Raw genomic sequence first — 72,089 nt, 5'->3', positions numbered from 1 at the left:
ACTTGATCGGTCGGATCGTGAAGACGTACGACTACATCAACCGCGTTGTGATAATGCTTCCGCTGTCGGTCTACGAGGCTACGTGGACAACACTCTCCCCTCTCGTTGCTATGCATCACCATGATCTTGCGTGTGCGTAGGAAATTTTTTGAAATTACTACGTTCCCCAACACTCCTGCCTGCCTGGCCTCTCCCTCGACGCCCTGGCCGTCCCGAACGTCGCCACGGGACCGCCCCAGGCCTCTCCCACTCTCTCCCATCCTCCTCCCCGCCTCTGTCACCCTCTCCCGCGACAGCCGAAGCACTGCCGTCGCCGCAGCTCACCGCCGACGCGCTCACCGCCGTTCCCTCGCCCCTCCGTCGAGTCCACGAGATCCGCGCGGTCGCCTGCTCCCTCTCCGTCAAGCCACGAGACGCCGAACGCCCCGTGGAGCCGTCACCGCCGTCTTCTTCAACGCCGGCCGCCCGAGATCGCCATCGCCGTTCCGCCTACGTCGGACCTCCCCCGAGCTCGCTGACGCCTCCGCCGAAACCGCTGTGAGCCCCGCCATCGTTTCCCCTCTCTGTTTCATCATTCGCGCGCCGTAGCCGCACGCCACCGAACTCCGGCCGCCACCGCGAGCTCCGCTCCGGTGAGCTCCGGCCACGCCAGCTCCTCCCACCTGCCCCACTAGATGCGGGAAAGCACGGGCTACGCCCCGGTGCTCTCAGCCGCCGCCCCCTGCCCTGCAGCATGGACACCGCCACGACCAGAGGTCGCCGGCGACGACCTCGCCAGCCTGATGTGCGGGCCCGTCCTGTCAGGTGATTAGCTTAAAGCTAATCACCACCTAACTAATTACCCCCTAGTGACATTGACAGTGGGCCCCAGCGCCCTAATCTTTTAGTTAATATAAACTAACCCCCTATTAACTAACTGAGTCACTAACGTGTGGACCCCACACGTCAGGTTTCACCTGGTCAGCGCCGTTGACTTGCTGACGCAGGCATAACGTCATGCTGATGCAATTAATCATTTCCTGGATTTTATATAATCAGGAAATTCCAGAAAATTAGCAAAACTTCTAAAATTCACAGAAATTCAACCGTAGCTCAGATTGAAATAAGTTATATATGAAAAATTATCAGAAAAATTCAATCTATCCATCTAAACAAGTTTCATGCATGTCAAACCAAGTTATACCTGCTGTACATGTGAAAACACATATATGGCCTTTAAAGTGACTTAAGTTAGAGTTGCATTTGAACCTTTGGTTCAAATGGACTCCTTCCAAGTGAAATGCTAGTTGCATTAGCTCAAACAACATCACATCTTCATGCCATGTTCATGCATCATATTGTTGCATATGCTTGTGTATTGATTGTCGACACTGTTCCTTCTCGATAGGTCCTGCTCCGGAGAGTGCTCCAGAGTACCTGTCTGTGGAGCAGTGCCCCCCTGTTGGTCTATCAGGCAAGCAACCCCCTTGTTCATTCTGATACAGTCCTACTCTCTCGCTCCTGCTCTCTGTTATTGCATTAGGACAACAACGATTCAATTGCTACTTTATGTTGCGGTAGTTGAACCCATTCCTCTGCATGACCTGTCATTGCCACAGTAAATAGTTGAAACCCACTAGCATGTGTAGGAGTTGATTGAGCCATGTTGTGTTCCTACCATGCCATGCCTGCTATTGCTTAGAGTTGTGTCGGGTCTGATTCATTGGGAACGAATTGGAGTGTTATGCCATGTTTGATGCTGGGAGTTAAGTGTGTGAACACGATTTGGTAAAGGTAGGGGTGAGAGGCCATGTAGGAGTACATGGTGGGTTGTCTCATTGGAACCGTCCTTAAGCACTGAGTTCTGTGTATGTTGTCCAAGGCTAGCTACTACCACACATTGGGATCCTTAATTGACTCTCTCGACTTATTAACCGACTTGATCTATGTCCAGGAGTCGCAACTAGTTTCTGGTGTTTGTAGGTAGTGCTATTTTTCTACCGAGTGGCACCCGGCAGGGTGGACTTGGGACCGACTAGGCATAGTGGCACGGTGTACCAAGTGGTACCCGGATGGTGGGCTTGGGAACCCTGCTCACATCGTTTGGGGCCGTGAGCGAAACCCCGGCCGGATCTCCTTGCGGATGGAACCCGAATAGGCGATAAACCTGGACTAGAGTCTTATGTGGTTAGTCAGGTCATGGCCGACACCCTCGCCAGGCTTCCACTTGAAGGTTGCCGAGATACATGACGTGTACATGGCGGTAAGTGGCGAGAGCGTGTGTGAAGAAGTACACCCCTACAGGGTTAACATGATCTATTCGAATAGCCGCGTCCTCGGTTATGGATACTTGGATGCTTACGTGGTACATAGACAACTTGAAGTGGATACTCTAAAATGCTCAAGACAAGTGTGAGTGCTATGGATGGCCTTCTCGTAGGGAGACGGTAATGAATCCATAGTGGTGTATTGATGTGGTGATTAGTGGACTCATGTGCGCTTTCTTACCTCAAAGAAGTTACTCGTAGTCGTAGAATAGGTTAGCCACTGAGTCAAAGCTGGCTTGCTGCAACTGAACCCCACATTGCCTCCTCGATACTAATGCATGTATGATAGGATCTGATGTAAGTCTTGCTGAGTACCTTTGTACTCACATTGCTTAATTTATGTTTTTGCAGATGAGACTTGTGTCTCAGTAGTAGTTCTGCATGGACTTCGACGACTAGCTTGTTACCTCAGCTACGATTTTGTACCCTTGGGAGGGTCTTGTAGATAGTCAGGCTTCTCAGCCTTTTTCTTTTGTAGTTGTCTGTACTCAGACATGTAATGCTTCTGTTGCTTGTATGCTCTGAATGATGGGTCGTGAGACCCCTGTTTGTATTGAATGCTATGTGGCTCTTCTGGGCCTTTATCTATATGAGTTTGAGTTATGTTGTGATGCCATGTTGTACAGCACATACTTGCATGTTATGCGTACGTGTAATGTGTATTGCTATGTGTGGGATCCGACAACCTAGTTGTTTATCCTTGGTAGCCTCTCTTACCGGGAAATGTCTCCTAGTGCTTCCACTGAGCCATGGTAGCTTGCTACTGCTCCAGAACACTTAGGCTGGCCGGCATGTGTCCTTCTTTGTTCCTATGTCTGTCCCTTCGGGGAAATGTCACGCGGTGTCTACCGGAGTCCTGCTAGCCTGCTACGGCCTGGGTTCCCGGAGTCCTGTTAGCCCAGTTGCTACAGCCCGGATTCACTCGCTGATGACCGACACGTTCGTTGCTGGGTCATGTATGCATGTCCCTATAAGTTAGTGCCACTTTGGGTTTACGACTAGCCATGTCGGCCCGGGTTCTCTTTCATATGGATGCTAGCGACACTATCATATACGTGAGCCAAAAGACGCAAACGGTCCCGGGCCAGGTAAGGTGGCACCCGTGGGAATACCATGCGTGAGGCCACAAAGTGATATGATGTGTTACATGCGAGATCGGTGTGACTTAGGATCAGGGTCCCGACAATAATGCTCTTATGTATGATGTTTGATGTATTCATGTGGCAATTGTATGACTTTGTATGTATCCCCAATTGTGTTGTATATGGTACGATGTAATGATATCCACCTTGCAAAAGCGTCTTCAATATGCGGTTCTATCCTTGGTGAGACCTTCGAGTTCCTCTTGGATAGGATGGCATATTGGGCATGACAAGTTGGTATCAGAGCCTCAGCCGACCATAGGAGCCCCCTTGATTGATCGTAGTTTGGCCATTGTTGAGTCTAGAAGGAAATTATTTTCGGAGTCTAGTTATATCGGAGAATAGGGATTCTTTTTACTCCTTATCCCCTTCGTCGCTCTGGTGAGGAATCTTGACGTAGGTGTTTTGACTTACTCTTCTTCCCCTTCAAATTTCCTTTAGGGTCACGCAGACTTCTTTTGATCGTTGCGTTGTCAATCCTTTTCATCTGATGCACTCCTCTTCAAGCTATTCCATCCTCTTCATCCTTGCAAGATCAACTCTCATCTTCTCAACGGCGTCGTTTCCCCATCCCCAGTTATTTTCTTTTCCCACCCTCCCGCCCTTTTGTTCACAGAGTATGAATCGCTAATCGAGTATCCATTTTGTTCGTGCAAAGTCTCTTCATTCTTTCCTCAATTATTTCAACCAGTGATTTCTCGTCTAGTTCGTCATTCTCTCTCTCATTTTCTTTTTTGGTGGATTCAATTCAAGATTTTCTTTTGGATTGATCATATTCCTTTCCTCGACTCAAATGTTTCCCCTTGCTCGTTCGCCTCTCGCTATTCAATTGTTCCGGAGTGCTGAAGATATCTTAGGAGATTCGTGTTTTCGCTCAAGACTCGTTCTTTCCATTTCGAGGTTGCTACCTCATCCAAGCCATTTCAGTCAACCGGTGCATCTCTCTCTTCTAGCTATCTTTTTCAATGGTGTTTTGTTTTCAGTGGGCCCATAACCTATAGGTTTATTCCCAGGATCCTACCTGACTCTTCTAATTTTTCCGGAGTATTCGCATATTCGTTCCAAGTTTGACGTCAGAGTGAATTCTCATCAGTCAATTGTCTTCATCGGGTTTTTCCTTCAATTTCTTTTCATTTTGTTCCGTTCATCCTCCTTCCTCTTCCATCTCGTTCCTAAGATCTCGGCATGAGATCTCTTGTTTGTGGGGGAGTGTTGTGATGCCCCGAGACCGATGCTCCAGATGCCTTCCATTTATTTTAGTTGTTGCCGTGTGTTTATTCTGTTTGTTGCATTATCTAATTGTTTTGCATATTTCATTCCTATATGTTTATGCCATGATCATGATGAGTGCCATTGTCATATTTTCTTCTTGCATCATGTTCATCATTGGTTGTATTGCATTGCCATGCCTATCTCTTGTCATATTGCATTTGGTCATTCATGTTGTTGCCATGAGCATCTTATGCATTGCACTCATCCTCATGTTATGTGTTGCTTTTATGTTGTGTGTGCATCAGTCCTTGCTATCTCTCTCTCTCTCAAGCCATATCCATGTATCTTCACCTCTCCCTTCCTTCTTCTTTCATGTTTTTCCATGTGACATTATTCCCCTCCTCCATAAATGTTCATTCTTTCCCTATCAATCCTAAACCATGCCTACACCCTCTCTGCCAATTTTCGGATCTTTTGGACTTGATTTGGTTGGAATCAAAATTACCTCAAGTTTGAATTTAATTCAAACTTGCGATAATTTTCTTCCTCTAAAAATGCCCAGGGCAATTTATTCAAATACTTCATAAATCCAGGGTCTCATATATATCCTTATCTCATCCCGCTACCTTGCCAAACCCTCTAGGATTTTTCTTGTGTTTCTGACTGGAGAAATTGAATAAGAAAAAGAAAAGAGAGTAGGAGCAGCAGCTTCAGGGCCAGAGCAGCCCAGCCACACTTACATGCACCGAAGCCCACTTACCTTTCAATCCAGAAAACCCACCAGCGCTCCTACCCCTGTTCATCTCCCTCCTCCCGTAAAGCAGGGCATCCACCGGAGCCACGTAGGCCAACCCCTTAATTTGACGGCCGGAGGCTTCCCTAGGCCTCTATAAGACTGTTAGACTAGGTAGTTCTATATCGTATGCGCCTTGTATAGTATGCCATACGGTATAGCCATGATCATGCAGCAGTTGTGTGGGTAGTGCTGCATGTTCTGAGGTAGTGGCATGCCCACGATCCTGCTCGGCCGATGACGACAACCTGTACTTAACACAAGCCTTTGAGCATAATCGAGTGTGTTGAATCCCATCCTCTTTCTTCTCCTCAACATGGTATCAGATACCCCCGACCAGAACCCCTTTGCTCTGGTCGCCGATCCCGCTTCCGCCATGGACGGCAACCACGTCTTCAACCCTCGTTCCTCGGTCGATTGCGCAGCCGGTGTCCTCGACGGTGCAGCCAGCGTCCTCAACGCTGAGCCACTCCAGCACGTCGCACCTGCTGCACCGCCCGCCCCCGCTGCGCCGGTTGCGCTGACTCCATCCCTTCCCTCTGCTATCCTCCATACCGTTGACATCCGCCGACATGTCCTTGTTGTGATCGATCTCCTCGCTGGCAAAAACTCTCAATGGCGGCACCACTTCGACACGGTGATCGCCATGTTCGGTCTCCATGCACATGTCGACGCTGAGGCAGTTCCTTGCCCTAACAACCCCGAGTGGCAGATGGCGGACCACATCGTCGTCCATTGGTTGTATTCCACCATCTCGCCGGAGCTCCTCGATGCGATCATGCAGCCCGAGGACATGACTCTCACCGTGTGGCTCGCCATCAATGAGCTCTTCCGCAACAACCAACTGGCGCGTGTTGTGTACGTCGACGCTGGGTACCACGCCACCGTCCAGGGCGACATGACGGTGATGCAATACTGCACCAAGCTCAAGACCTTCGCCGACTAACTCCGTGACCTAGGCCAGTCGGTAACTGACCCACGCCAGGTTTTCCATCTCCTTCGCGGCCTCAACCGCCAGTACCACTCTGTCATCCCGCATATCACCTGCCAGAACCCTCTCCCGGTGTTACTCCAGGTGCACCCCTTCCTCCTCTTGGAGGAGCACCGCACCGAGCAGGTGGCTCGGGAGTAGTCCGCCCACGCTCTCTACACTAGGCGCGGCTCCCCCGCACCTACAGCGACCACCCCTCCGATGCCCGCAAACGACGCCGCGCGTGGCCGTGGACGCCCGCGCCATCTTGGTCGCGGGAACGGCGGCGCCCCTGCACCACCCACCGGTGCGACTCCGTGCCCACCCATCTTGTTGGGGAACGTAGTATTTCAAAAAAAAACCTATGATCACGCAAGATCTATCTAGGTGATGCATAGCAACGAGCGGGGAGAGTGTGTCCACGTACCCATGTAGACCGAAAGCGGAAGCATTTAGTAACACTGTTGATGTAGTCGAACGTCTTCGCGACCCAACCGATCAAGTACCAAACGCACGGCACCTCCGCGATCTGCACACGTTCAGCTCGGTGACGTCCCTCGAACTCTTGATCCAGCTGAGGCCGAGGGAGAGTTCTATTAGCACGATGGCGTGGTGACGGTGATGATGAAGTTACCAGCACAGGGCTTCGCCTAAGCACTACGACGATATGACCGAGGTGTAAAACTTTGGAGGGGGGCACCGCACACAGCTAAAGATCAACTGGTGTTTCTATGGGGTGCCCCCTCCCCCGTATATAAAGGAAGGGAGGAGGAGGAGGCCGGCCTAGGAGGGGCGCACCTATAGGGGGAGTCCAACTAGGATTCCCAATCCTAGTTGGAGTCCCCTTCCTTTTCCAAGAGGGGAGAGAGGGAAGGAGTAGGAGAGGGAGAAGGAAAGAGAGGGGGGCGCCCCTCCCTAGTCCAATTTGGACTTGCCATGGGGGGGGGCGCGCCCACCCCTTGAGGCCCTTCTCTCCTTTCCCGTCTGGCCCATTAAGGCCCACTACTTCCCCTGGCGAATTCCCGTAACTCTCTGGTACTCCAAAAAATACCTGAATCACTCGAAACCTTTCCGATGTCCGAATATAGCCTTCCAATATATTGATCTTTACCTCTCGACCATTTCGAGACTCCTCGTCATGTCCGTGATCTCATCCGGGACTCCGAACAAACTTCGGTCATCAAATCACATAACTCATAATACAAATCGTCATCGAACGTTAAGCGTGTGGACCCTACGGGTTCGAGAACTATGTAGACATGACCAAGACACATCTTCGGTCAATAACCAATAGCGGAACCTGGATGCTCATATTGGCTACCGCATAACAACATACATTGTTCCCTTTGTCATCGATATGTTACTTGCCCAAGATTCGATCGTCGGTATCATCATACCTAGTTCAATCTCATTACCGGCAAGTCTCTTTACTCGTTCTGTAATGCATCACCCCGTAACTAACTCATTAGTCACATTTCTTGCAAGGCTTATAGTGATGTGCAATACTGAGAGGGCCCAGTGATACCTCTCCGATACATGGAGTGACAAATCCTAATCTCGATCTATGCCAACCCAACAAACACCGTCGGAGACACCTGTAGAGCATCTTTATAATCACCCAGTTACGTTGTGACGTTTGATAGCAGACAAGGTGTTCCTCCGGTATTCGGGAGTTGCATAATCTCATAGTCAGAGGAACCTGTATAAGTCATGAAGAAAGCAATAGCAATAAACTAAACGATCATAGTGCTAAGCTAACGAATGGGTCTTGTCCATCACATCATTCTCTAATGATGTGATCCCGTTGATCAAATGACAACACATGTCTATGGCTAGGAAACTTAACCATCTTTGATTAACGAGCTAGTCAAGTAGAGGCATACTAGGGACACTCTGTTTGTCTATGTATTCACACATGTACTAAGTTTCCGGTTAATACAATTCTAGCATGAATAATAAACATTTATCATGATATAAGGAAATATAAATAACAACATTATTATTGCCTCTAGGGCATATTTCCTTCACATCTACCCCGCGCCGGCTCCTGGTGCCAACTCCTGGACGGGGCTCATCTAGGCCTGGCCCATGCCCTGGCGCGCCCCGGGCACCGGCGTTCTCGGGCCTCGCCCCGGCACGCCGCACCAGCAGGCCATTGCTACTTCTTGAGCTTGCATTGGTTTTTCCCTTGAAGAGGAAAGGGTGATGCAGCAAAGTAGAGATAAGTATTTCCCTCAGTTAGAGAACCAAGGCATCAATCCAGTAGGAGACAACGCACAAATCACCGAAAACCTGCACAAACAATCAAACAACTTGCACCCAACGCGATAAAGGGGTTGTCAATACCTTCACGGTGACTTCTGAAGGTCAGATCTGATAGAGATAGATAAACGATAAAGTAAATATTTTTGGTTTATAGATCGAAAAGTAAAAGATTGCAAAATAGTAGATCAGAAACTAATATGATGGAAAATAGACCTGGGGGCCATAGGTTTCACTAGAGGCTTCTCTCAAGATATCAAATCATACGGTGGGTGAACAAATTACTGTTGAACAATTGATAGAAAAGTGCAAAGTTATGACGATATCCAAGGCAATGGTCATAAATATAGGCATCACGTCCGTGTCAAGTAGACCGAAATGATTCTGCATCTACTACTATTACTCCATACATCGACCGCTATCCAGCATGCATCTAGAGTATTAAGTTCATAAAGAACGGAGTAACGCATTAAGTAAGATGACATGATGTAGAGGAATTAACTCAAGCAATATGATGGAAACCCCATCTTTTTATCCTCGATGGCAACAATACAATACGTGCCTTGCTGCCCCTTCTGTCACTGGGAAAGGACACCGCAAGATTGAACCCAAAGCTAAGCACTTCTCCCATTGCAAGAAAAATCAATCTAGTGGGCCAAACCAAACCTATAGTTCAAAGAGAATTACAAAGATATCAAATCATGCATAAAAGAATTCAGAGAAGATTCAAGTAATATTCATAGATAAGCTGATCATAAATCCACAATTCATCGGATCTTGGCAAACACACCGCAAAAAATTATTACATCGAATAGATCTCCAAGAACATCAACGAGAACATGGTATTGAGAATCAAAGAGAGAGAAGAAGCCATCTAGCTACTAGCTATGGACTCGTAGGTCTGTGGTAAACTAATCACGCTTCATCGGAAGGGCAATAGAGTTGATGTAGAAGCCCTCCGTGATCGAATCCCCCTCCGGCAGGGTGCCGGAAAAGGTCCCTAGATGGGATCTCACGGGTACAGAAGGTTGCGGCTGTGGAAAAGTGTTTTTGTGGATGCCTCTGGTGGTTTGGGGATATTTGGGAATATATAGCCGAAAGAATTAGGTCCGGAGGCTCACGGGGGGCCCACAAGGGTGGGGCGTACCCTACCCCCTAGGCGCGCCCTCCGTCCTTGTGGCCACCTCGTGGCTCCTCCGACTTCATCTCTAAGTCTCCTAGTTATCTTCTAGTCCAAGAAAAATCATCGCGAAGGTTTTATTCCGTTTGGTATTCCTTTTCTACGAAACTTAAAAACAGGGAAAAAACAGGAACTGGCACTGGGCTCTAGGTTAATAGGTTAGTCCCAAAAATAATATAAAATGGCATATTAATGCATATAAAACATCCAAAACAGATAATATAATAGCATGGAACAATCAAAAATTATAGATACATTGGAGACGTATCGGCCATGTTCGCCGCCCCCGCGCCGCCCGGCTATGGTGTCCCTGGCAGTCCGCCTCCTTGCTATGGCTACCCCGGCGGCCCACTCCATGGCTACGGCTCCCTAGACGCCAGCTCGTCTGTCACGCCGCCACCCTAGCCGTGGGACATGCAGTCCCTCCAGGCGGCGCTCCACAGTGCCACGGCCGGGCCCTCTTCGTCAGGCACCGCCTTGGACTGGTACCTCGACTCCGAGGCCTCTTCTCACATGTCCTCGTCGCCTGGTAATCTTCATTCTCTCCGTCCATGTCACTCCCGCTCTCATATCATTGTTGGCAGTGGTGCACATCTACCGATCACCCACGTCGGTGATGGTGCTCTCATCAAGGGCACATCCCCTGTTCAACTCTGCAACGTCCTTGTCTCCCCCTCTCTCATTACAAACTTGCTTTTTGTATGCCAAATTTGCCGTGATAACCCTCTTTCTGTCAAATTCGATGATTTTGGCTTCTCTGTAAAGGACCTTCGAACCAGGGCGGTGATCCTCCGATATGACTCCGACAGTGATCTCTACTCTGTCGGCCGCCCGATGATCCCCTCTCGTTTGGTTTTCGCCGGCCTCGCCGACTCCACCTTGTGGCATCAATGGCTCGGGCATGCATCGCTTCGCCTGGCTGCCGATCATCTTAGTTTCAGCAAGTCCTCACCACATTCATGTCATGCATGTAGTTTGGGCAAACACGCGCGTCTGCCTTTTTGCAGTTCTACCAGCACCTGCATGTTTCCCTTCCATGTATTGCATCTTGATGTATGGAAATCTCCCGTTGTAAGCATCTCTGGCTATCAATTTTATTTGGTTGTGCTAGATGACTACACCCATTACGTTTGGACGTTTTCCCTCAAACACAAATCGGAAGTACTCCCTGTTTTGCTCGATTTGTATGCCTATGTCAAAACACAGTTTCAACTCCCTGTCTTCTGGCTCCAAACTGACAATGGGCGTGAGTTCGATAGCGCTGCCATTCGCTCTCTGCTGACTCACCACGGCACCCATCTCCGCCTCTCCTGCCCATACACAAGCCAACAAAACAGGAAGGCCGAACGCATCCTACGGACGCTCAATGATAGTGCGCGCGCTCTACTCTTTCATGCATCCATGCTGGAACGTTTCTCGGTCGAAGCCCTTAACACAGCCACCTATCTCCTTAACCGCCGGCCTTGTCATGCCAGCACGCCGAGCACGCCTCATGAGCTCCTCCTAGGTATCACTCCTGACTACTCCCTTCTCCGTGTCTTCGGGTGCCTGTGCTACCCCAACCTCACCGCCACGGCTAAGCACAAGCTTGCTCCTCGCTCCACCGCGTGCGTCTTCCTTGGTTACCCATCTGACCACCGCGGCTACAGGTCCTTCGACCCTATGATGCGTCGTGTGATCACCTCCCGTCATGTACGCTTCCACAAGTCGATCTTCCCCTTCGCTACACCGCCCACCGTTACCCCCGCCGCTCCACTGCCACCTATGTTTCCTCCACCCGTTTTGCAGGTCCCTGTGCTTGAGCAGCGCATTTGCGATCACGCGCCATGTTCTTCTTCACACATGGCCTCTGGATCGTCGACGGCAAGCTCTCCCGCACGTGTCTCTCGCGCGCGCCGGGCGTTCAAACTTGCTCGCTGGATCTTCATCGGACGGCTCGGCCCTGTTCTCGCGCCTCCCCATCATGCAGTCACGTGGGAGCGCTGATCTGTCGAGCGCTGGTTCGGCCCCGAGCTTGCATCTCCCCGCCACACAGTCATGGGGGGCGTTGATCTGTCGATCGATGGCTCGACCACGAGCTCCTGCACCACCAGCGCTTCGTCTACCCCAACAGCGGGCTCTTCATCGACTCCTTCGCCCGCGCCCCCTCCTCCAGCTACATCGCCAGCAGCTCCCCAACGGATGGTCACGCGCGCCTAGACTGGCGTCTTCTGCCCCAATCCACGCTACCACGACGGCCTTGCCGGTACTACGAGCACGCCCGATCCGGTCTCGCCGGTCCCTGCATCGCTGGGCGTCGCCATCCATGATCACTACTGGCTCACTGCCATGCGCGACGAGTTCGACGCTCTTGTGCGTAACCGCACATGGGAGCTCGTGCCGCATCCGCCCATAGCCAACCTCATCACCGGCAAATGGGTCTTCAAGCACAAGTATGGCACTAACGGCTCCCTCGAGCGTTACAAGGCCTGCTGGGTCATGCTCGGCTTTCGCCAGCGCGCCGTGTCGACTACGGCGAGACCTTCTCACCGGTCGTCAAGCTCGCCACCATCCGCACCATGCTCACTCTGGCTACCTCGCGCGCCTGGCCCGTCCACCAGCTTGACGTATCCAACACGTTCCATCATGGAACGCTGGACGAGGAGGTCTTCTGTCTTCAGCCCGCCGGCTTCTTCGACACCGACCGGCCACACCACATCTGCCTCCTCTCCAACTCCCTCTACGGCTTGAAGCAGGCGCCGCGCACATGGTTCCTTTGGTTCACCGGCTTCCTCAAGTCCATCGGTTTCATCGCCATGCGCTCCGACTCCTCGCTCTTCGTTCGACGCCACGGCTGCGACACTGTGCTCCTTCTTCTCTATGTCGACGACATCGTGCTCACCAAGTCGTCTGTCGCCGCCCTCGCCCATGTCGTCGCCCAGCTCACCGCGGAATTTGCCATGAAGGATCTCGAGCCCCTCCACTTCTTTCTTGGCATCCGCATCTCGCGCATGCCGGCCGGCTTCTTCCTTTGTCAGCAGCAGTACGCCACCAACATCCTGGACCGCGCCGGCATGGACATATGTCGGCCATCACCCACACCAATTGACACGAAGAGCAAGCTGCCTACTGCCGATGGGCCTCGCGTCGCTGACCCCTCCGCCTACCGCAGCATTGCCGGCGCCCTGCAATACTTGACGATTACGCGACTAGAGATTGCCTACACCATTCAACAGATCTACTTGCATATGCATGATCCTCGCGAGTGCCATCTCGGGTTGATCAAGCATGTGTTGCGGTATGTGCGTGGCACGCCGGTGCTCGGGTTCCACCTCCGTGCGTCACGCACTCTGGACTTGCGCATGTTCACGGACCCTGACTGGGCGGGCTGCCCCGACACCCACCGCTCCACCTCCGGCTTCTGCATCTACCTCGGTGACGTGCTCGTCTCCTAGTCGTCCAAGCGTTAGGCCGTCATCTCTCACTCCAGCATCGAGGCAGAATACCGCAGCGTCGCGATTGCTCTTGTAGAGTGTGTCTGGCTCCGGCAGCTGCTCGGCGAGCTCCTCTGCCCCATCGACAAGGCCACCCTCGTCTACTGCGACAATGTGCCGGCCGTGTACCTGTCTACCAATCCTGTACATCACCGCCGCACGAAGCACGTTGAGCTGGACATCCTCTTCGTCTGTGAACGGGTGGCACTCGGCGAATTCCGTGTTCTTCACATCCCCACTAGCCAATATCATGACCAAGGGCATGTCATCGGAAATTTTCTCTGAATTCTGGTCCAGTCTTTGCATCGCTGGTACCGATGTCACGACTGGGGGGGTAGACTAGATAGTTCCATACCATATGCGCCCTGTATAGTATGCCATACGGTATAGCCATGATCGTGCAGTAGTTGTGTAGGTAGTGTTGCACGTTCTGAGGTAGTGGTATGCCCACGATCCTGCTCGGCTGAGGACGGCAACCTGTAGTTAACAACCAGCCTTTGAGCATAATCGAGTGTGTTAAATCACATCCTCTCTCTTCTCCTCAATAAACACCACCATGGTGCCCTAGACCTCCTCCTCCCTCCATTCCACCCTTCTCTTCCTCCTGCCGCCGCCAAGGTAAGCCACGCCAAATCCTCCACCACCATCGCCCGCACCATAGCCGAGGAGAACTCGAGCTCCTCCCTGGCTTGATCGGCGCTGTAGCCGCCTTCTTCGACCATGGGAGCGTCGCAACCGTCTTCCACTTCTTCCATGATCTCGCCCGCGTTGACACAGTCCCCGCAGCTCCTTCCATGATGTCCTCTTCGTCGACTTCTTCCTCGAGTCGCTCCACCACCGGCAGCCAGCGCATCTCGTCGTCGTTTCCGTCGCTGCCCGACCACTTCGTCGTCGCCTACAAACCCACGATGACGACCCACACCTCCCTTCTCTCTTGTACCGAGGTTGCATCGTCGTAGGTCCCGATCCGAGAGTGTTGTGCTTGTCCGCCATTAACGACCACGGCAACGAGCTCAAGCTCCTGCCTGGAGGGCCAGTGCACCCTCCCGTGCTCATGCAGGCCGTGCACACGCACACCTATCCGCACCCCCGTGCATGCACCGTCTCTACTTCACTTCGACGTGCCTCTCTCTTTCACCCTGCCTTGCTTGCACCACCAAGCCTCGCCATGGCCCGATGTGACGCCCCCGATTCGACCGTACACTAATCATGCACGCAAACGTGTATGATCAAGATCAGGGACTCACGGGAAGATATCACAACACAACTCTAAAACATAAATAAGTCATACAAGCATCATAATACAAGTCAGGGGCCTCGAGGGCTCGAATACAATTGCTCGATCATAGACGAGTCAGCGGAAGCAACAATATCTGAGTACAGACATAAGTTAAACAAGTTTGCCTTAAGAAGGCTAGCACAAAAGTAGCAACGATTGAAAAGGCAAGGCCTCCTGCCAGGGACCTCCTAACTACTCCTCGAAGTCGAACTCCATGTAGAATCATCCTCAGGATCTCTAGCTCCTGGACTCCAGCATCTGGTTGCGACAACCAGGTATAGAATGGGGAAAAGAGGGAGAAAAGCAACTGTGAGTACTCATCCAAAGTACTCGCAAGCAAGGAGCTACACTAAATATGCATGGGTATATGTGTAAAGGACCATATCGGTGGACTAAACTGCAGAATGCCAGAATAAGAGGGGGATAGCAAATCCTGTCGAAGACTACGCTTCTGGCCACCTCCATCTTGCAGCACGTAGAAGAGAGTAGATGGAAAGTTCACCAAGTAGCATCGCATAGAATAATCCTACCCGGCGATCCCCTCCTCGTCGCCCTGTTAGAGAGCGATCACCGGGTTGTATCTGGCACTTGGAAGGGTGTGTTTTATTAAGTATCCAGTTCTAGTTGTTATAAGGTCAAGGTACAACTCCGGGTCGTCCTTTTACCGAGGGACACGGCTATTCGAATAGATAAACTTCCCTGCAGGGGTGCACCACATAACCCAACACGCTCGATCCCATTTGGCCGGACACACTTTTCTGAGTCATGCCCGGCCGCGGAAGATCAACACGTCGCAGCCCCACCTAGGCTCAACAGAGAGGTCAACACGCCGGTCTAAATCCTATGCACGCAGGGGTCTGGGCCCATCGCCCATTGCACACATGCATGTTGCGTACACGGCCGGAAGCAGACCTAGCCTAGCAGGCGTTCCAGTCCAATCCGGCGCGCGCCGCTCCGTCGCTGACGACAAGAAGAGCTTCGGCAAATACCACGACGTCGAGTGCCCATAACTGTTCCCGCGTAGTTGGTTAGTGCGTAAGACCAAATGGCCAGACTCAGATCAAATACCAAGATCTCGTTAAGCGTGATAAGTATCCGCAAACACCGACCAGGGCCAGGCCCACCTCTCTCCTAGGTGGTTTCAACCTGCCCTGTCGCTCCGCCATAAAGTAATAGTTGGGGGCCGTCAGGAACCCAGGCCCACCTCTACCGGGATGGAGCCACCTGTCCTTTCAGCCCCCTCATCAGAATCACTTGCGGGTACTCAACGAGCCGACCCGACTTTAGTCACCACATGTGTCATGTATATAAAGTATATAGCATATACCCGTGATCACCTCCCGAAGTGATCACGGCCCAGTAGTATAGCATGGAAGACGGACAAGAGTGTAGGGCCACTGATGGAACACTAGCATCCTATACTAAGCAGTAGGATAGCAGGTACGGGTAACAACTGTAGCAACAATGACAGGCTATGCATCAGTATAGGATTAACCGAAAGTAGTAACATGCTACACTACTCTAATGCAAGCAGTATAGAGAAGAATAGGCGATATCTGGTGATCAATGGGGGGGCTTGCCTGGTTGCTCTGGCAAGTAGGAGGGGTCGTCAACTCCGTAGTCGAACTGGACAGCAACAGCGTCGGTCTCGTAGTCTACCGGAGAGAAGGGGGAAGAAACAGTAAATACAATGCAAACATAAGCATGACGATGCGTGACATGACAATGAGCGGTGCTAGGTGTGGCCTAACGCGGCAGTAGGTGGTACCGGCGAAGGGGGGGAACATCCGGGAAAGTATTCCCGATGTTTCGCGTTTTCGGACAGATGTGCCGGAGGTGAAATGTTGCAGGTTCACTGTGCTAGGGAGGTGTGGTGAGCAAACGGGCTGCGTATCCGGATTCGTTGGATTTTTCTGAGCAATTTTCATATAGAAAACATTTTCATCCGAGCTATGGTTTATTTTATATGATTTTTCTAAGTTTTAAACATTTTCTGAAATTATTTGATTTAATAGAATTATACAGAAAAAGAGAAATGACGTCAGCATGATGTGAGGACGACATCAGCAGCTAGCTGGTCGGCTGACCAGGTCAAACCTGACATGTGGGTCCAGTGGAACCCGCATGTCAGCCTCCGCTAGTATAACAGTGGATTAAACTAATCTAGTAGGGTTAATTAGGGGTGCGGGCCCCGGGTGTCAGTGAATGATTAGTTAATCTAATTAATTTGATTTATAAAACATTTGTTAGACTAATTAACAGAGGGGGGCCGGATGTCAGTGGCTGGGGGCCGCCCAGTCAGCACGCTGACCGCGGTCAACAAGTCAAGGGGGGCCCTGGGTCCACCAGTCAGTGGCCCAGGCGGTGCCACGTGGGTGCCACGTCGGTGACATCGCCGGAATCACGCCGGCGACCATTCCAGCGGCGGAAGTTCGCCGGAGTTGCTCGGATTTCCAGCACAGTGCACCATTCCGCGCGTTTTCGGTGGCGTTCGAACAAGTAGATCATCCCGCGTCGATCTAGAGTGATCCCAGGAGTGGGGGTGGCCGGAGTGGAGCTCAACGACGACCGCGGGCGGCGCCGGAATACGGGCATCTCCGAAAACCACGCTACGGGCTGCGTTCTAGCTAACAAACGACGCTAGCGGGCTCTACGGACCTCCGGCAACTCGACGGAGGCCACGGCTTGGCTCGGAGATGGACGGGGTGAGCGCAACGAGCTCGCGGACGAGGCCGCATGCGGCAATGGCGACGGCGGCACTGCGAGCCATCTACGGTGCATGAGGAGGAACCAGAGGAAGGAGGAGGCGGCGGAGGCTTACGGCGCGGCACACGGAGGCCCTCGAGTGAACGGGAGCACAGAGGGGAGGCGGGATGAATCGCGGCGGGCGGCGGCGACCGAGGTTGGGGAAAAGCTTGACCCGGCCGCTGCAGGGCACTCCAGCTCGTCCTGAAGCGCGGGGTCGACGAGGACGACGTAGAGGGAGCTCGGGGACTCGGCGGCTCGACGAACGGTGGTCGGGGCCACGCCTACGGCGAGGCTTCGGCGGCGATCTCGCTCGGGCGAGGGGGGGCAGAGAGAGAGAGCGGCCGAGATGGAGAGGGGAGTGGGTGGAGGTAGGTGGGGAGGAGGCCGAGGTGTCGAGGGGAGGGGTCAGCCTTATCCTCTCCGGGTAGTCGCCGTCGAGGCGGTCCGGCGGGGCTCGCCCCTGTTGCGACCCCGGTCGGGGGAACAGGGGGGAAGACGACCCAGGGAGGGGCTGGGCCGGACCAGCTGGAGTGGGCCGAGGCTCGGGCCAGGCACTATGCACTTGCCCCAGTGCACAGTGGCCTGTGCTTTTACACTTTTGTGTTGTTTTCTATTTTTATTTTCATTTCTGTTTTATTTATTTTAGTTAGCAAAACAGTTTTACAAAAATACAACCCCTACTCCTAAATTAGCATAATAACATAGGCCACCTACTCCAAAAAGTTTGGTGATTATATAAACTAGATTAACATTTGTTTAGTATTTAAAAGCATTTAAATAATTGTTTTGCTGCTGTTTTTACTTACTATAGTGCAGTTAAATACTTTACAAAAGTGTGGTTTCTTAACCAATATTTAATATGGACTATTTGGCTCACTCCGAACATTTTAGTTTTAATATTTGTAAACTTTTATTATTTGCTTTTATTTAAATTTTGAATTTGTTTCGGTTCTGAACTATGAAGAGTTTATCAACGGTAAACGGGGTGACATGGCATCGTTAACGTGGGATTACTGTAGCTTAATTATCCGGGCATCACAATTCTCCTCCACTACAAGGAATCTCGTCCCGAGATTTAAGAGGGGAGTAAGGGGGAAAGTTCTGCTTACGATATTCTAACGAATCCTCTCGATGAAGTTAATCCTTTGGTTGATGTCTTCAATTCTTTATTACAATGCATCATGATGAAGTCGTCGTCCTTTCTTCGGGAACTCCATCATACTTACGAAAGGATAAGGGGGCATTACGGAAAAACGGGCCACTACAATGTTTGCTTATCTAGTAGATAACATCAGGGAGGGTGGCGGGAGGTAACCCTCGAATTGAAATTTAAGACATTATCGAGAGCAAGTAAGAAGGTGCAAAATAGAAGTTTCAAGCGCATAGACAATCATTCGTTGCCTGGTACGAAACGTGACAGGGGTTCAGAGCAAATGGGAAAGTATTGCGTCTGGTACCAGAATAGATCACTAGGCAGGTGGCCCATGAATCACATACGAAGTCAAGCTCGAGGAATAACTTCGACAATAGGGTGTATAGGAGAGTCAGGTTTCGATCCTGTGGAACTGTGGGTTATGGGCCCACCATGTGGGTTAAAAGTAGGAAGGGCGGTGACATCTTGCACGATCATGATAGCAAGGCATGTCAGACGGTAGCCTGTCAGTTATATGTCAGCAACATCGTCGGTACCAAGAGCGAGGGACGAAAAGAACCATTTTCCTGCTCGTTGAAACGAGGCGGACCAATAGGCAAAGTTCTCGTCCATCGGTGGTTACCGGAAGGTCACCAACAATAGTAACAGGGTCTTACTGACAGAGTTGTACACCGAGGTGTTTGCACAAGCAGGGAATTAATACTGCTTAGATCGTAATGATCACCAGAAATGTTAAGCCAACCAATGGAAAGGAAAATATGATTATCAGAGTAAACAGAACAATGGAAAGGAAAATGTGTTTAAACACATATTTCAGGGGGTATATCCTTCCCAAGGACAATGGTTAGAAGAGAACCATTTAGGTTAGGGAAGAGGAAGTTCATGACATTACCCAAAGAACGGTGTTTGAATAATTGATAACGAAAATTTAGCATTGTGCTTCAAATGTTTTATTGAAGATCGGAGTACCACCGACATGCTTCGAGATAGCATTGACATGGTCTTCAAGCAAAGGTCAGACTTGGATACAAAAAGGATTCATCAGGAACAACATATAGAATAAGTCTTACAATTTCCTTATGGAAGAATGGGTAACATTGCTGAAGAGGATACTATAACAATAGTTCCTCCGGTCAAGTGTGCTAGGCATGACATCACCTTACCGGGTTATATAAAGACCAATGTTATAACTCCTGAAAATATGCTCCAACCATCATATCTGACCGAGATTCAGATTTGATCGGTGTTAGGATACCTCAGACTCAGGATGCCTGAGAAGAAAAGGTGCAAAACAAATTGATGAGACGACATTGTAAGATTCTCGGGAAATAAACGATGGAAGCAAGTTCCGAAACCAGAGTTCAGCATTAAACCAAGGAGAGGATGAGGAGGTGGCTGATGAACTCAGCGACAATTCAATGAGATTTCCAAAAGATGGATTTCCACAATTATGTGAATAAGGAGATAACATTAGTCAGATCAAATGATATAATGATGTATGCTCGAGGAAAACATCCACAATTAAACATTGGTTGACAGGTGCACCCGAAATATGGCTGGGTCGCACGAACAATGTTAGAATGGTGACTTAATGAACAAAAGAATTAGAATGAAACTATCGATCATTCACTTCAAAGCATTAGGGTTGCTAGAATTTTTGAATTCACACCTCAAGTTCAATTGTCGGTATTTCAATTTGAATCAACACGGGGACCAAGAAATGAACGGAGATGGCGAGAAGTAATACTATAACAAGAATCCTTAAGAGGTGGGGCATTCCCATGACATTCTCGACATAACAGATGGTAATACTCCAAGGTAGAACACAGCATAAGCTGGATGGCAAGGAACCCAAGGTGTAATACAAAACACGAACAAGTTTGTGTTGGAGAGAAGGCAAGGATGTTGTCGATGGTAACTCAAATTACCAAGGAACAAGGGTGGTACTTATCATCATGAATTCGATTGGTATCCTGGAAGGATTCAAAATGTTGATGATGACCACGACAATTTTTGTCGAGAGATTTCATGAGGATGTAATCGATCAGCGATGACATCAAGTCAAAGGGATGATGAAGCAAGAGGTCAATGGAAGCACAGGTACAACACAAACTTGAAATCAAGCTCGCTGTTCAAGGTGAAATGATATGACAAGGAAAATCCACGTAAGCTTAGCTCATCGTCGAAAATTGTGCTCCGGGAAGGACCAGGTAGTACAGTTAAAATTGGCACAATAAAGATGTAGCCGATCAGGCTAGGAATGAGTTGAAAGATTATTAAATCATAAGCAACAAAAATTACTTAGAGTTATTGAATCGGAGTGCAGAATCGATTCACTTAATGGTGTTCTCGAGTGACTAATAACTCAGAACCCGAGGGAAATTGGAATTGGCGAGAATAATAGATGATGAAGAACTCATAAGAAGTTATGTAGTTCCATGGTATTCTTAAGATACCAGAGTGTAATGCTCGACGGTAGATCAAAGGGTTGGACAGGTGCAATGATCTGCAGAAGACAAGTACTTCAACTTGTCCGAGAAATGGTATTTAAAAGGAGAACATGGCCGGAACAACGATTGCAAAATGCCAGATCCTAGATATAAGATAAACTTATACCAAGGAAATATTTATTTGAAGAGAAGCTTTAATGATACGATCTACATTGTTTCCATGGGCATGAACACAAAGTTCAAGGTCGACTCCCACTTCTCCAATGCGAGACCATTCATTCACTACTCTAATAAAAATGATTTCAGTGTGAAAACCTACCGGGTGAATTACTAGAGGAGTATGACCCGTGAAAAGTTTTTGGGTCAAACAGATTAAGGAAGGCATAAGGTTCAACCCATCGGGGTATCTTAGAAACATATACCACAAGTCCCAAGAGTAAATATCACCAGCTCGAAAGCACAGCATGGTTGGCCAAATCAGAGAATAGGATTTACTAATGGCATTATGTATCAGGGAAGAATTCACAAGGCGATTAAATATGAAGGACATTGCCAAATAATAATCCATCAAAGGATTTGACGGTCGATAGCGGAGCTGATGTGAGCATCGGCACACAACCAGTTGAAGAAAGAATGCAAGGGCATCATATTATAGAACATCTGAATGATTCGATGCTTAGATATCAAAGGAATTATGATTTCCAAATCGAAGGATTAGAAGAGGACGCTCTGATCAAAGGATGGATAAGTTGAGTAGGCTTAGGGGTACAATCGATGGCAAATTGATTGGTCGAGATCCAGCTCATGTTTAAAATGACGTCTGAGCCGGAAGGATGAATTCTAGGATCTGATTGAGGATTGCGAGCATTCGCAACAAATTGAATCAACGGACTCAAAATGATAATGACAAGAGATGCCAATAAGATTATAGACTTATGGGATTAACCATAATGCAAGCAAGTAAGAATTTCAAGAGCAATAGGCTACTCAGGATTTCGGAAGTCCAAATAGTATTTTGAAGACTTTTGTGAAATACATGAATCAACTAGGGATGAGCAAATATCCGGTGAGTGCTAGAAATTATCCATAGTGGTATTCATGTGGCAAAGAACAGCAAGGCAGTAAGCTCAAGGATTCTCGAAACAACAGAGATAATTTCGGGGTATCTTGTAATAACAAGATCAACTAGGAAACATTGTATGAATGGCGAGTATATGTGGTTATTCATAGGAGTTTATCGATGGAAGGGAATTGCAAAAGCGATGAACACAAGTTCTCGGGTTATCAGCGGAGAGTATCTTCAGGGTCTTCACGTGCAGCAGCCGATCATCAGTAATAAGGGGCTCTCCGGGTGAAAGTGATAACGAGATCCTAATGTTAGATTTAGCAAAATTCTCTTAACCCGAATAGAAGAGAGATCAGAGTCCCAGAGTATAGACAAGGAGTAAAAGATCATAATACCACCCAATGGCGACGTGGGCCCGTAAGCCACACAGCCATGTTAGTAAAAGTTTTTTCAATGACTAGATTCGACTTCGGCCAAGGAGTTGGAAAGGGGGATTCCTACAGGCAGTTGGCTCTGATACCAACTTGTGACGCCCCCGATTCGACCGTACACTAATCATGCACGCAAACGTGTACGATCAAGATCAGGGACTCACGGGAAGATATCACAACACAACTCTAAAACATAAATAAGTCATACAAGCATCATAATACAAGTCAGGGGCCTCGAGGGCTCGAATACAATTGCTCGATCATAGACGAGTCAGCGGAAGCAACAATATCTGAGTACAGACATAAGTTAAACAAGTTTGCCTTAAGAAGGCTAGCACAAAAGTAGCAACGATCGAAAAGGCAAGGCCTCCTGCCTGGGACCTCCTAACTACTCCTCGAAGTCGAACTCCATGTAGAATCATCCTCGGGATCTCTAGCTCCTGGACTCCAGCATCTGGTTGCGACAACCAGGTATAGAAAGGGGAAAAGAGGGAGAAAAGCAACCGTGAGTACTCATCCAAAGTACTCGCAAGCAAGGAGCTACACTAAATATGCATGGGTATATGTGTAAAGGACCATATCGGTGGACTGAACTGCAAAATGCTAGAATAAGAGGGGGATAGCTAATCCTGCCGAAGACTACGCTTCTGGCCACCTCCATCTTGCAGCATGTAGAAGAGAGTAGATGGTAAGTTCACCAAGTAGCATCGCATAGCATAATCCTACCCGGCGATCCCCTCCTCGTCGCCCTGTTAGAGAGCGATCACCGGGTTGTATCTGGCACTTGGAAGGGTGTGTTTTATTAAGTATCCAGTTCTAGTTGTCATAAGGTCAAGGTACAACTCCGGGTCGTCCTTTTACCGAGGGACACGGCTATTCGAATAGATAAACTTCCCTGCAGGGGTGCACCACATAACCCAACACGCTCGATCCCATTTGGCCGGACACACTTTTCTGAGTCATGCCCGGCCGCGGAAGATCAACACGTCGCAGCCCCACCTAGGCTCAACAGAGAGGTCAACACGCCGGTCTAAATCCTATGCACGCAGGGGTCTGGGCCCATCGCCCATTGCACACCTGCACGTTGCGTACGCGGCCAGAAGCAGACCTAGCCTAGCAGGCGTTCCAGTCCAATCCGGCGCGCGCTGCTCCATCGCTGACGTCAAGAAGAGCTTCGGCTGATACCACGACGTCGAGTGCCCATAACTGTTCCCGCATAGTTGGTTAGTGCGTAAGACCAAATGGCCAGACTCAGATCAAATACCAAGATCTCGTTAAGCGTGTTAAGTATCCGCGAACACCGACCAGGGCAGGGCCCACCTCTCTCCTAGGTGGTCTCAACCTGCCCTGTCGCTCCGCCATAAAGTAACAGTCGGGGGCCGTTAGGAACCCAGGCCCACCTCTACCGGGATGGAGCCACCTGTCCTTTCAGCCCCCTCATCAGAATCACTTGCGGGTACTCAACGAGCCGACCCAACTTTAGTCACCACATGTGTCATGTATATAAAGTATATAGCATATACCCGTGATCACCTCCCGAAGTGATCACGGCCCAGTAGTATAGCATGGCAGACGGACAAGAGTGTAGGGCCACTGATGGAACACTAGCATCCTATACTAAGCAGTAGGATAGCAGGTAAGGGTAACAACTGTAGCAACAATGACAGGCTATGCATCAGTATAGGATTAACCGAAAGCAGTAACATGCTACACTACTCTAATGCAAGTAGTATAGAGAAGAATAGGCGATATCTGGTGATCAAAGGGGGGGCTTGCCTGGTTGCTCTGGCAAGTAGGAGGGGTCGTCAACTCCGTAGTCGAACTGGACAGCAGCAGCGTCGGTCTCGTAGTCTACCGGAGAGAAGGGGGGAAGAAACAGTAAATACAATGCAAACATAAGCATGACGATGCGTGACATGACAATGAGCGGTGCTAGGTGTGGCCTAACGCGGCAGTTGGTGGTACCGGCGAAGGGGGGGACATCCGGGAAAGTATTCCCGATGTTTCGCGTTTTCGGACTAATGGACCGGAGGTGAAATGTTGCAGGTTCACTGTGCTAGGGACGTGTGGTGAGCAAACGGGCTGCGTATCCGGATTCGTTGGATTTTTCTGAGCAATTTTCATATAGAAAACATTTTCATCCGAGCTACGGTTTATTTTATATGATTTTTCTAAGTTTTAAACATTTTCTAAAATTATTTGATTTAATAGAATTATACAGAAAAAGAGAAATGACGTCAGCATGATGCGAGGACGACATCAGCAGCTAGCTGGTCGGCTGACCAGGTCAAACCTGACATGTGGGTCCAGTGGGACCCGCATGTCAGCCTCCGCTAGTATAACAGTGGATTAAACTAATCTAGTAGGGTTATTTAGGGGTGCGGGCCCCGGGTGTCAGTGAGTGATTAGTTAATCTAATTACTTTTATTTATAAAACATTTGTTAGACTAATTAACAGAGGGGGGCCCGCATGTCAGTGGCTGGGGGACGCCCAATCAGCACGTTGACCGCGGTCACCAAGTCAAGGGGGGCCCTGGGTCCACCAGTCAGTGGCCCAGGCGGTGCCACGCGGGTGCCACGTCGGTGACGTCGCCGGAATCACGCCGGCGAGCATTCCAGCGGCGGAAGTTCGCCAGACTTGCTCGGGTTTCCCGCACAGTGCACCATTCCGCGCGTTTTCGGTGGCGTTCGAACAAGTAGATCGTCCCGCGTCGATCTAGAGTGATCCCAGGAGCGAGGGTGGCCGGAGTGGAGCTCAACGACGACCGCGGGCGGCGCCGGAATACGGGCATCTCCGAAAACCATGCTACGGGCTGCGTTCTAGCTAACAAACGACGCTAGCGGGCTCTACGGACCTCCGGCAACTCGACGGAGGCCACGGCTTGGCTCGGAGATGGACGGGGTGAGCGCAACGAGCTCGCGGACGAGGCCGCATGCGGCAATGGCGACGGCGGCACCGCGAGCCATCTACGGTGCATGAGGAGGAACCAGAGGTAGGAGGAGGGGGCGGAGGCTTACGGCGCGGCACACGAAGGCCCTCGAGTGAACGGGAGCGCAGAGGGGAGGCGGGATGAATCGCGGCGGGCGGCGGCGACCGAGGTTGGGGAAAAGCTTGACCCGGCCGCTGCAGGGCACTCCAGCTCGTCCTGAAGCGCGGGGTCGACGAGGACGACGTAGAGGGAGCTCGGGGACTCAGCGGCTCGACGAACGGTGGTCAGGGCCACGCCTACGGAGAGGCTTCGGCGGCGATCTCGCTCGGGCGAGGGGGGCAGAGAGAGGGAGAGCGGCCGAGATGGAGAGGGGAGTGGGTGGAGGTAGGTGGGGAGGAGGCCGAGGCGTCGAGGGGAGGGGTCGGCCTTATCCTCTCCGGGTAGTCGCCGTCGAGGAGGTCCGGCGGGGCTCGCCCCTGTTGCGACCCCGGTCGGGGGAACAGGGGGGAAGACGACCCGGGGAGGGGCTGGGCCGGACCAGCTGGAGTGGGCCGAGGCTCGGGCCAGGCACTGTGCACTTGCCCCAGTGCACAGTGGCCTGTGCTTTTACACTTTTGTTTTGTTTTCTATTTTTATTTTTATTTTTCTTTTCTGTTTTATTTATTTTAGTTAGCAAAACAGTTTTACAAAAATACAACCCCTACTCCTAAATTAGCATAATAACATAGGCCACCTACTCCAAAAAGTTTGGTGATTATATAAAGTAGATTAACATTTGTTTAGTATTTAAAAGCATTTAAATAATTGTTTTGCTGCTGTTTTTACTTACTATAGTGCAGTTAAATACTTTACAAAAGTGTGGTTTCTTCACCAATATTTAATATGGACTATTTGGCTCACTCCGAACATTTTAGTTTTAATATTTGTAAACTTTTATTATTTGCTTTTATTTAAATTTTGAATTTGTTTCGGTTCTGAACTATCGAGAGTTTATTAACAGTAAACGGGGTGACGTGGCATCGTTAAGGTGGGATTACTGTAGCTTAATTATCCGGGCGTCACACCCGAGCCGAGCGCGAGCTCGTGCCCGGGCACCTCCCTGCATCCCCCTCACCGTGTAGGCGCAGGTTACACACCCCATTCCCGCACACCCACCGCCGCTCACACTCTCCCTGTTGTCGCTTCGCGTCTGTACGCATGCCACAGCCACCATGGCAGCACGGCAAGCTCGTGCATTGCCTCTGCCTGCTCTCGTCCACGTACACACGCAGCTTGCATTCCGCGAGCTCGTGCTCGAACGTTTGCTCGTGCACCCCCGCACCCGCACTCCCTTGCACATCCTGCAGGCTCGTCGCTATATTGTAGCTGCAGTCGTCGTTGCCCTGCTCGCCATCGTTGCTCGGCTCCAGCATCGGGCAACCATGGCCAAAGTCTCGGCCTTCTAGCACTGGTTCAAAAGGATCCAGGTGCCGTCCACACCACAAATTCCCCTCTAGCGCAGTGGTCAGCGTCCCTTTGTGCTACACAAGAAACCATGGACCGAATCCTAGGATCTGCATTTTGGGTTTGCATTTTTTCCTTTCAGCGTGACACTGATGATTCGGCCCCACTGTCATACACACACGCATCTAGGGCCCATCTGCCATCCCTCCTTTGTCCTTTTCTTTTATTATTCCAGCAATATTCCATTTCTGGAAAGATGCCATATTCCATTTCGAGCAAGTCCAATTCTGGACATTCCAATTATGGAAATTGCCAATTCTGCTTATTTCCTTTTTACGCAGATTTCAACTTAAGGCCTTTGTTAATATTTTCCTGTAGTAACCCATACATATTATATATGTTTTTCGGGTAGAAAAATCCCACCAATCCATCTGTGGCATCCATTTCATCATTTGGGCAAGTTTGTAAACATGTCATATATGCAGCATATGCCATTTTGTCATTTTTGTGTATTTAAATTCAAATATGCTATGTGGTAGTTTTGCACATGGTTAGGTTTAACATCATGTCTACTTGCTGCTAATTTTATTCCATGCCAGGATATGTTTTGTAGTGAGTGAAACAAGCTTGCACACATGTCTACTCAAATCTGTTCATGCCATGCCTTGTTATTTCACAAAGTCTGAAACTGCTTATATGACTTGCCATTTTGCATTGATGCTATCATCTTATCTATGTGTTTCTGGAACATGTTCATCGAGGGAGTTTTGTTAAGTGCATTTATTACATGAATGCCATGTTCTTGTTTTCCATGTTCTTGTTCTCTGAAACTGTTTCTACCATGTCCAGTATATTTTTTACCAAGTCTAAAAATATGTATCACCTGTCAGTTTGCCATGTTGTTTTCCTAATGATATAAGGAGTTTTAGAAATAGTTCAGTAAGCATGTTTTTAGTCGATGTTATGTGCTATCATGCCATATCATTTGTTCCCTTGTTTGAGTTTTGCATCATATTTAAATGTTGCATCCAAATGGCCATGTTGCTGTTATGGTCAGTTTTGCACTGCATATTGTTTTGCTCACCGGTTGGGCTCCGTGCATCCGTTTTCGATGATCTTTATATCGATTTCACCAAAATATTCCTATCTTTCAAGTGGCATGATTGGGTTACCAAGATTTTGCCCATATCCATCTTGTCCCCATCGATTCCTTCCCGTTGACGTGTCCCTCGTTCCGGTAGAACCGTAGCCCCTTTCGTAACATTCTCCATATGCATTCATGATAGAATTGTATGTAGAGCTTGTCCTTTGCCATGCCATGCTTCATTAAAATGGACATACATCATACTTGGTTGTGAATCATGCCTTGTCCATGTGCTTGTTTGTTTATTATGTTGTTTGCTTCTTTCTGGTTGTGTTTCTCTCAATAGTTCCCGGTTTCATTGCGATCGTGAGGATTCGTTCGACTACGTTGCTTCGTCCACTTCATGGACTCGATATTCTTCCAAGCGGGATTTCTGGCAAGATGACCGTTACCCTGGATACCACTACTATCTTTGCTTTGCTAGTTGTCTCGATGCTATCGCTATGTTGCGCTACCTACCACTTGTTTATCAAGCCTCCCAAATTTCCATGATAAGGCTCTAACCTTTTCCACCATCCCAGCAAACTGTTGTTTGGCTATGATGCCACTTTTCTCAGCCCCTCTTCTAGCGTTGCTAGTTGCAGGTGCAGTGCAGGTTGTTCCATGTTGGGACATGGATATCATGGGATATCACAATATCTCTTATTTAATTAATGCATCTATATACTTGGGAAAGGGTGGAAGGCTCGGCCTTTTGCCTGGTGTTTTCTTCCACTCTTGCCGCCCTAGTTTCCGTCATACCGGTGTTATGTTCTTTGATTTTGCATTCCTAACACGCTTAGGGGAATGGGACCCTCTTGGTAGTTCGCTTTGAATAACCGCTTCCAGCAAGGCCCAACATTGGTTTTAACATTTGCCCAAGATAATAAACATGGTAATAAATTTGACACATAGGGAGTTATCACTACCCGAGGATTCTTTATTCCATATAATACAGGGGGCAGTGCTGATGGTGCTGGTCCAAACTAGAGCCACTTGCGGCGCCACCTGGGGCAACTCGGGTCTTCGACTGTCGTACATAGTGTTCATCTGGTTGTGTCCTGAGAACGAGATACGCGCGGCTCCTATCAGGGTGTCGACACATCGGGAGGTCTTGCTGGACTTGTGTTACCATTGTTGAAATGTCTTGTGCAACGGGATTCCAAGGATACTTCGGGCTGACTCAAGGTTGATCGGGTTTTCTTGAGGTTGAGGTATTTCCACCGCAGCTTGTGTTGGCTTGTGATGGGCCAGGTTGGAACACCCCTGTAGGGTTTAATCTTTTCGAGAGCCATGCCCGCGGTTATGTGGCGGATTGGAATTTTTAATATTCGTTTGTAGAGAACTTGACACCAGACCCAAAATAAAATACACCAACCGCGTGTGTAACCGTGACCGTCTCTTTTCGAGTGAGTTCGAGAAGAGAACACGATGGGGTTATGTTTGACTCGTAAGTAGTTCAGGATCACTTATTGATCATTACTAGTTTGTGACCGTTATGCGTAGTAACTCTTCCTACTCTTGTACTCATAAGTTAGCCACAATACAATGCTTAGTGCTGCTACAACCTCACCACTTATTAATTCCATACCCATTAAGTTTTGCTAGTCTTGATACCCATGGTAATGGGATTGTTGAGTCCTCGTGGCTCACAGATTACTACAAAAACAGATGCAGGTACAGGTAATGCAATGATATGACGCGAGAGCGATGCTTGCTTATTTTGGAGTTATTCTTCTGCTGCTGCTTCTTCTTCGATTGAGGGATAGGTTCCCGGTTGGCAGCTGGGCTAGAAGGGTGGATGTCGTTTGTGTTTTCCTTTTGATTCCATCCCTAGTTGGATAATGCTCTTCTGTATGATGTTTCATGTATTCGTGTGGCAATTGTATGACTTTGTATGTATCCCCAATTGTGTTGTATATGGTACGATGTAATGATATCCACCTTGCAAAAGCGTCTTCAATATGCGGCTCTATCCTTGGTGGTACTTCGAGTTCCTCTCGGATAGGATCGCATATGGGGCGTGACAATGCGTTGAGTGCTTGTGCAGGAGAGGAGGAACAACTTACGGCTTGCGTCGCGGGCTTCGACTTCTTGGGAGCCATCTGTGAAGTCGCCAACGCCGGAGTTGGAGAAGGAAATGGGAAGACAAGCTCAATTGGATCTGGGGAGGTCCTTGGCGGAGGAAAGGGGGTCTGAGGCGAGGCGAGAAGGAGTAATGGTGGCCTGGCGGTGTGAGCCAGCCTTTTGTTAGTCCGGACAGTTGTCGAGGTGACATGGGGAAGCGGAGGCGTCCGTGTCCCGTCAAGCGCCACGAGTCAGCCTGGCCCGCAGGCGATTGGGGCCCGCGGCACTTCACCCTTTCCCCTTGGCTTCGACTCGAAGCCAACCCGAGCGCGCCTTGGGCCCTGGCGCTACTGTCGGTGTTCTGGGAACCAGGGTACCCAGACTTGCCTACCTGCGGCCCATGGCATGGCACCCTCGACAGCCTAGTATGGCCCATCTGCAAGACCGCCAAGACAAGACCCTCGCGAGGCGGACGACACCAAGACCTACCGAGGGAGCAGCCTCCCCAGGCGGCCTCCCGAGGAGCGGAGGTTTCTATGCAGGTACCCAGCCTCACGAGGCTGCGTTGACATGAGCCATTGATGACCCACAAGTATAGGGGATCTATCGTAGTACTTTCGATAAGTAAGAGTGTCGAACCCAACGAGGAGCAGAAGGAAATGATAAGCGGTTTTCAGCAAGGTATTCTCTGCAAGCACTGAAATTATCGGTAACAGATAGTTTTGTGATAAAGTAATTTGTAACGGGTAACAAGTAATGAAAGTAAATAAAGTGCAGCAAGATGGCCCAATCCTTTTTGTAGCAAAGGACAAGCCTGGACAAACTCTTATATGAAGGAAGCGCTCCTGAGGACACATGGGAATTATCGTCAAGCTAGTTTTCATCACGTTCATATGATTCGCGTTCGGTACTTTGATAATTTGATATGTGGGTGGACCGGTGCGTGGGTGCTGTCCTTACTTGGACAAGCATCCCACTTATGATTAACTCCTATTGCAAGCATCTGCAACTACAAAAGAAGTATTAAGGTGAACCTAACCATAGCATGAAACATATGGATCCAAATCAGCCCCTTACGAAGCAACGCATAAACTAGGGTTTAAGCTTCTGTCACTCTAGCAACCCATCATCTACTTATTACTTCCCAATGCCTTCCTCTAGGCCCAAACAATGGTGAAGTGTCATGTAGTCGACGTTCACATAACACCACTAGAGGAGAGACAACATACATCTCATCAAAATATCAAACGAATACCAAATTCACATGACTACTAATAGCAAGACTTCTCCCATGTCCTCAGGAACAAACGTAACTACTCACAAAGCATATTCATGTTCATAATCAGAGGGGTATTAATATGCATAATGGATCTGAACATATGATATTCCACCAAATAAACCAACTAGCATCAACTACAAGGAGTAATCAACACTACTAGCAACCTACAGGTACCAATCCCGGGCTATGAGACAAAGATTGGATACAAGAGATGAACTAGGGTTTTAGAGGAGATGGTGCTGGTGAAGATGTTGATGAAGATTGGCCCCCTCCCAATGAGAGGAGCGTTGGTGATGACGATGGCGATGATTTCCCCCTCCCGGAGGGAAGTGTCCCCGGCAGAATAGCTCCGCCAGAGCCCTAGATTGGTTTCGCCAAGGTTCCGCCTCGTGGCGGCGGAGTCTCGTCCCGAAAGCTTGCTTATGATTTTTCCTCGGAGGAAAGACTTCATATAGAAGAAGATGGGCACCGGAGGGCCACCAGGGGGCCCACAAGGCAGGGGGCGCGCCCAGGGGGGTAGGGTGCGCCCCCACCCTCGTGGCCAGGGTGTGGGCCCCCTTTGGTATTTTCTTCGCTCAGTATTTTTTATTATTTCCAAAAATAACTTCCGTGGAGTTTCAGGACTTTTGGAGTTGTGCAGAATAGGTCTCTAATATTTGCTCCTTTTCCAGCCCAGAATTCCAGCTGCCGGCATTCTCCCTCCTCATGTAATCCTTGTAAAATAAGAGAGAATAAGCATAACTATTGTGACAAAATGTGTAATAACAGCCCATAATGCAATAAATATCGATATAAAAGCATGATGCAAAATGGACGTATCAACTCCCCCAAGCTTAGACCTCGCTTGTCCTCAACCGGAAGCCGATAACGATAAATGTGTCCACATGTTTAGAGATAGAGGTGTCGATAAAATAAAATACGAACATGAGGGCATCATGATCATTCTTAGAACAGCAACATATATGGATATTGTCATATGATTTCTTACGATAAAGGAACAATCTATCCACAATGTCAAGTGTGAATCAGAAACTTCATTGAAAACTAACAAACTATAATCTCACTCATTGAAGCAATTGCAATTTATCATAACATTAGAAAGAGCCAATATAAGAGCTTTTCAGCAAGTCCACATACTCAACTATCATTTAGTCTTTCACAATTGCTAACACTCATGCAATACTTGTGGTTACGGAGTTTTAATCGGACACAGAGAAAGATAGGGGCTTATAGATTCGCCTCCCAACCTTTTACCTCAAGGGTAATGTCAACAATAATAGTTCATGCTAACTTACATCCAATTAGATATATATATATCAGGATCTTTCCAACACAATGTGCTTGCCAAAGGATAAAATGTAAAAAGGAAAGGTGAAGATCACCATGACTCTTGCATAAGGTAGAAGATAAAAGTAAAAGATAGGCCCTTCGCAGAGGGAAGCAGAGGTTGTCATGCGCTTTCAGGGTTGGATGCACAAAATCTTAATGCGAAAGAACGTCACTTTATATTGCCACTTGTGATACGGACCTTTATTATGCAGTCTGTCGCTTTTATTTCTTCCACATCACAAGATCGTATAAAGCTTATTTCCTCCACACTAATCAATCATACATATTTAGAGAGCAATTTTTATTGCTTGCACCGATGACAACTTACTTGAAGGATCTTACTCAATCCATAGGTAGATATGGTGGACTCTCATGGCAAAACTGGGTTTAAGGGAATTCGGAAGCACAAGTAGTATCTCTACTTGGTGCAAAGAATTTGGCTAGCATGAGGGAGAAAGGCAAGCTCAACATGTTGGATGATCCATGACAATATACTTTATTTCATATATAAGAAAACATAACCCATTAGGTTGTCTTCCTTGTCCAACATCAACTCTTTAGCATGTCATATTTTAATGAGTGCTCACAATCATAAAAGATGTCCAAGGTAGTATATCTATATGTGAAACCTCTCTTACTTTATTACTTCCTATTAATTGCAACGATGACCAAAACTATGTTTGTCAACTCTCAACAACTTTTAATCATCATACTCTTTCTATGTGAAGTCATTACTCTCCACAAGATCAATATGATCTCTTTATTTCTTATTATTCCTTTCTCTTTTCTTTTATTCCCTCAAGATCATGGCAAAATAATCAAGCCCTTGACTCAACACTAATCTTTATGAAATAACTCACGGACTCGATTACATAGAGGGATCATAAAGCAAAACTCAAAACTAGATCATACTAAAACTTTATTCTACTAGATCAAGATATTAATAAAAGGATCGAACTAAGAAAACGGTAAAGATAGAGATGTGATGGTGATACGATACCGGGGCACCTCCCCCAAGCTTGGCAGTTGCCAAGGGGAGTGCCCATACCCATGTGATTATATCTCCTTTGCTGGTGAAGAAGATGGAGGTGATGATGGATAGTCGCACATCGAGCATAAGAGGTCCTCCAACTTGCGGATAATGCCCTTGAGTGCGTTGATATGCTCCTTCAACAAAAAAAATCACGTATGAGATACTTGTTTTGTATACGAGCTAACTCAATCATCTTGAAAGCTTCGATCTCATTTGGGGTAAGAAGATTGTGATCAAGTTGAAGGATGTCTTCTACTGCCGGAGCTTGGTCCTCCGTGGCCTTCTTGATCCCTTCGTCCTTGTTGATCTCCATGGGTTCTTCCCTCTTCAACTCTATCTTCATTAGCTAAGCATCGTTGTCACCATTGTTGGAGGAGGGGGACGACATGATGCCTGGCCTTGACAACCCTGACAGAAAACAGCTCGAAACAAGACCAGAGGATAATTACGTGATACGAGAGTCAAAACCTTCGGGGGTTTATATAATGAATTTTTACCGACCGAAAGAAGTATCGTGCAAGAAAACGGAGTCCGGAGAGCACACGAGGTGCCCACGAGGCAGGGGGCGCGCCCAGGGGGGCAGGGCGCGCCCTCCACAATCGTGGAGGCCTCGTGTCCTTCCCGGACTGCTTCTTATTTTCCTATTTTTCTAAATATTCCAAAACGGAGAAAAATCGCCATTAGAACTGTTTTGGAGTCGGTTTACTTACTGTACCACATACCTATTCCTTTTCGGAGTCTGAAACGTTTTGGAAAGTGTCCCTTATGTATTCCTCCAGGGTTACGGTTTCAATAATATTAGTTTCAACATTTATGGGATTACCTGAGATATAATGTTTGATTCTTTGACCGTTCACCACCTTCGGAATTGTGCCTTCGAAGTTGTTGATTTTTATGGCACCGGAATGATAGACCTCCTCGATAACGTAAGGACCTTCCCATTTAGAGAGAAGTTTTCCTGCAAAAAATCTTAAACGAGAGTTGAATAGCAACACATAATCTCCTACATTAAACTCACGCTTTTGTATCCTTTTGTCATGCCATCTTTTAACTTTTTCTTTAAACAACTTGGCATTCTCATAGGCTTGGGTTCTCCATTCATCAAGTGAGCTAATGTCAAATAACCTCTTCTCACCGGCAAGTTTGAAATCATAATTGAGCTCTTTAATAGCCCAATATGCCTTATGTTCTAGTTCGAGAGGTAAATGACATGCTTTTCCATAAACCATTTTATACGGAGACATGCCCATAGGATTTTTATATGCAGTTCTATAGGCCCATAATGCATCATCAAGTTGCTTGGACCAATTCTTTCTAGATCTATTAACAGTCTTTTGCAAAATTAATTTGAGCTCTCTATTACTCAATTCTACGTGACCACTAGACTGTGGGTGATAAGGAATGCAATTCTATGATTAACATCATACTTAGCAAGCATTTTACGGAAAGCACCATGAATAAAATGTGAACCACCATCAGTCATCAAATATCTAGGGACTCCAAACCTCGGAAAAATAACTTCTTTAAGCATCTTAATAGAAGTGTTAAGATCAGCACTACTAGTTGGAATAGCTTCTACCCACTTAGTAACGTAATCAACAGCAACTAAAATATGTGTATACCCATTAGAGGAAGGAAAAGGTTCCATATAATCAAAGCCCCAAACGTCAAATGGTTCAATAACAAGTGAATAATTCATAGGCATTTCTTGACGTCTACTAATATTACCAATTCTTCGACATTCATCACAAGATAAGACAAACTTACGAGCATCCTTGAAGAGAGTAGGCCAATAAAAACCGGATTGCAATACCTTATGTGCAGTTCTATCTCTAGCGTGGTGTCCTCCATAAGCCTCGGAGTGACACTTGCGTAGGATCTGTTCCTGTTCATGCTCAGGTACACAACGTCTAATAACACCATCTACTCCTTCTTTATAAAGATGTGGGTCATCCCAAAAGTAATGTCTCAAATCATAGAAAAACTTTTTCTTTTGCTGATATGTGAAACTAGGTGGTATAAATTTAGCAACAATGTAATTAGCATAATCAGCATGCCATGGAGCAGTACGAGAAGCATTTATGACATTTAATTGTTCATCAGGAAAGCTATCATCAATAGGTAGTGGGTCATCAAGAACATTTTCTAACCTAGACAAGTTGTCTGCAACGGGGTTCTCAGCTCCCTTTCTATCAATAATATGTAAATCAAATTCTTGTAGCAAGAGAACCCATCTAATAAGTCTAGGTTTAGCATCTTTTTTTCATAAGATATTTAATAGCAGCATGATCAGTGTGAATAGTTTCTTTAGAATCAACAATATAAGGTCTAAACTTATCACAGGCAAATACAACTGCTAAAAATTCCTTTTCAGTAGTGGCATAATTTCTCTGGGCATTGTCTAGAGTTTTACTAGCATATTGAATAACATTTAATTTCTTATCAACTCTTTGCCCTAGAACAGCACCTACAGCATAATCGCTGGCATCACACATAATTTCAAAAGGTAAATTCCAATCAGGTGTTGAACAATAGGTGCAGAGATTAATGCTTTCTTAAGTATTTCAAATGCTTCTACACAATCATCATCAAAAACGAAAGGTATATATTTTTGTAAGAGATTAGTCAGAGGCCGAGAAATTTTTGAGAAGTCCTTAATGAACCTCCTATAAAAACCGGCATGGCCAAGGAAACTTCTTATACCTTTGATGTCCTTGGGACACGGCATCTTTTCAATAGCATCAACTTTAGCTTTATCCACTTCAATACCTCTTTCAGAAATTTTATGCCCCAAGACAATGCCTTCATTAACCATAAAGTGGCACTTCTCCCAATTCAAGACAAGATTAGTTTCTTCACATCTCTACAAAACTCGATCAAGGTTGCTCAAGCAATCATCAAAAGAGGAGCCATAAACGGAGAAATTGTCCATGAAAACCTCACATATCTTTTCACAAAAATGAGAGAATATAGCCATCATGCATCTTTGAAAGGTAGTAGGTGCATTACATAAACCAAAAGGCATACATCTATAAGCAGAAGTACCGAAAGGACAAGTAAAAGTGGTCTTTGCTTGATCATCAGCTGACACAGGTATTTGAGAGAAACCAGAGTAACCATCTAGAAAGCAAAAATGTGTATGTTTGGATAATCTCTCTAGCATTTGATCAATAAAAGGTAAGGGGTAATGATCTTTTTTAGTAGCCCTATTTAATTTGCGGAAATCAATTACCATCCTATAACCTGTAATAATTCTTTGTGGAATCAATTCATCTTTATCATTAGGAACGACAGTAATACCTCCCTTCTTAGGGACACAATGGACAGGACTTACCCACTGACTATCATCAACGGGATAGATTATACCTGCCTCAAGGAGCTTTAGTATTTCCTTTCTTACCACTTCTTTCATCTTAGGATTCAGCCGTCGTTGATGATCAATAACTGGTTTGGCATCTTTCTCCAAATTTATTTTGTGTTGGTATAGAGTGGGACTAATGCCCTTAAGATCATCAAGAGTATATCCAATAGCAGCACGGTGCTTCTTCAGAGTTTTCAATAATTTTTCTTCCTCCTTCTTTGAAAGGTTAGCACTAATAATAACAGGATATATCTTCTTTTCATCAAGATAAGCATATTTAAGAGTATCAGGCAACGGTTTAAGCTCAAACACGGGATCACCCTTGGGTGGAGGGGGATCCCCTAGGATTTCAACAGGAAAATTGTGTTTTAGAATAGGTCCCTGTTTAAAGAATACTTCATCTATTTCCTTTCTTTCATTCGTAAACATATCATTTTCATGGTCTAGAAAATGTTGTTCTAAAGGATCATTAGGAGGCACGGCAATAGAAGCAAGACCAATAATTTCATCTTTACTAGGCAATTCCTCATCACGAGGTTGTCTACGAAATTTAGAGAAATTAAACTCATGAGACATATCATCCAAACCAATAGTAACAATATCCTTTTCGCAGTCTATCTTAGCATTAACAGTATTCAAGAAGGGTCTACCGAATATAATGGGACAAAAGCTATCCTGTGGGGAACCAAGAACAAGAAAATTAGCAGGATATTTGACTTTTCCACACAAGACTTCAACATCTCTAACAATCCCAATTGGTGAAATAGTATCTCTATTAGCAAGCTTAATGGTGACATCAATTTATTCTAACTCAGCGAGTGCTATATCATGCATAATTTCTTTGTATAAGTCAATAGGTATTGCACTAGCACTAGCACCCATATCACACAAGCCATGATAACAATGATCTCCTATTTTAACAGAAATAACAGGCATGCCTACCATAGGTCTATGTTTATCTTTAGCACTAGGTTTAGCAATTCTAGCAGTCTCATTGCAGAAGTAAATAACATGCCCATCGGTATTATCAACCAAGAGATCTTTAACCATAGCAATATTAGGTTCAACTTTAACTTGCTCAGGAGGTTTGTGTGTCCTAATATTACTTTTATTGAACACAGTTGAAGCTTTAGCATGATCCTTTATTCTAACAAGGAAAGGTGGTTTCTCAACATAAGCAGTAGGAACAATAGGATCATTATAAGTGATAGTCTTTTCTTCAACTTTAATAGGTGCAACTACTTTTACTTCAACGGGAGGATTATATTTAAACCACTTCTCCTTAGGGAGATCAACATGAGCAGCAAAAGATTCACAAAAAGAAGCTACTATCTCAGAGTCAAGTCCATATTTAGTGCTAAATTTACGGAAAACATCGGTGTCCATAAAATATTTAACACAATCAAACTTAGGTGTTATACCTGACTCCTTACCTTCGTCTAGATCCCAATCTTCAGAGTTGCGTTTAATTCTTTCCAATAAATCCCATTTGAATTCAATAGTGTTCATCATAAAAGAACCAGTACAAGAAGTATCGAGCATGGTGCGATTGTTGTCAGAAAGCCGAGCATAAAAATTTTGAATAATCATTTCTCTCGAGAGCTCATGATTGGGCAATGAATATAACATTGACTTAAGCCTCCCCCAAGCTTGAGCGATGCTTTCTCCTTCGCGAGGCCAAAAATTATATATATAATTACGATCACGATGAACAAGATGCATAGGATAAAACTTCTGATGAAATTCCAATTTCAATCGTCTGTAGTTCCATGATCCCATATCATCACATAGCCTATACCATGTAAATGCATCTCCCTTCAAATATAAAGGGAAGACCTTCTTCTTGATAACATCATCGGGCATACCTGCAAGCTTAAATAATCCACAAACTTCATCCACATAGATTAGGTGCTCATCGGGATGTAATGTTCCGTCTCCTGCAAAAGGATTAGCTAGCAGTTTTTCTATCATACCCGAAGGAATTTCAAAGTAAACATTTTCATTTTCAGTAGGTTCAGTAGGTTGAGGAGCAACTCTTTGCTCTACTGGTCGAGGTGAAGATACCCCGAACAAGCCCCTCAAAGGATTACTTTCCATAGTAACAAGTGACAGTAAATTTCAGCACACTATATCAATTTTTCCTTACCAAATTCCACCTACCAAAGGCGCTTCACTCCCCGGCAACCGCGCAAGAAAAGAGTCTTGATGACCCACAAGTATAGGGGATCTATCATAGTCCTTTCGGTAAGTAAGAGTGTCGAACCCAACGATGAGCAGAAGGAAATGATAAGCGGTTTTCAGCAAGGTATTCTCTGCAAGCACGGAAATTATCGGTAACAGATAGTTTTCTGATAGTAAATAAAGTGCAGCAAGATGGCCCAATCCTTTTTGTAGCAAAGGACAAGCCTGGACAAACTCTTATATGAAGGAAAGCGCTCCCGAGGACACAAGGGAATTATCGTCAAGCTAGTTTTCATCACGTTCATATGATTCGCGTTCGGTACTTTGATAATTTGATATGTGGGTGGACCGGTGCTTGGGTGCTGTCCTTACTTGGACAAGCATCCCACTTATGATTAACTCCTATTGCAAGCATCTGCAACTGCAAAAGAAGTATTAAGGTGAACCTAACCATAGCATGAAACATATGGATCCAAATCAGCCCCTTACGAAGCAACGCATAAACTAGGGTTTAAGCTTCTGTCACTCTAGCAACCCATCATCTACTTATTACTTCCCAGTGCCTTCCTCTAGGCTCAAACAACAGTGAAGTGTCATGTAGTCGACGTTCACATAACACCACTAGAGGAGAGAGAACATACATCTCATCAAAATATCGAACGAATACCAAATTCACATGACTACTAATAGCAAGACTTCTCCCATGTCCTCAGGAACAAACGTAACTACTCACAAAGCATATTCATGTTCATAATCAAAGGGGTATTAATATGCATAATGGATCTGAACATATGATCTTCCACCAAATAAACCAACTAGCATCAACTACAAGGAGTAATCAACACTACTAGCAACCTACAGGTACCAATCCCGGGCTATGAGACAAAGATTGGATACAAGAGATGAACTAGGGTTTTAGAGGAGATGGTGCTGGTGAAGATGTTGATGAAGATTGGCCCCCTCCCAATGAGAGGAGCGTTGGTGATGACGATGGCGATGATTTCCCCCTCCCGGAGGGAAGTGTCCCTGGCAGAACAGCTCCGCTAGAGCCCTAGATTGGTTCCGCCAAGGTTCCGCCTCGTGGCGGCGGAGTCTCGTCCCGAAAGCTTGCTTATGATTTTTCCTCGGACGAAAGACTTCATATAGCAGAAGATGGGCACCGGAGGGCCACCAGGGGGCCCACAAGGCAGGGGGCGTGCCCCCCACCCTCGTGGCCAGGGTGTGGGCCCCCTCTTGTATTTTCTTCGCTCAGTATTTTTTATTATTTCCAAAAATAACTTCCGTGGAGTTTCAGGACTTTTGGATTTGTGCAGAATAGGTCTCTAATATTTGCTCCTTTTCCAGCCCGGAATTCCAGCTGCCGGCATTCTCCCTCTTCATGTAATCCTTGTAAAATAAGAGAGAATAAGCATAAGTGTTGTGACATAATGTGTAATAACAGCCCATAATGCAATAAATATGGATATAAAAGCATGATGCAAAATGGATGTATCAGCCATGACGACCAAGGCCAGGCGGGCGCCAGCGGGCGTAGAGGAGGCAGTTTCCTCTTAGGTGCTAAGGAGGCAAGGACAGACATGGGTTCCCGAGGAATCTCCCAAGGGTTTCCATTCCGGTGCTACAAGACCAATACCACAGGCTCGGCGGGACGGAGGTCATCACCGAGCCCACCACTGCGTCACGACCAGAAGCTTTGCAGGCGAAGACCACCTTTCATCAGGATTAGATGTACTACTTGTCCCCTTTCAAATTGGTCGTTGTGTAATCCCTTCCTGCCTAAGTTTTGGGGGAAGAGGACCGAGGCCACGATAAATATAGGCTAGCCACAACCGTAGAGGGGGATCCGAATCCTTTCCACCCACACCAGAGTAGCCCTCGCGAGGTTGTTCATCCCCTGTACTAGTGTAACACCCCGGATGTAACTTTCCATATTTGTAACTCCAACTCTTGCCATTTTCGGCTTTGTGTTATGATATTCCCTCCGTGGTCGGGTTTTGTCTTTCGTTTTGCATTTTGTTCATGTCTTGCATTTCATATCATGTCATCATGTGCATCTCATTTTGCATACGTGTTCGTCTCATGCATCCGAGCATTTTCCCCGTTGTCCGTTTTGCAATCCGGCGCTCCCACCTCCTCCGGCGCACCCCTCTTGTTTCTTTTCGTGAGCGGGTGTCAAACGTTCTCGGAATGGACCGAGGCTTGTCAAGTGGCCTTGGTATACCACCGGTAGACCACCGGTCAAGTTTCGTTCCATTTGGAGGTCGTTTGGTACTCCAACGGTTAACTGGGTAACCGCAGATGCCTTCTGTGTATTGCAGCAAAACCCCTCTCAAAACCAGCCCAAAACCCACCAAACTCTCTTCCATGCTCTAGGTCGTTCGATCACAATCGTGTGGGCGAAAACCGCACCTCATTTGGACTCTCCTAGCTCCTTCTAGCTATATATATGCATCCCCTCCCGAAAACATTCGTAGATCAAACCCTAAAAATTCTCCCCGCCGCCGCCGGACAAATCTCCCACCGGCGGACACGTTCGCCGCCGCAGCCGGCCTCTCCCGTGCTGCCACGTGGCGTGCCCGCGCCCACATCGCCGCCGGCCCGCCGGGGCCCGTCCGCGGCCCTCCCGGCCCGCGCGCCCGGCGCCCTCCTCCTCCCGCACGACGCCGCCCTGCGCCGCCGCCTCCGCGCCGTCGCCCGCCGCCTTCGCCTCCCGCCGGCGCCGCCGCGCCCGGCACTGGTCGCCGCCGCCGCCGCGGACGCCGCCTCTGTCGCCCGGCGCCCCTCCGCCGGCAGGCGCCTCCTCCTCTCCTCTCCCCCGCGCCCGCGCCACGAGCACCGGCCGCCATCTCCACCTCCTCCGGCGACCTCCGGCGAGCGCCCTCGTGCCAGATCTGATCGGGCCGCCCTCCTCGGTTGACTTTTTCTTCCCCCGAATTTCCTAAGTTTTTTGCATTTTCACATTATATATCCCTGTTCATCATGGCATAACTCTCTGTATATAGCTCCATTTCGCGCGTGTAATATGTCAAATTGTTCGTCTCGTGATGCTCTACATTTTGTTCAATTGCACCATGTTCATTAGAGTCCATCTTGATGCCCAAATCTCTGGTGCAAGAGTGCTAGTTGCTGTTGTCTGCTGTTACTTAGCAGAACTTGGAGATTTGTTGTTTTTGTATCATTTAATCTGTGCATCTTATGGGCATGAGCTCTACATGTGTTTTATTGTATGCCATGCCATCTTTCCAGTGGTGTATGCCATGTATTTTTGTGATCTCTGTGGTGACTAGAACAAGCATGCAAACTAGGCTCCGTAATGTTTCTGATTTCAGGGACTTGGTAATTTCTCTGTCTTTGTTTGCTGTTATTTTGTTGTCATGTGAACTTGATGCTACAGAGAGATCCATGCATATTTTGGAGATGTTCACTAAGGATGTTTTGTATATATTATTGTAATTGATCCATTCATGCCCTTGTTTGCATTTATGGAGTGCCATAGCATGACTCAATATTGCTCTACCTTTGCTATAAAATATTTCTGGCAGATTGTTTACGTGTTATTCAATTTTGCCAAGCTTATTGTAGTTGATCCATACATGCTATGTATTTTATATTTTACCATGGATAGCTTAATAAACATGCCATATTGCAGTAGGTATGATTGTTTTGTCATGCATTGCTTTGTGGTGAGTGCATCAAGCTCACCAAGATGCCTTCATATTATTGTTTCTGCCATGCTCTGTTTTCTGCTAAGTCTGAAACCTGTTAACGAAACTTGCTATGTTCACATGGTTGCCATCATATCTTATGGTCCTTTTTGGCTTATGGTCAGTAAGGGACTTTTGTTATATGCATTTAGTAGAATACTTCCATGCCTTGTTTTGCCATTTTAAGTTCCTGTAGCATGTTGATTTCATGCTCTGAACATTGCTATCTGATGCTGTTTCAGTCATGGCCAGTAATTTCACCAAGTCTGTGAACCTGTTATCTTTTGCACTTTTGCCATGCTTGTTTGAGCTTGTTATGTTGTGATCTAGCTGTAGCTCAGTGTTCATCTTTCGTCAAGCATCTCCTGTAGATGACTGCCGTATGCTTTGTTACTACGTTCGACTGCTTTAGCATTGTTACTTGTTGCATTTTAAGTGCTATCATGCTGTTAATCGCAGATTCGTGTCATTTTTGTTTTGCTTGCCATTTGCAAACCGTGCATCCGTTTCCGGTGATCTTTATATCGATTTCAACCGAAATCATCTCATCTTTCCAGTGGCATGCTTGGTTTGCCAATTTACTGCCTTGTTCATCTTTTTCCTTCCGGAGCACGCATATGCATCGCATATCATATCTTGCATATCATTCATGTATTGCATCATGTTGCTTGTGCATTTCCCGTGATTGATTGTGGTTCCGTTGCTTGTGTTCTTGTCTTGGGTAGAGCCGGGAGACGAGTTCGTGAACGAGGAACCTGTTGAGTACGCTTCCGAGGATCAAGCTCTCGACAACTCTGAGAACCTTGCAGGCAAGATGACCACCCCTCGAAATCACTTCTATCTTTGCTTTGCTAGTTGTTCGCTCTATTGCCATGCTGCGCTACCTATCACTTGCTATATCATGCCTCCCATATTGCCATGATAGCCTCTAACCATCCTTTCCTAGCAAACCGTTGTTTGGCTAAGTTACCGCTTTTGCTCAGCCCTTCTTATAGCGTTGCTAGTTGCAGGTGAAGTTGAAGTTGGTTCCTTGTTGGAACATGGATATGTTGGGATATCACAATATCTCTTATTTAATTAATGCATCTATATATTTGGTAAAGGGTGGAAGGCTCGGCCTTATGCCTGGTGTTTTGTTCCACTCTTGCCGCCCTAGTTTCTGTCATACCGGTATTATGTTCCTTGAGTTTGCGTTCCTTACGCGGTTGGGTGATTTATGGGACCCCCTTGACAGTTTGCCTTGAATAAAACTCCTCCAGCAAGGCCCAACCTTGGTTTTACCATTTGCCACCTAAGCCTTTCCCCCGGGTTTTCGCGAGCCCGAGGGTCATCTTATTTTAACCACCCCCCCCCCCCCAGGCCAGTGCTCCTTCGAGTGTTGGTCCGAACTGAGTAGACTGCGGGGCCCCCTCGTGGAAACTCGAGGTCTGGTTTTACTCGTAGGATGTCTCATCCGGTGTGCCCTGAGAACGAGATATGTGCAGCTCCTATCGGGATTTGTCGGCGCATCGGGCGGCTTTGCTGGTCTTGTTTTACCATTGTCGAAATATCTTGTAAACCGGGATTCCGCGACTGATCGGGTCTTTCCGGGAGAAGGTTTATCCTTCGTTGACCGTGAGAGCTTATGATGGGCTAAGTTGGGACACCCCTACAGGGTAATATCTTTCGAAAGTCGTGCCCGCGGTTATGAGGCAGATGGGAATTTGTTAATGTCCGGTTGTAGAGAACTTGTCACTTGACCCAATTAAAATACATCAACTATGTGTGTAGCCGTGATGGTCTCTTCTCGGCGGAGTCCGGGAAGTGAACACGGTTTGAGTTATGAATGACGTAAGTAGGAGTTCAGGATCACTTCTTGATCATTACTAGATGACGACCGCTCCGTTGCTTCTCTTCTCGCTCTCTTTTGCGTATGTTAGCCACCATATATGCTTAGTGCCTGTTGCAGCTCTACCTCATTACACCATCTTTTCCTATAAGCTTAAATAGTCTTGATCTCGCGGGTGTGAGATTACTGAGTCCCCGTGACTCACAGATTCTACCAAAACAGTTACAGGTGCCAACGATGACAGTGCAGATGATGGGATCGACCTCAAGTGGGAGTTTGATGAGGAACGTGGTCGTTACTATGTGTCTTTTCCTGATGATCAGTAGTGGAGCCCAGTTGGGACGATCGGGGATCTAGCATTTGGGGTTGTCTTATTTTCATTTGGATCTTGACCGTAGTCGGTCTATGTGTGTATTTTGGATGATGTATGAATTATATTTATGTATTGTGTGAAGTGGCGATTGTAAGCCAACTCTTTATCCCATTCTTGTTCATTACATGGGATTGTGTGAAGATGACCCTTCTTGCGACAAAACCACAATGCAGTTATGCCTCTAAGTCGTGCCTCGACACGTGGGAGATATAGCCGCATCGTGGGCGTTACAACTAGTTCATCCTCAGCCCCTCATGAGGCCAATCCACCACAAAGCAGGAGTAGGTTTTTACACCGCAAGGTGGCCCGAACCTGGGTAAACTGTCGTGCTCATCTTCTTCCTTGTTTACGCGAATCCGGCTAGGCTAGGCTGTGGGGCGTCGAGCTTAAGGCTTGAGGGGTTGATCTTCGCACACGCCCCAGAGTTCGAACCTTCTTGGGTATGCGGAGGCTTGAGAAGCTCACGGGCGAGGCCGTGACCCCGTGGGTTTGCCGCTGATCACCGATGACGAACTGCACATGATGGTGATGACATCTCCCATGAAGATCTCTCCGAGCGTGGTGACGAAGATGAAGGCATGGGGGACTATGAACCCTACTCCCTCCTCGCCATGGTGCTATTTTTGGTCGCAATGGCCATCATTATGACCATCGTGATCAAGATGGCCGTGCCAACCAAGCGAGAGTGAAGCTACATGTGCCATCATTCATCGGAAAAGAGGATCTGGATGCATATATTGAGTGGGAGAAGTGTGATCAAATCTTTCGCATCCATGGTTTTTCTGAAGCCAAGAGAGTTGATCTTGCTGTTATGGAGTCCTCTAGTTATGCTCTTACATGGTGGAATTAGCTGCAAGACAATCAATTTATATCGGGCAATAATTATATCTGCAGCTGGACTTTGATGAAGCAAGTCATGAGGCGCCGTTTTATCCATCATACTATGAGAGGCAACTGTACAAACGATTCCAGTAGCTCACTAAAGGTTCCCGCACTATTAAGGAGTACTATAAAGAGATGGAGGTGCTGCTAATTCGAACAAGAACCCGTGAAAGTGATGAGGTGAAGATGGCGAGATTTTTACATGGGTTGAATGATGAAGTATCATATTTTTGGAGATGTTTCTTCATGACACACTACAAGATATGGTACATCAAGCTATACGAGTTGAGAAGAAGAATATGCGTAATGGTCGTACTCGTCTTTTCTAAGGCCACGCCACCGCATCCTCATGGCAGCGAACACAACAACCATATGGTTCTCGGTTTGAGGGTGCACCACCTAGGCAGCCACATGCCTCGACGGCTTCCTCACCTGTTGTTCACAATCAATAAAGAGGTCGTCATCTACAGCAGGAGTATCCTTCGCTCCACCTGCAGAAAAGAGTTCTACACGCAGCGGCGGCATTCAATGCCACAAGTGCAAAGGAAGAGGTCACATTTCTTCAGAATGTCCAAGCAAAAGAACTATGATCATTAATGAACAAGGTGAATGGGAGTATGAAAGTGACCCTGAAGGTGGCAACAATGAAGTGGAAGAGGAGCAAGGTTGGGAAGTAGGAGGCACTATTTTATCTCATGAAGAATTTGATGGTGAAGCTTTGGTTGTATGTCGTTCACTTAATGCCCAGGTTGTGGAGGAGGAAAAGGGGCAGCAGCATAATATTTTCCACACCCATTGCCTTATCAACTCAAAGATATGTTGAGTGATTGTTGATAGTGATAGCTGCAACAATATTGCAAGCACGAAGATGGTCGAGAAGCTTCAATTGCAAACAAAACGTCACCCACATCCATACCGCATGCAATGGCTAAATGGTTGTGGCGCAATTAAGGTGATTAGCAGCATGTGAATACCAATTTCAGTAGGGACATATCGGGATGTTGTTGAGTGCGATGTGGTGCCAATGCATGCTTGTCACTTGCTTCTTGGACGACCGTGGTTGCATGACCGTGATGTCCAAATCAGCGGGCGTGCGGATCTCTTATGTTTTGTCTATCTTGATGAGATGAAAAGAAAAGGAAAGAAAAAGGGAGAGAGTGATCATACACAAAGAATGAGCTACCAACATAGTGAGGGAGTGTTTCCACGGCCAAAAGCTCCACAGCCAAATATGACCAAGCCCCGGGCAAAACAAGGATTAGTTATGATGGCTAGGAAAAGGGATAAGCGGGAATTGAGAGAACCTAATACTCCATTCTTTGTACTCATGTACAAGGAAACTTTATTGGCTAATAACGGCTTACCCTCAACTCTTCCCCTAGTGTTGTATTTGATATTTTGCAGGAGTATGAGGACATGTTTCCCAAGGAGGTGCCACCTGGTTTGCCACCGAAGCGAGGCATTGAACACCAAATCGACTTGGTTCTGGGCGCCCCACTACCAAACCGACCACCGTACCGAGCAAACCCATAGGAGACGAAGGAAATTCATAGGCAAGTAGAAAATCTTCTTAACAAAGGTTATGTAAGGGAAACTCTTTCTTCTTGTGTTGTTCCCATTCTTTTAGTTCCAAAGAAAAATGGTACTATGCGAATGTGCACTGATTGTAGATCCATTAACAGCATAACTGTTAGATATCGGCACCCTATACCTAGGCTCGATGACATGCTTGATGAACTTTGTGGTTCCACCATATTTTCTAAAATTGATTTGCGAAGTGGATACCACCAAATAAGAATGAAAGAGGGTGATGAATGGAAAACTGCATTCAAGGCCAATTTTGGCTTGTATGAATGGTTGGTTATGTCGTTTTGATTAATGAATGCACCTAGTACTTTCATGAGATTGATGAATCATGTGCTTAGATCCTTCATTGGCAAGTTTGTACTGGTTAACTTTGATGACATATTGATTTATAGGAAAACTTTGGAGGATCGTCTTGGACATATAAAATGTGTGCTTGTTGTCCTACGGAAGGAAAAGGTGTATGCTAACGTGGAAAACTACACATTTTGCACAAACAAGGTTGTGTTTCTTGGCTTTGTTATTTCAGGAAAAGGTGTGGAGGTCAATGAAGAGAAGATCAAGGCTATTCGTGAGTGGATGCCTCCACAAAATGTGAGCCAAGTACGCAGCTTCCTCGGACTTGCAGGTTTCTACCGCCGGTTTGTGAAGGATTTCAGCACCATTGATGCACCAATGAATGAGTTAACGAAGAAAGACACTCCATTCCAATGGGGTGATTCTCAAGACAAGTCCTTCCAAGAACAGAAGATGAGGTTGACATCAGCCCTGTTGCTTTCACTTCCCGATTTTGATAAGACATTTGAGATTGAATGTGATGCAAGTGGTGTTGGCATTGGAGGAGTTCTAATGCAAGAAGGTAAACCCATCACCTATTTTAGTGAGAAGCTTAATGGTCCAACTCTTAATTATTCCGTCTATGATAAAGAATTGTATGCACTTGTTCGATCTTTGGAAACATGGCAGCATTACTTGTGGCCTAAAGCGTGTGTGATACAGTCTAACCATGAATCTTTAAAACACCTAAAGGATCAACTCAAACTGATCCGTAGACATGCAAAATGGAATGAGTTCATAGAGTCTTTTCCTTATATTGTCAAGTACAAGAAAGGGAAGAATAATGTTGTTGCCGATGCATTATCTAGGCGTCATATTTTACTTTCCCAACTTGATGTTAAAATCCTTGGTTTAGAAAGCATCAAAGAATTGTATGCTAATGACTCATACTTTGCTGAACCATTTTCAAAGCGCAACAAGGGAAAGGGATGGGAGAAGTTTCACTTGCATGATGGATTTCTATTTCACACTAACAAAAAGTGCATCCCAGATTGTTCTGTTCGTTTGTTGCTCTTGCAGGAGGCTGACGCTGGTGGACTCATGGAACATTTTGGAGCCAAGAAAACTGAAAGTGTGCTCGTAGATCACTTCTTTTGTTCGCGAATGAGACGTGATGTGGAACGCTACGTGATGGCGGGAATTGTCACAAAGCTAAGTCCCGCTTGAATCCTCATGGTCTCTATACTCCTCTATCTATTCCGAATACTCCATGGGAAGATATTTCTATGGATTTTGTTCTTGGTTTACCACGGACTAAGAGGGGGAGTGACTCGGTGTTTGTGGTAGTTGATCGTTTTAGCAAAATGGTGCATTTTATCCAATGTCATAAGAGCGATGATGCTTCACACATTGCTGATCTATTTTTCAAAGAATTTGTATGGCTACATGGAGTACCACGCACGATTGTTTCAGACCGTGACACCAAATTTTTGAGTTACTTTTGGAAGACCTTGTGGGGAAAACTTGGCACAAAGCTCTTGTTTTCCACGATATTCCACCCAGAAACTAATGGACAGACCGAAGTTATCAATCGAATGTTGTCCATGATGCTAAGAACAGTCCTTAAGAAGAATTTGAAGATGTGGGAAGAGTGCCTACCTCATGTGGAGCTCGTGTATAACAGGGCGGTACATTCGACCACTAAATTTTCCCATTTGAACTTGTTTATGGATTCAAACCTATTGCTCCCATCCATCTTTTGCCTTTGCCACTACAGGAACGAACCAGCCTTGATGCAAGTAAGCGTGCTGATTTTGTCAAGAAACTTCATGCCCAGGCAAAGGAGAACATTGAGAAGATGACCGAACAATATACGAAGTGGGTAAACAAGACCATGAAGAAGATGGTGTTTGAGCAAGGCGATTTGGTATGGGTACACCTTCGTAAGGACAGTTTTCCTGAGCAACACAAGTGCAAGTTGCAGCCATGCAGTGATGGACCATTTGCGGTGCTCAAGAGGATCAACGACAATGCTTACAAGATCGATCTTCCAGAAGAATAGGGTGTTAGCCCAACCTTCAATGTCTCCTATCTTTCCCCATACTTTGGGACTTTAGAGTTAAGGACGACTCCTTCTCAAGAGTGGGAGGATGATGAGGACATCCCAACCATGGACACCACACCACCAATCATCAACGGTCCAATCACAAGAAGTCGTGCAATGCAAATACATGATTAGGTGAATGCTAACTTAAGTTTATCATTTGACCTTGAAAACATGCTTGTGCCTTCACCTCCTTCGTTGTTGGTTGAACTCAGGTGCAACGTCAAAGAAGACCAACAACACTTTCAGTCTAAGCCAAAATAGTGTTTTCTGACGAAGAAACAAAGTTACGAAGAAATAGGATGTTTGCTGAAGAAACAATGTTTTGGCGCTGGTGAAACAATGTTTTGCACGAGTTTGGATATCCCAACTTGCGAAAGGTTTCCAAAACTCGAGTTTGCTGCTGAAGGAAACATTGTTTGACTCCAATAAAGAATGCTTGGTCGGGAACCACCAACCACCTCCAACGAGAGATTTCCAAAAGCTACCTCGTTAAGTCTCGAAGCCATTTAGTCAAACCAAAGTTGGTTCTCTTTCACACCTAAGTTGGTTCCCAAAGCTAGTTTGATTTCACACCTATCCAGGGGTTGTCCATATTATAAATAGGCTAGCTCTTCCCTTCGTTGGGGACTTTTGCCATTTCTGTCAAAGACCAAATACATAGAGTCCTCTTGAGATTGGAGAGCTCTTGTTATCCTTATTCTCGTGATTCCTTGAGAAATTGCTCCATGCTAGATCGTGTTGTGTGGGTTAGAGTTTGTGGTTTCCCTTGCGGATTGCACCTATCTCATGCTCCACGACTTGAGAGTGGTTGTGTGGGGTAGTATTGCGGGTTATGGATCGGCGAATGTTTGGATTACAGGATTAAGTGAGCATCCTCCTCATCGGGTCATAAAATCTCTTATTTTGCGTTTTCAGTTGCTTGCGGCTAGTTACCCTCATCCATTATCGATCCTACGCCGTGAAGATCAGACCTCCCCTTGTACATCCTCTTCTCCGAAGACGATGTCGCGTCACTAACCACACAGGACTCTAGTACGGGTTTATCGCCTATTCGAGACTAAACCCGCAAGGAAGTCCGACAGAAGTTTCTGTTACGGCCCCAAACAATGTGAGCAGGGTTCCCAAGCCCACCAAATGGGTGCCACTTGGTACACCGTGCCATGGTGTCTCTACCACGTCATGGCCAACCCCTAAGGTCAACGCTACGCACGGCCTCCAACACATGTCCTCAAACATCGGAAAATAGTTGTGACTCCTGGACATAGATCAAGGCAATTAATAAGTTGAGTCAATTAAGGATCCCAATGTGTGGTAGTAACTCTCTTGGATCACAAACACAGAACTTGGTTCCTGAGGACGGCCCCAATGAGACAACCCACCATGTACTCCTACATGGCCTCTCATCGCTACCTTTACCAAATCGTGTTCACACACTTAGCTCTCACACAGTAGGACATGAACACAACCATTCCAATTCATCGCCTAGATGGATCGGACCCGACACAACTCAAAGCATAGCAGGCATAACAAGCAATCATGGATGAGTAGTCACAGCATGGCTCAAGCAATTCCTACTCATGCTAGGAGGTTCTACTATTTACTGTGGCAAAGACAGGTCATGCAGAGGAATGGATTCAACTACCGCAACATGTAATACTTGAATTGTTGTTGTCCTAATGCAGTAACAGAGAGCAAGAGTTAGAGAGTGGGATTGTATCGGAGCGATCAAGGGGGGTTGCTTGTCTGGCACTTCTGAAGATAGTAATGCCCTTCATCGGTGTCAATGATCACTACGTCGGAATCATCTTCTACCGAGAAGGAACAAACACTGGCAAACAGGAAAAGGAATACAATCAATGCAATGCAAAAATACGATGCATGATCATGTCATGGCATTATGCTATGGTTTGGGCGAATGCAGCTAGCAACCCAAGATTCAAATTCAAGCTCCACATGTGATTACTTAAATGCCATTTAATTGATTTGTCCTAAACAGAGGACAAAATTTGTTCTAACTTGCATGAAAGCGTCATAAAAAGATTCTTCATATTTTCTAATAATTTTTCATATATAAATTATTTCATTTGGAGTTACGGTTGAATTTATATGGTTTTTTGAAGTTTATAGCATTTCCTGGAATTTCCTGGTTATTTTAAGATAAACTAAATCCAGAAAATGAATTACTACATCAGCTCTGCCTCAGGGTGACGTCAACAGTCAACAGGGGCGGTCCAGGTTAAACCTGATCGATGGGACCCGCATGTCAGTGACTAACCTAACTAACGGTGTTAATTAGCACTAATTAGATCCTAATTCAGGGATTAGTCAGGGGTTGGCCCCACATGTCAGTGACCCACGGGAGGTCAAACCTGAGTCAACCAGGGTTAAACTAGCCGGAGTTAACCCGTTGCTCGTCACCGGCGAAGCCAGAGACAACGGTGGGCGTCGGGTTTCGTCCTCTGGCGACCAAAAGGATAGTGGAGGGCATCTACGCGTAGATGGTGCTCGGTTGTACCCATTGGTGCATGCAGGAGGGGCTGAGGTCAACTGAGCTCGCCAGAATCAAGCTCGCGGCGGTTGTCAAAGTTCGGGCAACGACGCTACGATGCACGGGAGGACCATCTGATGCGTGTGATGGGCTCCTGGAGCGTACTGAGCACGTCTATGTGCTCTGCTGGGAGCCTTGCTAGCTTTAGCCACGGCTACGCCATGGTCAGCGGCGAGAAGCTCTCGGGCGCGGTGGGAATAGGAGCTAGAGGCCGAAATCGAGAGGGGAAACAGGGGTAACGGGAAGAGGAGCTCACAACAAAGCGAATGAGCAGATCAGTGCGCTCGGGGACGGTCTGAGTGCTACGATCGACAGTGAGGTTGCCGGCGGCCGGAGATTGAAGATGAGGTCGGGCACGACGCTATAGGGCTCCTGTGGTCGCGTGTGTCGGCGTGTAGCTCCATGGCGTCATGGCAGAGCTCGTGGTCACACTGGTTGGGCGAGTGGTGGCCTGTAGCCATGGCTATGGTGACTGCGTGCTCTCGGGTGCTCACGGGGAAGAGAGGAAGAGAGAGCAGAGGAGGGCTAGCGGGAGGGAGAGCATGATTCAGACGACTCTCGGGTCACGTGGTGTCTTCAGGGGAGGCTAGCAAGCAGGCAGAGAGGAGGTGGAAAGGCGTGTGGCTACGCGTGGCGAGCATGTGTGCGTCCTTCTGTCCGAGGAGGAAGACGACAGGAGGAGACTATGGTGGGTTGGGCCTTTGCTATAGTAGCGGCCGCAGGTAAGGCTCTGTGTCTCTTTTCTATTTCTGTTTTTCTGTTTTGATTTAATTCTTTTGCCATTGTTTCAAAATCAAAATGATTTCAAACTAGTGCGAAAAATATTTTTATGTTGCTCATTGGACATTTCGCACACAGTGCTTTGGGAAATATATTCTATATGTATATGAATATAACTCCAAATACAAATGCAATAGTGATTTAAATTCAAATCCCAAAATAATCCTTTAAAATGTTCCTAAATTTTGGTTGGGCTTATAACAATTGCCAAAATTCTCAGAATATTAAAAAGGACATCTAGAAAATTTTGAATGCATTTTCAGGGTTCTTTGCCCTTTTATTTAAATTATTGAGCCTTCCAAATATTCCTCAATTCAAATTTTCTTGAATTTAACATGATGCATGATGCTTACTGATGTAACTAATTACAAGCATTATTCTAGGGTTGTGACAGGCCCACATGTGAGAAATGAGCGGTGTAAAAAAATGGCACATTAGCCAAGATTCGAACTAGTGATCCACCTCTAATAGACACAGGTACCTAGCAAGTGGAGCTAGTTAACAATCATGATGAATATGCGACGCGAAATCTTTAGAACTAGCTATATCAGCAGTTCAAATATTTTCCTTTTTTCAAACATTTCATGAAAATTCTGAATACTTTTTTCAAAATTTTGAACATAATTTTAAAAACCACAAACAAGTTTTGGAAAAATTGTGACCAATTTTTGGAATCTTACTTATGCTATTATGTTGGCATAGGTTACATTGTGTGTATACCCCCACAATATTCAACAGGTCCGACTCCGACTCCGACACTACATGTATCCTACCCACACTAAAACACCAAGTCCACACGTAACAGAACTTGTACACAATATTCAACAGAAACTCAACATCCCATTTGTGAAAATCATATTCTTGTTGTTCAACAAGTACAACATCCATCTTGAGTTTGTTTACACTCTTACCATACATACTTCCATTTGTTCATGTAAGGCTATGAGATGAAACATAGAAATAGAACATATCGTTTTCTTGAGCTTGATGTGTTTTCTTGTCAATCTAGATGCTTAAATTGTTGTTCTTGATGGCCGTACTTTTATGAGTATAATGTCTATATTTATGACTTGTCCTGGTTTGAGTTTATATACCAGTATATATTTTCTTGGAGAAAATGCTGAACCAAAATGACCTTACATAGCTAAAAAAATCCTTTTCAGGTTGCCTTTTCGTCTGATGGTATGATTTCACGAGTCCATGAAGGAGCAAAAAACTTTCTGAAATTTTTTGTGCCCAACTTTGATTATGTCATGCCGGTGAGAAAAGAGAATTATGCCACAATATTTTATAATTTAAACTGTTGACTTTGAGCACTGTGACTAATTGAATTATGTTCTAACGGATGATTGCAATTATGAGATTATTCTTGGCTGACGTTTTGGCACTGTTATAAATATGATTGTGCAATTTGTTTGGAAGTGCTTCTGTATTGCAGATGCACAATCTTCTGCAGCTTGTTGGAGGTTTGCAAAGTGCTTCTTATCTGATCGAATACCCTTGTATTGCAACCGGGGAGCCAAGTGCATATTACAACCGGAAAGAAAATGCAACAGTTCACCATGAATTTGTTGTAAAAATTTACAGAGGTGGCAAAATTCCAGCATTACAAACGTGAAATTAATATTACAAAACGGGCATAATAAAAACTAACTTTTTTTAGATAGCGATCAACTTATTTTGGAATGGAGTAAAACATATGATGCTTTTACAATTAACCTTGCATAAAATGAGATTGACCATTACTTTCATCTCATCTCAAAAGCGTATATCCCCAGAGGTAAAGGGGGTGAATTACGCCACAAATCCTCAATTTCCCCGGATGTACCAATGATATCTCTATACACACAATAGTTATGTACAATCACTTAAATCAGTAACCGCATTTCTTCAGCGCACTAGAGAAATCAAGGCAGACAATTTGCTCAACAGCCGCAAGTACAGCCGCCAAACTATGACAGAATGAAACTGATACCTCTCACTGTTCTCGGAGGTCAATCATATCAAACTTTGTATCAGCATTCATGTACACGTGGGAGCAATGCTCGTAGATTGGTGAGCCATCCAGAGTGGCTTTATGTGGATGGAATCCTCTCTCCGGGCAATCATGGATCACACCAATACCACCCGGATCCGTTAGATGAAATATACCATGTTTTCTGTTCAAAACAAAAAGCATATAAACAAGATCATATATCATATTATTAAGATCAGGGAGACAAAAGGATAGCACAACGTAGAGAAATAATCCTCAATAAGATAGCAAGCAGCCAAGCAAAAGTCTATCGATTTGGGTTCGGTAAACAGAGCAAATATATAGGCTAAAGCATTCGTATAATTATGGATAATAAGATTTCAGATCGAGATAAGAGTGAAGGATGCACATTTTTATGAACGTGAAGAGAAAATTATACTGGATTTCCCACTTCCCTTAAAAAATTAATTTACATTCAGCGCTCCCAACAGTTTTCTCCATCTGCATAAATCTTCTAAATCACCATTTGCTCCTTACTGACCTAGCCTGAAATCCTGAAATGGAGATGTGCAGGCAGTGGAAGTTGCCAACATGGACCAAATAGAAAAGTAAAACAATTGGGAAGCCTCAATTCTCCACACATGTGCACGACAGAAGATGCTGAAGTGGCTTACATCATGGTCAGGGCCGGCAACCGGGTTACTCCAACCAAGATTATTTGGGGATTTCTAAGGGGGGGTAGAGGCAATTCTGATGCTCGAAAACGTGAAACTCAGACACACCCACAATCGATGCCAGAGCCATGTCATGACGGCAGTAATTTCCATTGAGGATTCAAGTGTAAGAGATCTGGAAAGTGTTGTGCTATTCAACGGCAGACGGACTGGAGAAAAAGATAGGAAAGAGGAAGGGAAAGAGATTTGGCATATGGTGGCTCCTTGAGTCCTTGGTGTTCTGATGCAACACGCAAGACTTGGCTTGCTTGGTGGCAAAACCCTTCTTCATTATATGCCAATTATGCTTAGGTTTTAGTCTGACATGCTCCCTAAAGTTCGAATCCATGACACCTCGGACTGAGTGTGTATTCACTTTTGCAGCCATGTCAGACCTATAATAATAAACCAGCTGGGCACCATGTCATCAAAGCTTGTTAGCTAATGATCTTTGGAGTTGCAGAGTTCAAGCAGAGTGGAATGTAACTAGAAATTTTGAGGAGGCCAGCAAGAAAGTTGCATAAAACTTTAGAAAACTCTAATTTCGTTTCCTCATTGGTGAATATTGGCAAATACTACATAATTCGGTAGTCGGTAGTAACACATGAAAACTGAACTATGCATAATTCGACCTGCAAGAACAACAAAGCCTTTAGTCCCAAACAAGTTGGGGTAGGCCTGAGCTGAAACTCATAAGATCTTGAACCAACTCATGGTTTTGGCACGTGGATAGCTAACTTCCACGCACCCCTGTGCATGGCTAGTTCTTTGGTGATATTCCAGTCCTTCAGATCTCTCTTTAAGGACTCCTCCCATTTCGAGTTTGGTCTACCCCGACCTCTCTTGACATTATCAGCACACTTTAACCGTCCGCTATGCATTGGAGGTTCTGGAGGCTGCGTTGTATATGCCCAAACCATCTCAGACAATGTTAAACAAGCTTCTCTTCAATCGGTGCTACCCCAACTCTATCACTTATATCATCATTCCGGACCTGATCTTTTCTTGTGTGGCCACACATCCATCTCACCATGCGTATTTCCGCTACACCCAACTGTTGAATATGTCGCCCTTTAGTCGGCCAACACTCAGCACCATACAATATTGCGGGTCGAATCGCCGGTGTAACGCCCCTGAGACATCAACCTGTTTCCGGCCGTTACGCCTAGCGGGATCTAGGCTGGCCCCAAAGACAAACACTAGACTTTTCTGCGCCCTTTGTCCTCACTCATGCACACCCGAGACCAACTTCCCAGTCAAACACCCATGCTCAAATCGCTCCAAGCCAAGCACGCTTAACTTTGGAGTTCTTTCTGAATGAGCTACCGAAAAAGAAGGAATTCCTTGTTGATATTAGTCTATCATTCCTATTAAGCCAGGATCTCACATACACTCCCACTCAAAGGAACCGACGTCCTCATCGGACCATTAGGAACGTTCTCTCTTGGCACGCGCAACTGCGTCCAATCCGGCACATGTGCCAAGCCGTGTGCCCCAACGGGCCACGCGCACATGCCCGTGTAACCGCAAGGGTCGGCTCTGATACCAAGCCACATCCACTGGTTCCTAGCCATTACACCTGGGCGGGATCTAGACTGGCCTCACAGGCCAACAGTAGTCTTTTTTGCGCACTTTGTCCTCACTCATGCACACCCGAGACCAACTTCCCAATCGATCGTCCATCCTCAAATCGCTCCAAACCAAGCCGCTTAACTTTGGAGTTCTTTCTAAATGGGCTCCCGAAAAAGAAGAAATTCCTTGTTGATATGAGTAGTCTATCATTCCTATTAAGCCAGGATCTCACAACCGCCCTATAGAAATGAGAACTAAGAGCGTCTTCAGCAGCCAGTCAATATGGTGGGCACCAGCCAAAATAGCACACAGGAGGTAAAAACGCTCTCCAGCAGAAAGTCTATCGCATAACGTTGTCCAAAAATCATGGTAGATCTTCCCAACTTGGACGATCCCTCCACATCACCCAAATCGCAACTGCCTCTCCCAAACCCTTCCTCCTACCACCTTCCGGAGTAGCAGAGGGTATTTTTTTTTCAAGAGAGTGTGATGTTGGATGTAGTGGTGGATCCGGCGCAGCCACACACTATGGTTCTGGATCAGGCCACTACCGAGCGCCATCGTTGTGGATCCATCCAGAGGTGGAGCAGGACGCGATGGGGGGAGGATGCCGGCGGCTCAGGGTGCGGTGGAGTGGAAGAGGATGGAAAGGGAGGAAGCCGGCAGCAGGGGGAAGGAGCCGCAGAGGCGGTGCTGCAGGCGGCGGCTCGGATCGCAGTGGACAGGGCTGGGGGTGTCCATGGCCGCGGCCGGTGGCGGCAACATTTGTGGCGGCAGCAGCAGTAGGAAGGGGAATAGGTAGAGGAAGTCATGGGGGTCTCATAGGCGCTGACGACAGTGAAGGAGACGGACAGGAGTGGCAGGCGTGACAGGCGTCATTACTTTTTTTTAGTGAAAAGCATCACTCTGTTAGGGAAGAGAGAGCTGTACAGGAGAGTCTGAAGAAGATGATTGTTTCGGAAAAGCTGAGAAGATAAGTTAAAAGGGGATGGGCTTGACTGATCAGTCTGCCTGCTTTTCTTCATTTCTCCTCTCTGTACAGCACACGTGCATGTGCTCTTTTGATTGATTAGCCTGATACATTTTGCTATCAACGCACACTAGAACATAGTATCAACTATGTAAATTAAAATGGTTGCACAGCATCAAGATGTTAACATCATGTTTGTATTTAATTAGCAGGAACTAAGTATGGTGGTGAAACGGTTGTTGCATTGGTAGTTATAAAATATTATTGAAATATAGGAGAGAATATAGAGGATGTGAATATAAACTATCTGCTGGAGAGCTGTGAGATATACATGAGGAATCCTTTTAAACTACTATAATCTACATGGGGATATATATAGACTATCAAATTTAGAGCATCTACTAGAGATGCTCTAAACACCCTAAAGTTCACCACAAGCCAATGCTAGTCCATATGATTTTGATTAGCAACAGTCAAAAAAAAGAGTGAAAGACTGACCGCAAAACTGGATGTTGACAGAACATACGAAACAATTAAATACTTACTTTCTTGTGTCAGTAGGTGCCATAACTATTGCAATTGCCTCAGGTAGCATGACCTGTTGATACAATAATGTCAAACACATTTGCTCAAATGAATTGTAGAAAATCATGATGCAGAGTACACTATATGATTTGTGGTTGTATATACTACTCCCTCTGTCCCATAATATAAGAACGTTTTTGACACTAGTGTAGTGTTAAAAACGTTCTTATATTTTGGGACAGAGGGAGTATATGTTTGTATACTATATTTAATAGTATATGCCAAAGTGAGTTATCTGAAAAAATTACAAGTGGGCCCATAATTTTCATTATATTTGTGAAATACGTACATATTTGTATGTAAAAAGGAGTATGCCCAAAATATGGCACATGCTACCTAAAAAGTACTCCCTCTGTACATAAATATAAGACGTTTTAGAGAGTTGTGTCAAGTCTCTAAAACGCCTTATATTTATGCATAGAGGGAGTAGTATACATACTACCTAAACATTCTTATATACTACATACGAGTATATGCACTCCGGTTTGATAGATACTACCTAGAACGTACGAAATACAAGTGAGAGTAACTACAACTGGAAACATTTATTCTACCAAAGTTAAGAGGGGTCAAGCATCTTTGGATACACAAAGTTAAGAGGGGTCAAGCATCTTTGGATACACAAAGTTAAGAGGGGTCAAAAACAAACAGAAGGAATTGTCTTGTGGACACGGGGGAAAAGTAGGCATCCGAATACATGATACAAATGAAACAATAGGATAAGCAAGATTAACAAATGAAACAAATATCATTTTAAATATTGATCTAAAAATATGCTTGCAAATATGCATTCCAGATTTTTCATATTGTATAGCATCTCATCAATAAGTAGAGTTACAGAATCTTGATATACAATTAATTTCTTCATGTTTTCATTATCTAAATCCATACGATTGTACTGTGACACAAATGACGTCATCGAGTGTTGAGGGCAACAACAAAAATACTACTAATGGAACTGCCCACCAAATAAGTGGTAATGGTACTGAGAGGTCCAGTCTGCCAACATTACCTGGTACGAATAATGATTATGGAGGTCAATAGAGGACAGGAAACAGGACTGCGTTGGATGTGTCTGGAAAGGAAAGCAGACAATTAGTGACGAAAGCAACCTTTTTTATGACAACAGAAGCGAGCAGTCAGCCAGTCAACAAATAAATAATATCCCCAAGTACCAAACTATGGCTAGGTATGGAGTACCGTACTTATGCAGTTATGCCTACTTCTGTAACACTTACTTTTTTGAGGATTACTTCTGTAACACGTATTGCCATATGGCATCTACTTATTACCATTTGGTAGAATCCAGATGGCTAATACTAAAACAGCAATGTGTTACCACATCCATCTTTCAAACAAATATTGCATGAGATACAACTGAGAGTGCCATGAATCTCCTTGAACCAATATTAAATAGGAATTTACACATTTTCAACAACACAGATTTTGTTGATGTTACATTCTATCAAGTCCATGATTCGGTAACATGGCCTAGTGCAAAAACATAACACAAAGGGCAGCCCTGTGCATGTAGCTCCCGCTTGCGCAGGGTCCGGGGAAGGGTCCGGCCACTTTGGGTCTGTAATACGCAGCCTTTCCCTACATTCCTGCAAGAGGCTGTTTCCAGGACTCGAACCCGTGACCTCATGGTCACAAGGCAACAGCTTTACCGCTGCAAAAACATAACACAACATTGCAAGAAAGCAATACATACAGATCTAGTTGCAAAACCATGATTTCACCTATCAACTATGGAAGATGCCATTGTGGCACCGCACCACCTTCCATTGTGTATGGGAAGTGCATGAAGCATTGTCCACAATTAGGCAACATGGATCTAAATCATGTAATACACGTAATTACATGGACAAATGTCGATTTCAAGGTGACAATTGTAAGCATATCAGCGAGATTCTCAAAATAAAAGTGGCACGCCAATTCAAGCAAAAGGGTTTGATAGCATAGTATCCAGCTTTGTAACAACAAAGGTTTTAAACAGAGTTTCTTCAGTTATGAGTTATTGAAGCCAGAGAACTAAAGAAAACGTATTAATTGATATATCTTTAAATATATTGTTAACAGATTACATATACCTTATTGGCTTGAGCAAACAACAAACAGCATCAATGGTGCATAAGATACTTTAAACTGAACTTACATGAATCCAACCAAGGGTGAATAGTGAGCCCTTGTCCTGAACTTCAAATAGTTCTTCTTCATTTGTAGCTTCACACTGTCAAAAAAGAAAGCTATGTATTAATACAGTAAACAACCTAGTCTACGAAAGATACAAGAACAACTTACCGAATCAGATGTAGATTTCTGCTTTGGAATTATTAAGGTTGTAATATGAAAAGTTCTCTTTTTCTACATGAAAAATACAATGTGATGTCAGTAGTCGAGCAAAATAACTGTTCTCATTCCGGAATAACATACATACCAGGGTACCAGCAAGAACCCCACAAGTTTCTAAACTTCTTTTAGTGTTCGCCTCAGCAACCCTTAGAAAACACTCCATCAACTTCACCGGCTAACAAAGTTGAAAACATCAGTCAAGATAACTGTGTAGGAATACATAAGTTACAAACAAATACAGAGCAATATATCATTTCAAATGGAATCGGGTGTAATTTGAACTTACAACATGCAAGTTATGATAACGACCGGTTTCTGATATAGCAAGTCCTTGTGTTGGATCAGCAACTCTTGATGGAGAAATTGGGGGTGCGCGATCAGGATGTACTTCTGCCAGGACTGGCGGGGGTGAAGGCTGTCTGATATTCAACTGGGACAATTCTCCCTCCAGACTGGCAGAAGGTGTAGAGGTGCATTCTTCTGCTGGTGCAGACCATCGACCATCATCAAGAGATAGAACAGATTGCATATCATCGTTATCTTTTGTAGTGCTATCGGGATATGTGGTACTGGGACCATGCAGACCATCTTGGTTCAACATAGCCGGCACTAGACTGCAGAAGCAACAGAGTGATAATGTCACACTGAGCATAGACTAATTTCCATATAAACTATACATATGTTTGGTTCACTCTTCTAATTTCTCTTCTACTCAAATCTTGTATTAGCTTCATTGAAATTGTCTAGTCAAATCCCGCTTTCTCTCTAAATCTAGCCCATACAATTAAAACAATTTGGAGGCAATGAGATAGTTAAATTATTTATGTTTGTTCGGTGGATTCCACTCAAAATAGTTCAATGCATACATGAATCTCAATAGGCTTCCAGGTCCCAAACAGAGTAGAAAGACCAATGAGGCCCTGTTTGGATCGTCGTGTTCTTTTGAAATACACCTGTAAAGAATACGGGTCTCAGCTCATCGTTTTATTTCCGTTCAAGATTTGTTAAGCAGCCAGTAAGATACAGGTGTAAAATATACACCTCCGTATTTGATTACAACCAATCCAAGCGCGGCCTTAGGGCGTCTTTCAAAAAAAGAAAGAGCACACCATTTTTAAAACTGAAAGAAACTTTGCGCAAGGTAAGAAAAAATGAGACAGAAAAACAGGATTTGTATTAGAGATATTATGCTGAAACTATCTCAAATCTCACCTTGTCATATCACTTTGTGTAAATTCAAGATTGCATGGATATCGGACCTGCATTAAGCAGAAATAAATTTGTAAGATAATGGTTGCCCATGATCAAATTCTCATGCAAACATGTTGGGGGAAATGTAACGAAAGCAAACATGCCTTAACTGCAGCAACAGGCCCATTCCATTGTCCATGAAGCCCATTAGGCCCTAATATTGAATGTCTAGCCAGTGTCTCTTCTTTTGGAAAAGGCAGATTTACAAATCTGAATAATTTAGCCAGAAAGTGAAAAGAGTCTAGCTTAGTACACCGATAAAAAGTATTCCAACAACAAATCTATAACACTAATGATTGCGGATGTCAGGCAAAGTAATGGAATTTTTGGTCTAAAAAAAGCGCATCGTATAAAGGAGCAAACAGAGACTATGAAAATATCAAGTCACATGCATGCAACTAGAAGAGAAGCAGCAATTCATCCTTTCAGTCCCAAACAAATTGGGGTAGGCTAGAGTTGGAACCTATAAGATCTCGAAACTTAGTCATAGTTCTGGCACGTGGATATTTCAGTCCTTCAGGTCTCTCTTTACGGACTCCTCCCATGTCAAGTTTGGTCTACCCCGATCTCTCTTGACATTATCAGCATGCTTTAATCTTCTGCTATGCGTCAGCATTTCTGGAGGAATGATGTTGGCTCTTCACATTCAACCTTTTGCCCCTTGCTAGAGGAATGATGTTTCTCACAACTCCGAAATGCGTACAGTGTAGAATGACCAATCACCAGAAACAATTAATGTGGTGCCAAACTTCAAATATCCACTTATACAACTGTAGGACAGCCAGACAAATTGATAAACACGACTAAACTCTGCCATGAAAAAACTATGTTCTTGTATTAAAAAGAACTCATAAACCAGAGCTAGATCTCTGAAATCTCCTAATTCAACCCACTAGTCAGAGAAAGACTGATAATTGACATGACTCAAATGCAGGAAAGCATGCGGTCCCATAATTAAGTTAGGACCCTGATAAGTGCCAAACGTGTGGCACGAACACATGGCAACTCCGAACATTTTTTATGGCAAGTTTAGTGACGCGAGGATGGCAACTTTCTTTTCGGATGGCAAGTTTCAGTTTTTTTTAAGTTTTTTTCCGGATGGCAACTTTAGTTGTAAAAACGTCAGGGCCGGAGTGCTTCGTGCCACACGTGTGGCACTTATCATCTGGGTTAAGTTACTGTGTTGCTTATGAAGTGTACCCTTTAAACCTAACTTTTTGGCTTAAGAAATTGATCAAGTTACCGGAGTGGTTTAAGTTAGCTATCAAACATGTCAACTAGCCTTCCTCAATATAAGTCATGTACCCCTTTGTATTTATCCCGTTGTATAAAGGGTTTCCTGCATATGTTCCACACCTGTACATGTATATATATCGGCCTATGGCCTCATGGGAATAAGTTGCATATTCCTATCATGGTATTAGAGCTAGGTCAATTTTATAGCACGCGCAACTCGTGCTGTTGGTCCACCTCCGTCGCGACGCCTCCATCCTTGGCTGCGCTGACTCTCCGTGGTGGCCAAATCCTCAGGCTGCTACTGGTTTTCTCCCTCCCACCCCCGATCGAGACTTCTGCTATCGCGCAAATCGATCTGCTCGACCCGCCCTCGTCCGCCTCTGTCTCGTGAGGCCGCCACCGCCTGATAGCCGCCACCCCCGATCGAAGACTCCCGCCGTCACCCCTGATCGCTCGGCCTGATCGATTTCCCTGCCCAGATCGAGCAGAGAAGGTCCCGATCGAGACTCCCGCCTCTGCTTCCGATCGAGACTCCCGCCTTAGTCGCCACCTGTTTTGGTCATCGCTGCAGCGTTGGTGCTGGACGTGGTCTTCGCCCGCCTGGATTTGGTCTCCGCTGCTCGCCCACGTGGACTTGGTCTCCGCCTCTGCTAGCCGCGCGTGTGTGCTCGCTGTTCAGTTTTCCGTTTGCTACCGTTGAAAAAAAAAAAGAGGTACTATGTCTACATCTACGGGCTATGTCGCAGTTCCTCGTTGTCCAATGGTTTTTGATGGCACTAACTACATCGAGTTCGTTGGCTTCATGCGCATTCACATGCGTGGCATCCGTCTCTGGGGTGTTCTTTCTGGCGAGGTCTGATGTCCGCCACGTCCGGTTCCTCCGGTGGCCCCTACTCCGCCGACTCCACCGGTTCTTCCTACGGATGCTAATCAGGCCGCCAAGGATGCGGCTAAGCTTGCTGATGAGGCTGCTGATCGTGCTTATGATGAGAGGGTTTTGGCTTATGAGGCTCTTCAGACGTATCATGGTGCTTTGTCTGTTTACACCCAGTGGCTTGATGATGATGCTCGTGCTGCAGCTGTTCTCACTGCTAGTGTTCTGCCTCAGTTTGCTTCTGAGTTTCTGGGTCTTCCTACTGTCTTTCAGATGTGGACCTGTCTTCGTCAGCGCTATGAGCCCTCTGGTGATGCCTTATACCTTTCTGTGGTTCGTCAGGAGCATGCTCTTCAGCAGGGTGACTCTACTGTTGATGACTTCTATGCACAGAGTTCTGCTATCTGGCGCCAGCTTGATTCTCTCCGCAGTGCTGGTTGTCGTACTTGCCCCTGTTGCCAGGCTGTCCAGGCCAATTTGGAGTTTCATCGCGTCTACGAGTTCCTGTCTCGGCTCCATAAGGAGTTTGAGCCCCGGCATGCTCAGTTGTTTGCTCGTGGCCGTATTTCTCTCATGGAGGCGCTTTCAGAGATTCGTGCTGAGGAGACTCGCTTACGTGGTGCTGGTTTGCTGGAGGTTCCCTCTGTGCTCGCTACTCGGGCTTCTTCCACTCCACCTGCTGCACCGACCCCTTCTCGCTCGAGTGCTCCGCCGCTCTTGCCCACTCCTTCTGGAGGCTCAGGTCACCCCCGTTCACATTGTGACTACTGCAACAATGATGGTCATATTGAGTCCCAGTGCTACACAAAGCGGAAACACCTGCGCAAGGCGCAATCATCATCCTCAGGGACTTCGTCATCTCCCTCGACAGCTTCAGCCATTGCTTTGACTGAGCAGGATATTCTGAGACTTAAGCATCTGCTCGTGGCTTCAGGTTCTTCCTCGACGGGTACTGCTGGTTCTGTGACTGATGCTTTCCGCACTAAGCAACCGCCCTCTACACAGTCAGGTACATCCCCATGGGTTCTGGACTCTAGAGCTTCTTTTCATATGTCTTCTCATTCTTCCACTTTGTCCTCTCTTCGATCGCTGGATTCTCCTGTTCATGTCTTCACTGCTGATGGTACTCCACTTTCTGTTGCTAGTAGAGGCAATCTTTCCACTCCTCCTTATTCTGTTCCTGATGTTGCTCATGTTCCTCGACTTACCATGAATCTGTTTTCTGCTGGTCAACTTACTGATTCTGGTTGTCGTGTCATCCTTGACGTTGACTCTTGTTCTGTCCAGGACCGTCACACGCACACTTTGGTTGGGGCTGGCCCTCGCCGCCGTGATTCTCAGGGTCTTCGGGAGTTGGACTGGCTTCATGTTCCTTCCGCTGCCACCACCATCGCCAGTTCCTCCGCTTCTGTCACCTCCGTTACTGGTTCCTTCAAGCAGTGGCATCATCGACTTGGTCATCTGTGTGGTTCTCGGTTGTCGTCTTTAGTTCGTCGAGGTCTTCTGGGGTCTGTCTCAGGAGATGTCTCTTTAGAGTGTCAGGGTTGTCGTCTTGGCAAGCAGATTCAGTTACCATATTCACATAGTGAGTCAGTGTCTAAGCGTCCTTTCGATTTAGTCCATTCTGATGTATGGGGTCCGGCTCCTTTCGCTTCGAAAGGTGGTCATAAATACTATATTATTTTCATCGATGATTTCTCTCGTTACACATGGCTTTATTTCATGACTTCTCGTAGTGAGGTGTTGTCTATTTATAAGCGTTTTGCTGCCATGGTTCATACTCAGTTCTCTTCACCCATTCGTGTTTTTCGTGCTGACTCCGCTGGCGAGTATATCTCTAAGATGTTGCGTGGTGTTCTTGCTGAGCAAGGAACTCTCTCTCAATTCTCTTGTCCTGGTGCTCATGCTCAGAATGGTGTGGCTGAGCGCAAGCATCGACATCTTCTTGAGACGGCTCGTGCATTGATGATTGCTGCCTCTCTCCCGCCTCATTTTTGGGCTGAGGCCGTCTCCACCTCCACCTATCTTATCAATATACAGCCTTCCGCTGCTCTACAGGGTGGTGTTCCTTTCGAGCGTCTTTTTGATCGTTCTCCCGATTATTCGATGCTTCGCTTGTTTGGTTGTGTTTGCTATGTTCTTCTTGCCCCTCGCGAACGCACCAAACTGACCGCTCAGTCTGTTGAGTGTGTCTTCTTAGGCTACAGTGATGAGCATAAGGGCTATCGTTGTTGGGATCCTATCGGTCGTCGGATGCGTATCTCTCGAGACGTGACTTTTGATGAGTCTCGTCCCTTCTACCCACGCCCATCTTCCTCGATTTTTTCAGTGGAGGATCTCTTTCCTCACTTTTCCTGACTCACCTATCACCCCCGTCGCGCCTGTGCCTATTCGTTCCACTCCCTCTGCTTCTCCACCTCTAGTCGATTTGCAGCCACCATCTTCTCCGGTCTCCTCGCCTAGCATGTCACCGGATTCTACACCTTCATCTCCGGTGACTTCTTTGTCGTCACCCCCCGATTCTACCTTGGCGATTCCTCCTTCTATTGTTCCATCTTTTCCTCAGCATTACACTCGTCGTTCACGACCTGTGGATGCCTCATTGGATGAGTCGTCCTCTTCCTCTCAGCCTACTTATGGCTTGCGTTCTCGTCCTCGTCCGCCTGTTGATCGCTTTGGATTTCCCACCGCTGGTGCTGCTGTTCTTGAGCCGACTTCTTATCGTCAGGCTGTTGTTCATCCTGAATGGCAGTTTGCGATGGCAGAGGAGATTGTTGCTCTTGAACGCACTGGTACCTGGGATCTTGTTTCTCTTCCTCCCGGAGTCCGTCCCATCACTTGTAAGTGGGTCTACAAGGTTAAGACTCGCTCCGATGGTTCTCTTGAGCGTCACAAAGCTCGTCTTGTGGCTCGTGGTTTTCAGCAGGAGCATGGTCGTGATTATGACGAGACTTTTGCTCCTGTGGCCCATATGACCACTGTTCGTACACTTCTTGCCGTTGCCTCTGCATGCCACTGGTCTATATCTCAGCTTGATATTAAGAATGCCTTTCTTAATGGTGAGCTGCGTGAGGAGGTGTACATGCAGCCACCACCTGGGTATTCTGTTCCTGATGGCATGGTATGTCGTCTTCGTCACTCTCTCTATGGCCTTAAGCAAGCCCCTCGCGCCTGGTTTGAGCGTTTTGCCTCTGTGGTCACTACTGCTGGTTTTTCAGCAAGTGCTCATGATCCAGCATTGTTTATTCACCTTTCTCCTCGTGGTCGGACTCTTCTTCTTCTCTATGTTGATGACATGATCATCACTGGGGATGACCCCGAGTATATTGCCTTTGTAAAGGCCCATCTTAGTGAGCAGTTTCTTATGTCTGATCTTGGACCTCTTCGCTACTTTCTTGGGATTGAAGTCTCTTCTACCTCTGATGGCTTTTTTATATCCCAGGAAAAGTATATCCAGGATCTTCTTGCTCGTGCTGCTCTTACTGACGAGCGCATTGTTGAGACTCCTATGGAGCTCAATGTTCACCTCCATGCTACTGATGGTGATCCTCTCCCTGACCCGACGCGTTATCGTCATCTCGTTGGCAGTCTTGTCTATCTAGCTGTCACTCGTCCGGACATCTCTTATCCGGTTCATATTCTGAGTCAGTTTGTCTCTGCTCCCACATCGGTTCACTATAGTCATCTCCTTCGTGTTCTCCGATATCTTCGGGGCACGATCTCTCACCGTCTATTCTTTCCTAGCTCCAGTTCTTTACAGCTTCAGGCCTATTCGGATGCTACGTGGGCTAGTGACCTTCTGATCGCCGTTCACTTTCTGCTTACTGTGTTTTTCTTGGCGGTTCTCTCATTGCTTGGAAGACGAAGAAACAGATTGCAGTTTCCCGTTCGAGTGCTGAGGCTGAGTTGCGAGCCATGGCTCTTTTGACGGCAGAGGTGACTTGGTTACGATGGTTACTTCAGGATTTTGGTGTTTCTGTCACTACACCGACTCTGCTCTTATCTGACAGTACTGGTGCTATTAGCATTGCGCGCAATCCTGTGAAGCATGAGCTCACCAAGCATATTGGTGTTGATGCTTTCTATGTGCGCGCTGGTGTGCAGGATCAGGTTATTGCTCTTCAGTATGTGCCTTCCGAGTTACGGTTGGCGGATTTCCTGACGAAGGCCCAGACTAGAGCACAACATGGCTTTTATCTCTCCAAACTCAGTGTTGTTCATCCACCATGAGTTTGAGGGGGGGTGTTAGAGTTATAATATAAGTCATGTACCCCTTTGTATTTATCCCGTTGTATAAGGGGTTTCCTGCATATGTTCCACACCTGTACATGTATATATATCGGCCTATGGCCTCATGGGAATATAAGTTGCATATTCCTATCACGTGCCACACGTGTGGCACTTATCATCTGGGTTAAGTTACTGTGTTGCTTATGAAGTGTACCCTTTAAACCTAACTTTTTGGCTTAAGAAATTGATCAAGTTACCGGAGTGGTTTAGGTTAGCTATCAAACATGTCAACTAGCCTTCCTCTTTCATAATTGGTGGACAACCGTTCAATCTGGAAATCACTCAGGCACTATTTTTACTTCAGCCAAATGAAACACAGCATATCATACACACAAATATGAACAGAAGATACACATACTGTTTGCGGATCTGCCTATCAGTTTGGATACTTGTCCATGATGCCACGTGATGCCTCCCATCTGGGTAGAATTTTTGCAATGAACCTACAAATGGCTGGAGAAGGAAAGGAATGAGAAAGAATAGCCAGAAAGAACACCTGGCAAACTGACAGTACATAACTCGTTTTCCACAAAATGATTGCAAACTACGAAATGTTGCACAATCCCATATTACTTGTGTGGAATATGTGGTTGGAGGATGCTTCTCCTTCCTTAAACTTGCAGCATGGGTTCCATTCAGACCATTAGCTTCTGGGCTACCCCTTCTGTTATGCTCAACGAGCTGCCGCTTCACAACTGGCTTCAGAGACTCAAGCTCATTGACAACATCAATGAGTGTCTACAACAAAACAGTCAATCAGACAAACAAAATTCTACATCATATATTATACATATAAGGCTCAAGATGTGCTATGTGATCATGAAAACTAATACTTTAAATGTTTGATAACATAAACACAGTAGTTACTGAGCTCGTAAGAGGAATTACAGAGGAGTTAGCGTTTCTGACGAACTCTGCTTCCCTCAACTTGAATACGGGGTAGTCACGGTGCTTGGGGATGGTCTCACACAGCAAGCTGCAGCCGGTCAGACGTCAGATGTTAACTGATCATCATCACCACAATAGTAAGAAGCGAATATCAGGATGAATCAATCAACGTTCAGCCAACCTCGTATATCTCAGGAGGATGACATACAGGTCGAGGATGTTCTTCTCATCTCGATATATCTTGGCCTGCGCACCACATAAAAGCACAACATTTTAGCACCGTCTGGAACAAAAACACGGTAGCACTGACGTTAATTACGTACTACAAACCAAATTCACCACACCGCGCGTTAACAGAACGAGAAAACTACCGCGAATTGCGAAAGAACAGCTAGAAGTTAAATTTCAGCCCCAAAAGGCCAGATCTATAGTGGCGGTAGGAATTCCGAGCGAGAGATTTCGAAGATGGTTAGGGTTTGACCTGGCGGAGGAGGGTGCCCGCGATGCGGAAGTAGTAGGGGAGGCTGATGCGGTGGTCGACGGCGATCGGCCGCGCGCAGGCCTCGATGCTGATGATGCCCTTGGCTGGCTGCGGTGGCCCCATGGCCTTCTCTGGTGAGCTCCTCTGCTCCTCCGGCGAGAAGTTCGCGACGAGAATTAGCGACGCGGGTTAGGAAAGGAGCGGCAGACTTCAGGAATTAGTCACACACTCGCATTCCGCGCGGCGAAGTAATCGTTCTTGCGGTTGTACCCTTCAGATTATGGAAATTGACGTGTTTTTATGTTACTTTTATTATTTTTTATGTTTGCTATACTGCCATGATTGAAGATAAATAGATCGAATCATTCAAAAAATAAATTCAAAGTATATATTCAGCAAAAGTAGTGTTGCAGTGTTTAATGTCTCTGGCCACTTACCCGCAAAAAAAATGTCTTTGGCCACTAGGGTTTTCTAGTCCTCCGACATCGCCGCCGTCCCGAGTCCCTTTATTCTGGCGCTTCGCCGCTCGGCTACCACCCGCTTCCCTCGTCTACCCTCCACTCCTTCTCGGGCTGATCTAGGGGACACCTCTGTGTGTCTTCCCGTCCTTGATTGTGAGTCGTCGGGGGCTAGGGTTTCAGGGGTTTTGATTGTTTGTGAGGCACGATCATGATGGGATTGCAGGAAAGATCGGGCAGTAGAGACATGAAACAGGAGGAGACCAGTAGGCTCATGGACATAGAGAAAATTAGGCCAAGGGTTGTAGGAATTCATAAAAGGGGAGAAACCGAGAAGTACCTAGTTAAATTTGAGTAACTATCAGTTAAATTGGAGGTGTGCGGAGTGTGTTTCGAGAGAGCATGATGAAACCAAGTTTGAATGGGATTCATTTATTCTTGCATCAAGGACAGGTAGAGGAGGAGGTCGTTGATACACCTCCAACATATCAATATTTTTTATTGCTCATGCTATTATATTATCATTTTTATATGCATATGCTATTTTATATTATTGTTATGGATTAACCTATTAACTTAGTGCCCAGTTTTAGTTTCTGTTTTTTGTTTCGCAGATAAATCATACCTGCCGAAGTCCAAACACGATCAAACTTTATGGTGATTTTTTCGGAAACATAAGAGACCATAGAAACTTCGGGAGAGATGAGAAGACACACGAGGGGGTAACAAGCCCAGGCAAGCTTGTGGGCCCCTTGATGCTCCGTTTTTTTTTTGCGGGTGACCCTTGATGCTCCGTTTTGGCATAATTTCTGACCTATAAATTCTCATATATTCCAAAACCCTCGCAATGAGACCCGAAACAATTCTTCCGCTGCCGCAACCCTCTGTTCTTCCGCGGTCCCATCTGGAAGTCTTTTTCTGATACTCTGTCGGAGGGGGAAACCATTGGGGTGGCTATCTCCATCAATCTTGTTGCCTCCACGATGATGTGTGAGTAGTTCATTCATGACTTATGGGTCCATAGTAGTAGCTAGATGGGTTTCTCTCTCTTTTGATGTTCGATACAATGATCTTCTCTAAGGTCAATCTGTGTTGTGTGTTTGTTGGGATCTGGTGAATTGTGGGTTTATAATCAGAATTATCCATTG

General features: G+C 46.2%; 1 protein-coding gene across 2 annotated transcripts; it reads right to left on the bottom strand.

Moving 5' to 3' along the window:
* Positions 1–54,933: 54,933 nt before the first annotated feature.
* On the bottom strand, positions 54,934–70,777 carry LOC101290616 (AMSH-like ubiquitin thioesterase 3). Of its 2 annotated transcripts, XM_044500733.1 has the most exons (15): positions 70,484–70,777; positions 70,184–70,248; positions 70,003–70,090; positions 69,688–69,852; positions 69,473–69,567; positions 62,819–62,924; positions 62,676–62,722; positions 62,330–62,416; positions 61,750–62,077; positions 61,549–61,638; positions 61,413–61,475; positions 61,267–61,341; positions 60,121–60,183; positions 59,069–59,121; positions 54,934–55,452 (listed from the first exon to the last, which is right to left on the bottom strand). In XM_044500733.1, exons 1-15 carry the CDS (start codon positions 70,604–70,606, stop codon positions 55,272–55,274), a joined length of 1,629 nt encoding a protein of 542 aa, XP_044356668.1. In that variant the 5' UTR covers positions 70,607–70,777; the 3' UTR covers positions 54,934–55,271. The 2 variants fall into 2 exon arrangements, with proteins under 2 accessions (XP_044356668.1, XP_044356669.1); XM_044500734.1 differs by lacking the exon at positions 62,330–62,416.
* Between the last annotated feature and the right edge of the window lie 1,312 nt (positions 70,778–72,089).

This window comes from Triticum aestivum, chromosome 3D (genome assembly GCF_018294505.1).
Source record: "Triticum aestivum cultivar Chinese Spring chromosome 3D, IWGSC CS RefSeq v2.1, whole genome shotgun sequence".
NCBI lineage: Eukaryota > Viridiplantae > Streptophyta > Magnoliopsida > Poales > Poaceae > Triticum > Triticum aestivum.
Note: the sequence above shows the minus strand (reverse complement) of the source record. Positions and strands in the feature narration are given on the sequence as shown.

Coding starts and splice junctions, on each gene's coding strand:
- LOC101290616 (XM_044500733.1), bottom strand. CDS start 70,606: ATGGGGCCACCGCAGCCAGCCAAGGGCATCATCAGCATCGAGGCCTGC. Junction 62,078..62,329: donor GGAAGCCTATTGAGATTCAT/GTATGCATTGAA, acceptor TTGCTTCTGCAG/TCTAGTGCCGGCTATGTTGA. Junction 61,342..61,412: donor AGAAATCTACATCTGATTCG/GTAAGTTGTTCT, acceptor CTTTTTTGACAG/TGTGAAGCTACAAATGAAGA.